This window comes from Balaenoptera physalus (genome assembly GCF_965194825.1).
Source record: "Balaenoptera physalus genome assembly, chromosome: 10".
NCBI lineage: Eukaryota > Metazoa > Chordata > Mammalia > Artiodactyla > Balaenopteridae > Balaenoptera > Balaenoptera physalus.
The window spans coordinates 79,670,547-79,742,635 of NC_138889.1; the positions used below are offsets into that span (position 1 = coordinate 79,670,547).

The 72,089-nt window shown below is 35.5% G+C and overlaps 1 pseudogene across 1 annotated transcript; it reads right to left on the bottom strand.

Moving 5' to 3' along the window:
- Window positions 1-33,864: 33,864 nt before the first annotated feature.
- On the bottom strand, window positions 33,865-58,197 carry LOC309636436 (signal transducer CD24 pseudogene; annotated as a pseudogene). Its single transcript has 2 exons — window positions 38,701-58,197; window positions 33,865-38,435 (listed from the first exon to the last, which is right to left on the bottom strand). The product of its transcript is annotated as a signal transducer CD24 pseudogene (transcript).
- Between the last annotated feature and the right edge of the window lie 13,892 nt (window positions 58,198-72,089).

Genomic DNA, 72,089 nt, shown 5'->3' on the forward strand with positions numbered 1-72,089 from the left:
TTTTATCTCTTCTTATAAAGACACTAATCCCATTTATAAGGGCTCCACCCTTGTGACCTAATTACTTCCCAAAGACCTCATCTTTTAATACCATCTCACTGAGGGTTAAGAATTCAACATACAAATTTGAGGAAACACAAACATTCATTCCATAGCAGTGGACAAATAGTAAGTGTTCTATTCATATAAATCTGTCTTATTCTCATTCTAGCTTCTTATCATATGTCAGGCATTTTTCTGTATTGAAGATAGATGAGCATAAAGCAGAGTTCATAGCCTCAAGGATTCATCCATCTAGTGGATAAATCAATTTTATTTTATAAAAATAAGCCAACAATAACAGTATGATGTGATGAGTGATGGCGTGGAGTGATGCAAGTCTGCACCTGTGTCATAGGAATGCAGTGGGAATAATCTGAAAGGCACTTGAGCTAGTGGTGGTATAAGAATTGCATCATAGATTCCCCCTAGCATACCCACCTCTCTGAGGCTTTAATCCCTTCTTCTGTTGATACCATCTGTCATCACAATTCCAGCATTTCTATCTCACATAGTATGGACCATCAGAGTCTCCTTCCTTTTAGGCACCATCCTACTAGCATGCTTGCAACCCCTCCCTTGTCTTGCCAGGATGGTAAATGGGAGAGTGCTCTCCAAATAGATAGACTTCCCATAGTCAATTTAATATTTCACTCCCCTTGATCTCACACCCTCAGAAGCAAGTCCAATACCTGTATGCTCTGCCTGCTAAGTCATATGACTCTGGTAAGAGTATAGTCCCTTTTTTTTCCCTGTCAGACCCAGTATGTCCCTGGCTGGGTTATGTTCTGATTTAAGTTTTTGTCCTAATGGGTCAGTAGCAGAGTTGGGATTTAAGCTTTCATGAGGAGGAGTAACGTCCACATCATTTCCAAGCAAAAGGGGAGAACAAGTCATTTAAGGAATAGGCCATTGCTGCTAGCTCAGAGCTGAAACAGAAATGAGAATAAACTCTCCTAGATAATATTTTCCATAGAAATACTGCTTTGCTGTAGGTTTTCCACAACACTTTCATTCTTTTATATTTTTACATGAGTATAAACATCAGGGAGGACTTTGAATGGCAAACATTTGATATTGATTTGTCCTTTATCACATAAGATTTACGTTTAAACTTTTAGAAAAAGATCTGAGTATGTTAGGAAGCTGATAATTTGTATTTACCATGATTTGACTTTAAAAAAAGGAACTGATAATTAGAAAGGAGATGAATAACATTTGATTTTGATAAAGAAAAATTCTTTTATGGAGGTTAAAAGAAAATCAACAATTTAAAATGATTTTGCAGCATAAAAATAACTATCATCTCCACTTTTAAATGAAAGATGAAAATGTGTGATGAACCCTTGAGAGCCTTTCTTGTATGTAGAGGTTAACATAAGCTCCTGTCTTTTCAGATAGATGTGTTTTTGGCAGCCAAACCTTGGTTTTTCAGACTCCAAGTAACAGCAGAAAAGCCACTATAGTAAAAACAAAACATACCTACTACAGATTACTGTTATAGCTTTTCATTTTTCCTTTTTTTTTCTTTAGTTTTGGAGTTATAATAGGTATTTTAAGATTTACTGTAACTCAGTTTAACAAATGAAAAGAATCAGAGTTGTGAATGTAGCACACAGAGCTAAAGTACGCTTCCTGGTGATTGTTGGTTGTGGAGTAGGGAAATGATTTAAAATAATTCTGGGGTCATGCACAGCTCACTCTTATGAACTGGTGTGCAAACCAGCCAAACTTAATGGTCTGAGAGGAGAAAGGATGCCTAATGGATTTTTAAAAATTGTTGCTAGCTTCTGAAGTAATACACAGTGTTCTCAGATGCAGTGACTTTTTGAAGTAGATGTTCCATAACTACTTCAAACAACAAAAACAAAACAGATATAGAAGCAAAATAAATTAAATCCATTTTAGGGTGTCAGAAAAGTACAAGCAGATGGAACCTGATTATAAAAATTTGACATGACATTTAGAGAAATACTCCTCATTAGATTTAATTTGACACAATATCTTTGTTCATATGTCCCCTTTCAAAATTCTATTGGCATCTGAAGAATATAGTGACCAATATTAATAAGTTGACACATGCATACATTCTTTTGTATTGTTGTAATATTTTCCCTGCAGACTTTCACTTGTATGGGTACTGTTATTTGTATTTTTCATTTGTAACCAACACATCCATTTTGAAAATGTCTGTTGAGCAACCACTATGTAAAATAACACTATCAAAGACATTGGGTTGAATACCATATGAAATGGACACAGATTTTGGTCTTAGGGATTTTACAATGTTTTAGAGTACATAAGTGAATAACTAATATGTAGAATAGGTTAGGTCAGGCTGAGAGCATTTCTTTATTTCATTTTTATAAATATCTTGCTTCATTTACAAAATTATTTGAAATGGTTTATGGAGATATATATTCTCTAACATAACCAGAGTAAAACAATGAGACATTTTATGTAAAAAAAAGCAAAAAACTTGACATCCATGTAAGGCCTACATATCACACACATGCCAGAAGGTGTGCTGCTTTTTACTTATGACTTTAGTATAAGATTAGATTAGAAATTTTCCTGGTGTTAAGGTCTAAAGAAAATTTTTCTTAGGATGTCTTGTAAAGGGGCATCATCTACTGTAGTGGAATATATCCTCAATAAATGCAATAAATATTTCAGTGAATGTTCTACAGTAATTTCTTTTGAGGGGATAGTTCAGCTAGTTCAGTTAAAGCAATTTTATTAAAATCTGAAGCAACACATTTGTACTGTAACTTTCTGAGGGTCAGACTGTTCCACAGATAAACTTTAGACTATCTAAATGCTGTGCTTTTCAACCTGTGTTCAAAACATACTCAAAGATGCATGGCAGTGTGAAGGGGTATTCAAAGCCACAGGACACCATTTGCACCATAGTGCAAATTTCAATCAGTGCTATGTTATATAAAATGTTATGTTTTATAAGAAGTAAATATTGTGAAGTAGTTTTAAAAAATTTGTATGAGAGTGAGACAGGTGAGAGAGTGATGAGTAGGAGAGGGAAGGAAGAAGGAGAAGAAAGAGAGGGAGAAGGAGGAAGACAAAGAACTTCAAAGAAATTTATCATCCATTAGAGCCTGTGAATTTCAGCTCTTGAAAAATGTGTTGAAGTTAAATATATGAGTTTAATCTGTTTAGAATGTACTACATGGGGCTCAGACTTCAAGCTGTGTCCCAACCTCCAATTATCTCCCATAGCCCATCATTTACCCAACCCACATTAATACTGGCAGAGCTTCCATTGATATGACAAACAAAGAAGCTAGAGAGCAGGAAAACTGGTCTAGAAGAAGAGAAATTTGCCTAGAGTTGTGGTTAGGAACATGAATTTTGGAGTCAGAAAAAAAAAGCTGGGGTAAAACTCTAACATTATCACTTATTAGCTCTGACACCTTGCTAAAGTAACTTAACCTCACTCACCTCACTTAATAGTCTCATCTTTAAATAGGTATAATCATAGCACCAATCTCATAGGTTATTTTAAGGATTGTGTTATATATATAATTAACTTTTTGATAATAGATGACTATTAAGTATTCAAATGTATATTAGCTTCTGCTTTTTCTTCTTCTGACATGTCTTGTTATTTAAAAGAGTGATAGTGAGTTCCAAGCATGGATGGTAAATTGACTTTGAAGACAATTTCATGAGAACTTTAAATATGTTTCAGGAATTTGAGAAGCTGGTCAAGATCATGGCTATGAAGATTAAGACTCATTTGGCATATTTATTACTAAGAAAGCCTACCTTAGGTTCATATTATGCTTTATAGTTTATAATTATTTCACATCCAATTTCATTTGCTGTTACATTAATTCTGAAATTGATACTGTTGTAACAGCTGAAACTTACGTAACAAGGATGAGGCAGATTTTATTATGGCCATTTTTCAGGTAAGGAAGCTGAAGATCACAGAGTCTTTGACATATTGAAGAGCAGGCAGTAGAGACAGAACATGGACACTTCTCAGGGCTTCTCTAATCCTTTTGCTGTACTGTGCTGCCTGAAAAATCTCAATTCAGCCTCCACACTTAAAAAAAATTAACATTAGGTATTAATCATTTACTATGTAACAGACTCTATGTAAATGAAATATGGAATTAATTCTTTTGTCCTCATAATATCCCTAGAGGATTGTGCTATTATCATCCTCATTATATGGATGAGGGAAGCAACTGACTAAGTGGGACACAATATTTATTGACTCTGAACTTTGATCCCTTCCCACAGACTTTGGCTGAAATAGAGTCTGCTGCTTAGAACCCCCGAATTGATCTTATTTGGAAATAGGGTCTTTGCAGACATAATTAATTAAAGAATTTAGAATAAAATCATCCCAGATTTCAGTTGGTCCCTAAATCCAATGACTGTCATCTGTGTAATAAAAGAGGACATGAAGTGAGACACATAGGGAAGAAGGCCATGTGAAGATGGAGGTTCAAAGTACAAGTTCTGTAATCAGCTGGCCAGGGTTCAAAACCTGGTTTACCATTTCCTAGGTGATGGGGCCGAAGCAAGTTACCTAATTTATTCAAGCCTTTATTTTCTCATTTGTAAAATATAAATTGATAGAATGTGAGGAAAGGCAACAAGACAGACATATTCCTATTTCATAAAGCCACTAAGTATGCCAACATTTCAACAAGAATTTTCTCAAGGGCACTGTGCAAGTCTTACCAATAAAGCCTTCTGAAATTTGTGATTTTATAAAATAAAAAAAATCATTCAATTTTGTGTGTTAAAAATGGGAGAAATGAAGGAGTAACATAATATTAAATAGATAGATGATAGATAGATATTAATATATAGATATATTCCACCTTGATTCAATACTGTCCTTGTCTCCACTCTGGGTGTGAGTAATGCAATTTTGTCTATGGTAAGATTTACTGATGAGTATGAATTATGTTTGATACTTAAAGTCTAAGTGCTCATAAACCTAGGAATATAAAAACAAGAGAATGAATATATTTAATATTAAAAAACCCATAAGATATATTGTACTTATTTTACTTGTGTTTCACCTCGTTGAATTACTGTCTGTGTTTTCGGCTGATGGGCTATCAGCACTATCTCCATATAACCCCTGACACTCTCTTCCCCAGTGAAGACCTACCTTGTGAATCTTATTTGTTTCTGGACCCTTTTATGGATCCATTCAATGAGAAGATATTTTAGATAGATTTTCATATTAGAAGAATATCTCAAAACATGTAGTTGTCTTTAATGACTAACAACTACAAACGAGTTTACCAGATGAAACTATTGAGCAATTATCAACATAGAGGAAGAAGTACCTAAGTACACCTCAGATAGTGAAATCAGGAGGGTTGAGGGAAGAGATTCATCAAGGAGGTATATTAGATCTGCTCTTGAAAGAAGTACTTGCCTATTTGATAGGGTGGATTGGAGTTTGGGGACATGGAAAAGACAGTGAATACCACTCACTAAGGCAAATTCAACTGGTAGAACATCATGAAAACAGAATACTGTGTTGGAGAAATTGTCTGTACTTAAGTATGTTTCAAGTTCACATTCTAATAGAAGTGACAGTGTTGAAAAAAAAGTGACATTAGGTAGGAAATCAGGGTTTGATCAGGAAGTAGCCCTGCTCTTAAATTGGACCCAGGGAAAAGTACACACACAGGCCCATATATCATGTGGTTAAAGTTTTAGAAATTCTAAGTCAAACTAACTGTTAAATGAAACATGTATCTTCTGACATGATATATATAATTTCATACTGACCTGGCAGATTAGGCTGTAATCTAGAAATACTGGATTCAGTGGATTTCAACAGAATGACCCAACAAAAAGAGAGCTGATCCACAGTTTACCCTTCTTTCCTTTCCACACCTGGTTTCACCTTGCACCAGAAGGGGCCTGTTGCTCATGTGTGTGGAGACCCCAGCCCACAGCTCTGCCACGTCCCCACAAACTGGAACATCTTGGACATTCATTAAGACTAGAGATATACTCATCAGTGACACAGTTCACTCTGGAAAGAAGGAAGATTGGAAAAAGGCCATTGTAGTTCTTGGAAGAAGGTTCAGGGTCATCTGGCCAGAAAATTAGATGAACCCAGGGATTCTGAGAATGATCTAGAAGGGTGCAAGGTGGCCCCCTCCCCTTGACCACACAGTCTCCTCTTTCCTTGGGTAATGGTGTGCCCATAGTAGAGACATTATGAAAACTTCTAAAGTGTAAAAACTAGGGCCTTATATGCTAATTTTACTGTTTGGGTACCTTCATGATGACTAAAGAGAGCTATCAAAGACTTTTAAATAGTAGATTTTTATATGCAGTTTTACTTTTTACATAGCTATAAATTTGGGGAAGAAATAGATAGGAATACTTTTCCTTTCAAGGAGAAGCAATATTGCATAACATCAAATCTCTTTAAAAGGCCTCGTTTATTAAAGTACCTCATGATAGATAATAACTAGAATTGGCAAGCTACTAAAAATATGTCCATGACCATTTTTCATGGCTAATGCTCCACTTATTTCAAGTACCCCAAATAATGCTTCCAAGCTGCAGATTTAATCCTTCTGATGAGACACCCTAACAGTGAGAGTAATAGGTGTACTTCGAAAGAGATTTGCATATTTCTATGGTAAGTTTCATACTCCTCCTGCTTCTGACATTCTCTGTTTACTTTGACATAAGGAGGCAGGAGGAAGGAGAGAGGCAGAGAGCTTAATGGACATAGATCTGAAAGTGGAATCTAGGCAACCTGGTTTAAAACAGCATCACCCATTGCTCCTCATCTATCCCTTAAGGATGCAGGTTGAGACTATGCACCACTTCCCAGGCAATTCACCTCGGAAAAATTATTCACTTACATGGTGACCAATGTACTAAATAAATATAAGAATACTGATGAATGAAATAATAATTCTAATGTAGAAAATTTTTAAAAACATTGTGCCTGTTATCTCTGTCCCTAAGGATTGAAAAAAAAAAAAATCTCGTTTTAAAGAACACACATTACAAGCTAATACCTTCAAGTTTTCTTTAACATTGATGTTCCAAGCAAGGAACAATTTGACCCTGAATTGATCTGTGAAATAAAGGGGAATTCCCTGGCAGTCCAGTACTTAGGACTCCGTTCTTCCACTGCAGGGAGACCCGGTTCAGTCCCTGGTCGAGGAACTAAGATCCTGCATGCCGCACAGTGTGGCCAAAAAAAAACCTGTCTCTGCTGATACCAGAGGTTTTCCTGTCACTCCTATCATTCCTAGAAAATGTGGATGTTGAGTTAGTTGGGTCTACATGGTGCATGGTGGAAAAAGTTATAAGAATAACTGGACCCAAATTCTGGTGTCCTCATTTATACAGCATGGACTCTAGGAAAACTTGTACTTTTCAACATGATAGAGTTTGAACTTCCCATCCACATGGAAACCCTAAGTTTTAATGAGTTCTTTGGGGTATATATGGACAGAGGACTTGCCTAACCTGGGAATCCTAAAGAGTAGACTTCTTTGGTCTATTTCCTCCAGGATAGTTATGGTTAACTCTTTGGTCTGTCTCTGAGCCATGCAAAAGGTGATGAAAGCCATGAACTCCAGATTCAGAAAAGCACGTGTATCTTTATATAGTCAAACTTTTGCAAGTAAGTTCAGGGAGGTCATGTCTTGCTCAGAACTTCTTCATGATACCTCTTAATTCTGTTAATCTTGGGATCCATAGTTCCCTAACACTAGATGATCTGCAGATATTAGGCATTCAGGAAGTATAGATAGGATAAATCTTAATTGTTCTTGGAGAAGTGAACTTTAGAGAGGAGGCTATGGTTAGAATTATAAAATAAAATTCATTTCTTATTTTCCATTAAAAAAATGGAGTCTCTTGAGTAAAGTAGTCCTTAGCCATTCTAGAATTTCAATTTAATGAAGAGTCAGGTGTCCATGAAGTGCCCTTCCTTTATACATTGTTATGGAAAGCAGTAGCTTAAGGGTTAAGTGCACACTCCCTCATAGACAGATTTACTAAATTTGCTCCTCAACCTCTCTGCATCTCAAATTACCTACAAAACACAGATAGTAATGATGTCTAGCTTGTAAGGTTAGTATGAATGTTAAACAAGATGACGCATGTGAAATATTTAGCAAAGTGTAAACACTCAATAAATATTATCTATAATTTTTATATGAAGAAAGCATATATGTAGAAAGTTTTCTTTCCTTTTTTTTTTTTTGACAGATGTGTATTTAAGAGAAAGTGACCATCAGAAAAGTCATGTAATGCCAAGTACTGACATTTACATTTGGCCTCAGAAGTGAATTGTTAATGGGATATTTTAGTAATATGTACACACCTCTTTTCTTTGAGGTTAGTCAAGTCACAGTGAGTGGAGTGAGGTAGAAGATCAAAATAGTATACCAGTGTTTAATGCACATAAGTGTATTAAATGGGCCTGAAAAACACTCCTATCTTGGAAGTTTTAGCTTTCAAGGAAACGTTTTAGAATGTTTAATAAGACAAACACAAGGTTATTTCCTTTTGAGACAGAACACATTTTACAATCTAGATTTCACAGACTTAAATGTAATGCATGAAGAAAGGAAATGAATCTTACTAGTGAAGTCGAAGAAATTTGAATGCTAGAATTTTGGAGTGTTTGGAGAACAAAGCTTATATTAGCATTAACTCTGCTATTTGTTTTCCAAAAATCTTCTTACATTCTCTTGTTTTCTATTGTAAAATTACTCTTTGAGGGACAATTATCACTACATATTTGAAATGCTAACTATTATTCCTGTTTCAATACAATTGCACAGTTCAATTCAATACAATAAGAATATGCAAATCCTTAAACCTCTTATTCCCTGGTTCAAACATCTGGCTCTGCATTTCCTTTGGGCTAAAATGAAAATAACTCAGATATAATATTATAGCAGAGCAAGTCATAGAAACCTGGGTTTGAATCCCAGCTCTATGACTCAGTACTATTTTGTGATCTTGGACAAGCTATTTAAACTTTATGAAAGCAGTTTCATCATCTACAAAATTGCCTGTCTCTGAGGAAGTATTAGTAAGGTTAACTGAGATAATGCATGTATAATACCTGGGATACAGTTGGGCAAAAATGTATATTCTACTCCTGTAGTTTTAATTTCAAGCCTTCCACTGTCTTTCTGACTATTTTTTAATATTTAGTAAGTATTTCTCCAACAACCACCATGCATTAGATATTGTTTAACTTCTATGAGGGATGTAAGAAAAAAGTAACAATCTCCCTGCCCTCAAAACAACGTAGTTATAAAAACTACAAAGATAGGGTAACTGAATCTCAGGGAATGAACGTGAGAGTTACAAGGTTGAGGCTCATGGGGAGGCTAGGGCTAGATGGAAAAGGGATTTTAATTTTTGTTTTTCAGGAGAAATAGAAGGCTATTAATGGGATTTTGGCAACAGATTCAAATGGGTTTTTAAAGAGCATAGCCCGTACTGTGAAAATGAATTAGAAGGAGCAGAGACTGAGCAGGAAAGGGGTCTTGAGACGCGTTACTAGAGATAACTGTTTTGAATAAGATCGGTGACAGCCAACCTGGACAGAAGTGGATTGATTAGAGAAATATTTTTCAGGAAGACTCAACAAGATTTGGTCAGTGATTGAATGGGCCTCAGGGCACACAAAAGAGAGGACAATGCCAAAGATGACTTCAAGATTATTAGATGGTGGCTCTTATTTTACAATTCCATATTTTTTCCTTTTCTCTGTGTGAATACCCTTTCCACAGATGGACTGGAATTCCTTATGAAGACAGACTATAGCATATACTTATGTATCTCCCAAATGCTTCTCTTATAACAGGTAATCAGTAAATGCTTCATCAATGAGTAACTGCTTGGAAAAAGGAAAAAAAAAACTCATTAAGTTTTCGTGTGGTTGTCCAGGGACCAGGTGGCCTCTGTGTTATTATCTAATTATTTCAGTCTCACTGAAAAATACCAAGTTGTAATTGCTCACACCCATGGTGATAAGCGTGACTTTAAGAAACCTCCAAAGAATCTTAACATCTTCATTATACTCAATTTTAACTCCTTTTTCTGGAATTGTTAGCAAGCTGAAAATAAGTAGTAAATAGGATCTACTTTTTTTTTTCCTTCTTAATAGTGACATTAGTGAAAAAAATGTGCTCTTGTTGGAAGAAGCAAGAAAAGATAATGCTGATTTATCTACTAAAAGTGCAGTCACCTGTAAATTATTTGAATTCTAAAATTATATGATAAATATATATATTGGAAATAAATGTTATTTTTTAACACTAAGATATCTTGATAATTTGCTTTTAAAAATATATATGTCTGAGTATGTGCATGTGTGTTGTCTTTAAATTATTGGCACCTTGACCTTGGAAGACGTTGTTAAAATTTAAAAAATAAGATAAAGATAGAAAGAAGTATTTATAGGATAATAGTAAACATGAGGAGCCAAAGGACTGGAAATATAATAAGTACTTGAGTAGAAATCACAAAACATCATTTTGAAAAAAATTACGGTTGAGTGAATAGTGTTCCTTTGAGGCAGAAGGCTAGACTGGATGAAATAGTGGAGAGGGTGTGAGTTGTAGTCAAGATACTTGATTTTACCTTTGGAAAGAACAGCAATCTACCCACATTACCACTTGATTTCTTGCCTTTCAGTCATTCATCAAACGGCCATTAAGTAACTCTACTCTGTTGGCTATTGATGGTACAAAGATAAATAAAATATAATCCCTCTCCTGAAGTCATATATATCCATAAGGGTGACAGGCATATAAACAGATCATTATAATGTAACACAATAATGCTGACTCCTGGGCAAGACTGACCTAAGTCCAGCCCTGTCGCTGGCCCACAGCAGACATCACCATCCTATCTGGGCACTCATTACTAAAAAGTCTGACCATGACTTCATTGTTCTTCACAGCACTGTACTCCAAATACTTGCTATCAGTTATTTGATGTTGGCATGTGAGGTGAAGTCTATTTACCATTGGTGGAAGGTTCTTATTACAGGTGTTTTGAAAAGAGTGTTGGGGAAGCAGAGAGCTTCTTTCTAAAATTATTGAGGCAAGGAATTCTGTAACAAAGTATTTTGACTCTTGATTTTGCTGTTTTTCAAGTTGTTTGCTAGCTGAGTAAATAATAGATGGAACCCTCAGACAGATACAACAGCATAAATACCACCCCCGTGACACTAGTTCTTTATAAAGAGTCCATTTGTTAATGATTTATACTAGGCCAGTTGAGACACAGATGACTGAATAATCAAGTACTTATTTTATTTACTGAGTTATCTGTTATGTTACATTTAACCTCATCCCTGAGACTAAAACGTTTCCCTCTCAGAAGTTACACTGCTTTTGGCAAATGTTCTCCATTTCATTTGGCATTTCTGAGTTCTTCGTGTGCTTCTGAATTTTCCTCATGAATATTCTTAACTGAAACAAGCTAGAAATGATTTTCACAATTATATTTAGGTGAGCTAGATGCAGCACTGAGCCAGGAATGAGAATAGCTACTGTCTTCGTGTTGCCTTCTGCTGCGTGGTCCAGAAGGAGAGGCAGTGTGTGGTAATTCGGGCAGGGCCCAAGCCATCTGTCATGCCTGGAGATGTACCAGGAGAGGCAAGGCTCCAGCTTGTGAGTAGGTTGTCCTCCTCACTCACATTTGTTATATCATTGAAAACAAAATTTTGGAGTTGAAGGAATCATTTGAAGTACTCTTTTTTTTTATGAACTGAACGCACAAGAACTTTGGACATTCTTGGAGTATGAGAAAGAATTTGAAAAGCAATTAATCTAGGATGTCAGGGAGTTGAAGGGAAAGTGCCTGGGACCTATTATATACTTGAGTGAATGAATAAAAATGTAACTGCAGTCTGAATTCAAATAAAGAGTTTGTTTTGGCTGAGGGCTAGAATCCAATTGCCTTTTTGGTCAGTAGGAAGTCAGATGGGAGCAAAGAAACTGATTTTCTGTATTAATTTTTAGCAATACAGAACGTGTAGCTAATAAAAGCCTATCTAGTCCAGTTGTGCTGAAGTGTTGTTTACAGACCAAATAGATCAGAATCACAGAGGGGAGTTTTTAACAATCCATATTCATGGGTTAGTCTCACTACACATTTGCATTTATTAGGTGTAAGTTGGGCCAAGTTATGTGAATTTCTTAAAGTTCACTAGGTAAGCCTAATGTGTTGCAAGATCGGGAATCATTGCTCTAGCTCAATCTGTCAACTCATTCATCACTATGGTGTTCTGGCAATGTCACTTGCCACTGCTGGCTGGGATGGCTTTTGTGGCAAGGGACTCACTATTTATAATATATATATATACACATACATATATGAAAGATATAGAGCAAGGAAGGAAGGAAGGGTGGGAGGGAGGGAAGGAAGGAAAAAAGGAAGGAAAGGAAGGAAGGAAGGAAGGAAGGGGAAAGGAAAGAAGGAAGGGAGGAAGGGAAGAAGAAAGATACATTTAATTAAGGAATCCTGAATAATCACTTTGAAAGCAAGTTTACAAAGAGTAAGAACACTTATGTGTTAAATCTAACATGTTATACAAAGTAAACTTATTTGAAACATCACTTTAAATAAGAGTAAAGAGAATATAGACCCAGCTGTGCAACAGACATTCTTGCAATTTATTTTGTTTCCTTTTATGGAACACTTATATGTGCCAAGCCCCAAGCTGAGACCTTTCCATTTGCCTCATTTATTTTTTAATTGTTCCCCCCCCCCCTTTTAATTTATTTATTTATTTATTTTTGGCTGTGTTGGGTCTTCGTTTCTGTGCGAGGGCTTTCTCTAGTTGTGGCAAGTGGGGGCCACTCTTCATCGCGGTGCGCGGGCCTCTCACTATCGCGGCCTCTCTCGTTGCGGAGCACAGGCTCCAGACGCGCAGGCTCAGTAGTTGTGGCTCACGGGCCTAGTTGCTCCGTGGCATGTGGGATCTTCCCAGACCAGGGCTCGAACCCGTGTCCTCTGCATTAGCAGGCAGATTCTCAACGACTGCGCCACCAGGGAAGCCCTACCTCATTTATTTTTTAAAACTTACCTCTCATATGTTTAATTATCCCATTTTAATGGCAAAGAAACTAAGTCTCAGAGAAATTAAATAACTTTTCCAACATTATACAGTTAAGTAAATGGAGATTTAAAACCAGGCTTCTCTGACTAAATATTTCTTTTAATTAACCATTATTTTATCTTGTTTTATTATAAGAAATAATGATGAAAAAACTAACATTACATATTAGCATGAAAATGGATTATGGAACAAGTAAGAGTTACCGAATGGTTAGCAAATCTGTGCCTACTCAAGTACAAAAATACTAACTCAGGAATTAGGTAATAATATTTTTAAAGGTTTTGAATTAGAAAAGGAATCATATTTAGTTTAGGGTTGTAACTGATCAGTAATTTTCACAGGTCAAGTTATTTCTTTTTGTCTTATATTTCCTACGAATCAGGTCTTATTTAACTATACTTCAATGTGGTGACAAGAAGTTTTCTCTTCGGAAGGTTATGGGTACAACAGATAGAAAAATACTAAGGCATCTAAAAGCAAAGGACCACATTTACTACATCAATACTTATTTTCATAGTGACATCAGAAAAATCATTTAAATTTTTATTTCTGTGAATAGAAAATTAGTTCTGTATTTCTTTAAAGAAAATTCCATTTCATTATATTACTTTATTTGTGTTTCTTGAGAATAATTACAATGTATATTTCCTGGAATTAACTCAAATTCCTGCTCTAATATTTTGTAACCTCAGTCTTCATAGGTAAGATAGAAAAGTTGGGTAAGGGAAGAAGTTTTGTTTCAATTAATTTATTGAAGTTAGCAAGTCAAAAGTGTGACCTTAGAGTACATTTTCTGTCATTTTAAAAGTGTATAACCTGATGAACAAAGATATTTAAAGAAGATAATATATTTAGTAAATAAATAAAATTTAAATCCGAGAAATTCACTGATTTCCTTACACCTATGATGGTATTTCTTATGCTGAGCTTATACAAAGAAATGAACCCTAGACACCTGGGTATTGTAATGTATAAAGAGAATTCATGTAGATTATGCATTTGCTCTGCTTAGATCAAACACTTTTTTTTTAAGACTTAAAGGAAATATTTTTTAAATTGCCATTTCCTTATGTGAAGTAAACTTAATTTTAGATGTTCACCTCCATACCACCAATATTTCAAATTTTCTGTGTCATTCCCCTGATCTGTTCACTGTTAAATTAGTTTCATTAACTGTCAGAGCTTATTTGAATCCAGAGAAAAATCTATCAAAATCCTTCTAAGCAAAATGGTTTTATTTTTGAAGTTATAGAGGTGACTATATTTTACTTTTCAATTCCAGACCTTTTTTTCAAGAAGGTGAAGGGAAAAGAGAATAAATCAGACTTATTAAGTCAGAATTTAAATGAACTATTTCATAGAGAGAAAATGATCTAATGAATTAGATTTCCATAAATCATGAAATAAAGTACATTATACTATAAAAGTTTGTTCTTTTTTTTTGAGACTAAAAGTAAACCATGGTAATCTCTTTAACTGCAGGTAAATAACACCAGCTCCTTTCAAAAACAACAACAACAGTTGCTATGCCAAACACTATTCTTTTAAAATAATGCTTGAAATCTGTACATTATCTATTAGGACAGTTAAAGGTCTATTTTTATTTTAGAATATCCATAAAGAAGAAATGATTCACTTCAGAGGTCTGCATAGGTCACACCCTAGTAAATAAAACTGTCCTATTTGAATATTGGAGACAAAATGGGTTCCTTTTTCTTTTATTCACATACTGATTTTACTACAAATGTCTTTCTCAAAGGCAGGCTCAAAAATCAGTTAAATGCTTAGTTACTCTAATGTGGTAACTAAGTTGAGATTTTCAGCTGGGTATTTAATGGAGCTTTATCCTCCCCTTTGAAAACATGCTTTATCGTATTGATGGGAAAGTGTCTAGAATTAATTGACAACAGGGAATTTGAGATTGGGAAGAGAAAAAGGATGAGAATGTAAAAAACACAAGTGTATATATTTGCAAGAAAGCCTGAAGAGAGCTAATGTGAGTTCAAGCAAAGTACATTTGCCACCATAAGAAAAAAGAGCCAGGCGTTATATGTAAGGAGCTGATACAGAGTCTAAAATGGATTGGCTGGACACACGTGCTTCCATGAAGTCATCGTGGTTGGAGTTATTTTTTCTTTTTTAGTTCCCTCAAGTAGGAAGTGAGGTTGAGGCTCACCTTTGGGTGTCAAAGTGGAATCTTTCTCAGTTAAAATGCCCACTAGGTGTAAGAAAAATATGTCTTTCCAGCTCTTGAAATTGCATCCTATTTTTGGGTGCATCTTGATAAGATTCGCAAAGTGGAAGCTCATCAAAAAAAAAAAAAAATCTATTCTACACATCGCTTGTCACCTTAACAGTCAGGATTTAGTCAAGAAAATGGAAACCACTCTAGAATGTTTGAGTAAGAAGAGATTTAGCACAGGAACAGCTTTAAAGGGCTGGTGGAATAGTCAGAATGAGCACCAGTAGCTGTTAGTCTCAGTAATAGGATCTAAATGTTGCTGCTGCCAAACAAGTAATGAAACGGTATTTCAGAGTGTCCTCCAGATCTGGAGAAGATGAGATTCACGGGGAGGACCCGGAAGCTAATGCAAAATGCCAGATCTGGTAAAATCTATGGCAGTCTGCCATTTCTATAGCAAGAAAGCTCCTGCTTTCCTGTCAGCTTTCCAAATCTTCTGAGAGTGCCTGTTATTGGTGAATTCTAAACTGGAATCATGCATCAGTGAATTTTGGAAAATCTAGCTCCAGGGTTTCTAGACCCTTTACACAAAGGACAATTCTAAAAGGATAATAATGATCAAGAGTGCAGAAAAGATGAGAGAGCGCCCTTCCTTGGTATTAAGGACGAGGATTTTTTAGGTACCTTTGCTACAAACTTCTTTTTTCTAGAATTCTTTCAATAATAAGTATTTACTGACTCATTTTCTGTGAAACTAGATATGTTCAGGACACAATCACACTGTCTGTTGAGTTCTATTCTATGAAAATGTTTATGCTACGAACAAAATTTAAAAGGGAAGTGATTTGAGAGACAATAATTAGACATGTGGAAACTGTGAACTTTAGAGACCTGGGTGTGGTAGTTTGCTAGGGCTGCTATAACAAAGTATTACAGACTGGGAGGCTTAAACAACAGAAATTTATTTTTTCACAGTTCCGGAGGTTAGAAGACCAAGATCAAGATGTTGGCAGGATTAGTTCCCTCTAAAGCTCATAGGGGGAACCTGTTCTATGTGTCTCTCCTGGCTTCTGGTGGTTTGCTAGAAATCGTTGGCATCCTTTGGCATGTAGGCACATTAGCCCAATGTCTGCCTTCATGTTTACATGGCATTCTGTATCTCTTCACATCATCTTTTCTGCATGCACGTTTCTTCGGTCTCTGTGTCCAGATCTCTTCTTTGTATAAGGATAATAGTCATATTGACTTAGGGACCCACTTTGCTCCAGTATAACATCATCTTAACTAATTACATCTGCAATGACCCTATTTCCAAATAAAGTTCTATTCTTTAGCTTATGAATTTTAGAGGGCATGCAATGTAACCCATAACACTCGGTTTGAATTCCAGTTCCATTACTTACTAATATGCATTAACGCTTAATATTTTTTCCTTCAGGTTTTTCCTACATGAAAAAAATAATGATTTATACCTCATTTCAAAGGCTTGCATGAGAATAATTTTTTTTCAATTAAAAAATATTTGCAAATGAAGCAACTGACAAAGGATTAATCTCCAAGATTTACAAGCAGCTCATGCAGCTCAATAACAAAAAAACGAACAACCCAATCCAAAAATGGGCCGAAGACCTAAATAGACATTTCTCCAAAGAAGATATACAGATGGCCTACAGACACATGAAAGAATGCTCAACATCATTAATCATTAGAGAAATGCAAATCAAAACTACAATGAGATATCATCTCACACCGGTCAGAATGGCCATCATCAAAAAATCTAGAAACAATAAATGCTGGAGAGGGTGTGGAGGAAAGGGAACACTCTTGCACTGTTGGTGGGAATGTAAATTGATACAGCCACTATGGAGAACAGTATGGAGGTTCCTTAAAAAACTACAAATAGAACTACCATACGACCCAGCAATCCCACTACTGGGCATATACCCTGAGAAAACCATAGGTCAAAAAGAGTCATGTACCAAAATGTTCATTGCAGCTCTATTTACAATAGCCAGGACATGGAAGCAATCTAAATGTCCATCGACAGATGAATGGATAAAGAAGATGTGGCACATATATACAATGGAATATTACTCAGCCATAAAAAGAAATGAAATGGAGGTATTTGTAATGAGGTGGATGGAGTTAGAGTCTGTCATACAGAGTGAAGTAAGTCAGAAAGAGAAAAACAAATACAGTATGCTAACACATATATACGGAATCTAAGGGGAAAAAAAAAAAAAAAAAAAAGGCCATGAAGAACCTAGTGGCAAGACGGGAATAAAGACACAGACCTACTAGAGAATGGACTTGAGGATATGGGGAGGGGGTGGGGTGAGATGTGACAGGGTAAGAGAGTGTCATGGACATATATACACTACCAAATGTAAAATAGATAACTAGTGGGAAGCAGCCGCATAGCACAGGGAGATCAGCTCGGTGCTTTGTGACCATCTAGAGGGATGGGATGGGGAGGGTGGGAGGGAGGGAGATGCAAGAGGGAAGAGAAATGGGAACATATTGTATATGTATAACTGATTCACTTTGTTATAAAGCAGAAGCTAACACACCATTGTAAGGCAATTATACTTCAATAAAGATGTTAAAAAAAAAAAAAAATTTTTTTAAATTATAATGTTTTTTCACATTGTCTGACAGAGCAGGTACCAACTAAATATGATGGTTCCCCTCTTTTTCATGGCAATTCACTTTTGTCTTTTAACCTTCTTACTAGCTTTATAAGCGGTCGATCTACTGTCTTTACTGTATATTTTCCTTTACCAATGAGATTTTTCCTTTTGTAATTTTCGTATTTCTAGTTTTGGCCTTTTCGCTTAGAGAAGTCCCTTTAACATTTCATGTAAAGCTGGTTTGGTAGTGCTGAACTCTTTTAGCTTTTACTTGTCCATAAAACTTTTGATCTCTCCTTCAAACAAGGAGTGACAGTCTGAGTGACAGTCTTGCTAGACAGAGTATTCTTGGTTGTAGATTTTTTCTTTTCATCACTTTAAATATATCTGGCCACTGCCTCCTGGCCTGCAGAATTTCTTCTGAAAAGTTAGCTGATAGTCTTACAGGAGTTCCTTTGCACGTAACTTGTTGCTTCTTCCTTCCTGCTTTAAATATTTCCTCTTTATCTTTAATTTTCACCACTTTAATTACAATGTTTCTCTGTGTGGTCCTCTTTGCATTGATCCTATTTGAGAGTCTCTGTGATTCTAGACCTGGATGTCTGTGTCCTTTCTTAGGTTGGGAGGTTTTCAGCTATTATGTTTTCACATTTTTTCTCTGTACCTTTCTCCCTCTTTCTTCTCCTTCTGGGACCTCCATATGCTTGATATTGTTTCAGTGGTATCTTAAACTGTCCTCATTTTTAAATTCTTTTTTCTCTTCTGCATGTGTGATTTTCACTACTCTGTCATCTAGTTCACTGATCACGAGGATTAAGTGAGAAGATTCCTATAAAGCACTTGGCATAGTCTTTGATACATAGTAAGAGCTTAGTAAATATTTGTAGAATTAATTAATTATAATGTTTTCTAAATGGCCTATTCTATTTGTATCCTAAAGAAATTCATCTTTTTTTAAATTTCCATAATTTCTAAATTAAAAAAAATTTTTTTTGCATTAAAAAATAAAAAATATATTTACATATTTGCATTTTTATATTGAAGTTAATATTTGGTTTTAGCTGTCTGAATCAGGCAGCTGATTTTTTTTTTTCCCCTCAGGATCATCAGCAATGTTAACTTCATTTTCTCCCCCATAATCATTTACAATACAGTCATGACATACAATTTTATAAAGACAGACTTGGTGGTCATTTGAGTAGGGTTCACTTAAACTTCAAAGTAGCAAAAAAAAGAAAAAAACAACTGGAACAAATTTTTCCCCAACATTCCATATACTGGTGGTATATACTGGTTCATGACCAGAAAGTATTTCAGAAGGGCTTTGAATGGGCACAGATCACAGTAGAAAATTCTTCCATGTGGAGGGATGTTTGAATGAGAAACAAAGGCATTGATGTTAAAAATTTGGGAAATGATGCTTATGCTATTTAGCAATAACGCTCAGGGTGCTGCTGAGTGCTTGGGGTTCTGGGCAGGAAGATAGGCTGGAGCCAGAATATCAAGATCATAGAATGCTATGCTAAGCACTTTGAGCTTATAGTCACACAATCGTCTAGAAACTTTTGCAAGTCTCAGGCCTGAAGCAAGCAATGTGGTGAGAAGAAGATATAAAATGAGCAGGTGATATTCAGAAAGAAAGAAGAGGAACTTCTCTCTCCTAGATGCTGTACCTTCATTCCGCTGCTTATTTTCTCCTGCTTCTCTTTCAGGTCTGTGCTGCCCTAAGTGAACAACTCTAGTTCTGTGACTGATTTGGCTTCATTGTTCTGGACTTAATTGTCTAACTGTTTTCATTCACATTAAAAGCTTCCTTGATTTCATCACAGTTGGAGATCTATGTTTTCCCCAAAGGAAGCTGTACTTTGTTATAGAAGGGAAAAATGAGCTTCTTCCTGGAAGAATTACATGAGGGCTATTGATGCTCTGGGACAAATGCATACACTATCTCTCTAATGTGCTCTGTTTCTCTACTTTAAAGGAGAGAAGTTTTATCAGATGAAGAAATTTTAAAAGATTGTCAAATAAAGAACTGGAGTGTTTGGAGTTTTTATCTATTTATTGAATGTATATTCATTTCACATGTATTTGTAGAGATTATCTGGGGATCAGGGTGGGATAGGGAGGGTGGGAGGGAGGGAGACACAAGAGGGAAGAGATATGGGGATATATATATATGTATAGTTGATTCACTTTGTTATAAAGCAGAAACTAACACACCATTGTAGAGCAATTATACTTCAGTAAAGATGTTAAAAAAAAAAGAAGAAACTGAGAAAAATCAGTTTCAACATCCCAAGTGAGAGTATTAACATGAATGGATCAAAAAAAGGATAGGGTCATTCAAAATCATATCTTTCTTGAATATTTTTTTCAATGGCATGCTCTTTGAACTTTTCAGTGGCACAAACAGTCCAAAAGTTCAAAGTCGATCAGATAGTAGAAAACTAAGTTTCAAGGGACCTGGGATTATTTATGCTAAAGAAGAAAAAAAGATGAAGAAGTGTTTTTGAAAATGTCAACAACAGAGACTAGAGATCATGAACATTTTATCTCTAACACTGTTTCTAACCGTAAAAGGCAGTGACAACTTTGATGTGCTGATTCATTCTCCCCATAAGATATGCTTAGGGAACAAAGATGAATGTGGCACAGACTCTGCTCTTGAAAAACTCAAATTTAGAATATTTTATATAAAAAGTTATATATAATAAATATAAATTTTGGTCTTGAATATTTTTATTTTAATATGTTTGGAATTGGTTTCAGATAACATATTTTAAGTATAGTACTTTCAGTACTTTGGTTTTATGGAAACATCACATATACATTATTATTTGTTGCAGTCTGATTAGAAAAGGAAGACACTCTTGGAAAGTCTAAAGTGAAAATTCTCAGTGGTTTAATGGAATTTCTAGAGTGTTTCTATTCCTATGTTCATCAGAAAAACCACTAAATCTTTGTATTGTATGCTTTGGGGAGAAAACACTTAAAAATTTTCTCAATATCTTTTACAGGCACTGTCAAGCACTGGGTTGGGAAATTTACAGAAACTTCATACATTATGTAATCCTCACAGCAAACCCAAGAGGTAGGTCTCATCATCCCTGTTTTGTAAGTGAGGAAAAGGCGGGATATAGAACATCTGATTGTGGTCCCAGGTGTGAGTGTAGCATTAGTTATAAGGAAGGGTCTGCTGCAAGGACAATGGAGCAAATAAGGAAACACCCTCCTTGTCTTCTGACATATAGGTTGTAGTTTGACATCATTAGGAGTGGATCTTAACACTTTCATCTATCAATCGCTTCATTAAAATTGTCAAATATTGTTTTATACTAATCATAGCTCCTATTTTTAACTCCATAACAACAGTGTTCAAAATACTAAAAACGGGTAAAATCTTTGCCATGATACTTGCTAGAGATATTCATGAGTTGAGAGGTAAGTTTAAGTTCTTAAAAGTCTAATTCCTTGAAACCTGGCCTCTCAGAAAAGGGGTTGGTCTTCTACAGTGCTCCATAGTAACAGACCACAGATCAATGCCCAAGGTGATCAATCCTGGCCAACCACAGGGCTTGAACCCTGTTTCTTTCTCATACCAGTGGAGGCTCTGGTGCTACTCTCAACTCTGACTCTTAATCTTGCAGAGTGGGACTAAAGTCAATATTCTGCCCTGACTCATTGCCAGTTTATCCTGGAGGATCACTGAGAATATCTTATGACACTGATCATCTATAGATAAGATGGCTCCTTTAGTAACTGTTGGTTACAATTCTAATATGAAAGACTTTCATACCTGGCTGCCCTTCTGACCCAGTAACTACATGTCCATAGCTTATTTTTAATGCAGAACTGGAATTAAATCAATATTCACAATCTGTCATTAGTATTGGTGCAGACTCTGAAATGTGCATGCCACATTTTGTCAGATCATTTATTCTCGTGTTGGTTGTGGCTTTTCTGAAACATCAAGTCATTGTATGCGTGAGTCCAAGTGAAACACAATATGTGTTTATGAAGAGGCAATAATAACATTTGTACATGTGTCCTCTTTTATCAATACTTTGAGAGGTTTTATGGCTTAAGCAGGGGGTGATGTAATCTGCTTCCATTCTTCGTCACCTTACCCTCACTCATCTAACTCCATCCTCCTTTTATTACTTGAAATTAGGGACTTAACTATATATTCTAATGTGTTCAGGTAGGTCTTTCCTCCATGGATTGCTTCTTTGTTCTATTTGTGCTTGCCTTCATATTGGCAGGATTCTAGTCCAAAATGAGTGGCAGCTATAACTTTAATGAGTCTTTTCCTATTCATTCTTTTTCTTTCTATGATAAAACCCTATGATATATTATAAGCATGAGCATTTCATCACTACCTATCTGTGCATTCTCTTTTATGTTTTATGATTATAATTTTTGTATAAAATATTTAGGGATTTTTATAATCTTTTGTGAAGCTAAAGACTTTATGCAGAGGAATGCAGGCATTGCTAGAAAAAGGGCCTTATCTCTATTAGGGATTACAATAATTCAAGCTTGTAAATCAATTAACTCCTATTTACAGTTAAACAAATTGTTTGCTTTAAGTGGCAAAAGTAATACAGGTGGAATAGAGATTACATTTATAATGTAGAAATAAATAATTTAAAAGCACATGATAAAGAGAGAATAACTTGTGGTTTATTTTAAAATAAGTAATGAAATAAGATTGCATCTCTCCAAAAAAGACAAGATTTTTGAATTTTATTAGCAACTGAGCTTTCAATCAACACTCCTCCTTTGGGAATAGCTTGAAGATATGTGAGTTATACAGAAGAGTTGAAAATCTCTGATTTACTTTAAAAAAATGTGTTCTCACTCAGAAAATAATGTCAATAACGCATAGTTATTTTGAAACAACTTGAGAAATGGAGATTTTACTTGGATTAGATCTTAAAAATGAATGAGTTAAAAATAGATTGGAAAAATGTGAAAATCCAATTGAAGCATTATGTTAACACTTCTCCTAAGCACTATTCTAGGTACTCTCGATAATACAAAAACATAAAAGACTGTGTGAATGCATCCAGAAGTTATCTAATTGAGAATAACCAATATATAAACATTATAATTTAACTAGCAAGGTTTTGAAACTGCAAGCTACAAGGTAAGACATGACATTTTTAATTGTTAACAAAAATGAACAGACAATAGGACTATGAATTCAGAGTAAGAGAAATCTCCATGAGAAATATCATGCAACTTAATCCATCTATCTTGACTGGATACTGTCTATACTGTCTTTGATAAGAAACAAGATCAAATCATATTATTTTAGAAGCCAAATTACTGTTGAATGAGCTCTGCCCCAGGAAAAATATGTTAGGTTGATTAAGAAAAAATTTAAAAATCACAGAATTATTTAAATTAGACTTGATGATTAAAAGAACCCTACTAAGAAAGAGAAGAAAAAACAGAAAGACGAAATACTCTTAAAAACACCATTAACCATATCCTACACAATCAAACTCTCCAATAACAAAATTTTGTTCATTAGTATTGATGGGATGAGTGTGATGGAGTAGAGAATACTCCACAAGTAGGAGAAAGAACAAATCACTGGATGATGGAGTAGAGAATACTCCACAAGTAGGAGAAAGAACAAATCACTGGATGATAAACTTGAATTAGAAATTTAGCCAAAGCAAACAAAAATAATCTCTTAGGTTATGTCTTGAGCTGAACACACTTTGAGTCCTATATCTTGGTACTTACTTCTGAATTTCTATTGGAAATAATACTCAAGAGGCTGTTATGACTCAAAAGTTTAAAACAAGAAATCCTGATGAAGTGTTCAATGCTAAGTAACAATTACACAGTGCTTATACTATGGGAGATCCTCTGTTCAGACTGGCATATATAAATTAATTCAAGCTTCTCAATAGACCTGTGAGAGAGGTAGCATCAGGGTTCCCCACCCTTTCTTATATTATACAAGTGAGAAAACAAGTACAAAGTGAAAATTTCTGTATCTTTTTCTTTGTTCATTGTTTGTTTCTTCATGGATTTCCCATATATTTGTTATAAGTAGATAGTATTATTGATCATGAAGTAAACAAGAGGAGAAAGCAGTGATAGAATTAATTATGAGTCTATTCAATCCAAATCTATGCTGGAAAGAAATCTGATGGCTTAACAGTTTTGCACAGTTCTTTGCAAGGCTAAATTAATTTCTCATTTGTCACTAAAGTGGGGTTATTCAATGTTTTACTTTGAATTCTAGTAGCAATTTCCCAGCACTTACTAAATCATCTCTACCACTTAAAAATAGCTAAGACTCTTACTTCTTATACTTAGATGAAGCTATGCATCATTGAAATGACAAATTCATATTATTTTTTTTAATTTTTAAATTTTATTTTATTTATTTTTTTATACAGCAGGTTCTTATTAGTCATCAATTTTATACACATCACTGTATACATGTCAATCCCAATCTCCCAATTCATCACACCACCATCCCCACCCCCACCCCCCCACACACTGCTTTACCCCTTTGGTGTCCATACGTTTGTTCTCTACATCTGTGTCTCAACTTCTTCCCTGCAAACTGGTTCATCTGTACCATTTTTCTAGGTTTCACATACATGCGTTAATATATGATATTTGTTTTTCTCTTTCTGACTTACTTCACTCTGTACGACAGTCTCTAGGTCCATCCACGTCTCAACAAATGACCCAATTTCGTTCCTTTTTATGGCTGAGTAATATTCCATTGTATATATGTACCACATCTTCTTTATCCATTCCTCTGTCGATGGGCATTTAGGTTGCTTCCATGACCTGGCTATTGTAAATAGTGCTGCAATGAACATTGGGGTGCATGTGTCTTTTTGAATTATGGTTTTCTCTGGGTATATGCCCAGGAGTGGGATTGCTGGATCGTATGGTAATTCTATTTTTAGTTTTTTAAGGAACCTCCATACTGTTCTCCATAGTGGCTGTATCAATTTACATTCCCACCAACAGTGCAAGAGGGTTCCCTTTTCTCCACATCCTCTCCTGCATTTGTTGTTTGTAGATTTTCTGATGATGCCCATTCTAACTGGTGTGAGGTGATACCTCATTGTAGTTTTGATTTGCATTTCTCTAATAATTAGTGATGTTGAGCATCTTTTCATGTGCCTCTTGGTCATCTGTATGTCTTCTTTGGAGAAATGTCTGTTTAGGTCTTCTGCCCATTTTTGGATTGGGTTGTTTGTTTCTTTAATATTGAGCTGCATGAGCTGTTTATATATTTTGGAGATTAATTCTTTGTCCGTTGATTCGTTTGCAAATATTTTTTCCCATTCTGAGGGTTGTCTTTTTATCTTGTTTATGGTTTCCTTTGCTGTGCAAAACCTTTGAAGTTTCATTAGGTCCCATTTGTTTATTTTTGTTCTTATTTCCATTACTCTAGAGGTGGATCAAAAAAGATCTTGCTGTGATTTATCTCAGAGTGTTCTTCCTATGTTTTCCTCTAAGAGTTTTATCGTGTCCGTTCTTACATTTAGGTCTCGAATCCATTTTGAGTTTATTTTTGTGTATGGTGTTAGAGAGTGTTCTAATTTCATTGTTTTACATGTAGCTGTCCAGTTTTCCCAGCACCACTTACTGAAGAGACTCTCTTTTCTCCATTGTATATCCTTGCCTCCTTTGTCATAGATTAGTTGACCATAGGTGCTTGGGTTTATCTCTGTGCTTTCTATCTTGTTCCATTGATCTATGTTTCTGTTTTTGTGCCAGTACCATATTGTCTTGATTACTGTAGCTTTATAGTATAGTCTGAAGTCAGGGAGTCTGATTCCTCCCACTCCATTTTTCCCCTCAAGACTGCTTTGGCTATTCGGGGTCTTATGTGTCTCCATACAAATTTTAAGATTTTTTGTTCTAGTTCTGTAAAAAAATGCCATTGGTAATTTCACAGGGATTGCATTGAATCTGTAGATTGCTTTGGGTAGTATAGTCATTTTCACAGTATTGATTCTTGCAATCCAAGAACATGGTATATCTCTCCGTCTGTTGGAATCATCTTTAATTTCTTTCATCAGTGTCTTATAGTTTTCTGCATACAGGTCTTTTGTCTCCCTAGGTAGGTTTATTCCTAGGTATTTTATTCTTTTTGTTGCAATGGCAAATGGGAGTGTTTCCTTAATTTCTCTTTCAGATTTTTCATCATTAGTGTATAGGAATGCAAGAGATTTCTGAGCATTAATTTTGTATCCTGCAACTTTACCAAATTCATTGATTAGCTCTAGTAGTTTTCTGGTGGCATTTTTAGGATTCTCTGTGTAGAGTATCATGTTATCTGCAAACAGTGACATTTTTAATTCTTCTTTTCCAATTTGTATTCCTTTTATTTCTTTTTCTTCTCTGACTGCCGTGGCTAGGACTTCCAAAACTATGTTGAATAATAGTAGTGAGAGTGGACCTCCTTGTCTCGTTCCTGATCTTAGAGGAAATGCTTTCAGGTCTTCACCATTGAGAATGATGTTTGCTGTGGGTTTGTCGTATATGGCCTTTATTATGTTGAGGTAGGTTCCCTCTATGCCGACTTTCTGGAGAGTTTTTATCATAAATGGGTGTTCAACTTTGTCAAAAGCTTTTTCTGCATCTATTGAGATGATCATATGGTTTTTCTTCTTCAATTTGTTAATATGCTGTATCACATTGATTGATTTGCATATATTGAAGAATCCTTGCATCCCTGGAATAAATCCCACTTGATCATGGTGTATGATCCTTTTAATGTGTTGTTGGATTCTGTTTGCTAGTATTTTCTTGAGGATTCTTGCATCTATATTCATCAGTGATATTGGTCTGTAATTTTCTTTTTTCGTAGTATCTTTGTCTGGTTTTGGTGTCAGGGTGATGGTGGACTCGAAAAATGAGTTTGGGAGTGTTCCTTCCTCTGCAATTTTTTGGAAGAGTTTGAGAAGAATGGGTGTTAGCTCTTCTCTAAATGTTTGATAGAATTCACATGTGAAGCCATTTGCTCCTGGACTTTTGTTTGTTGGAAGATATTTAATCACAGTTTCAATGTCATTACTTGTGATTGGTCTTTTCATATTTTCTATTTCTTCCTGGTTCACTCTTGGAAGGTTATACCTGTCTAAGAATTTGTCCATTTCTCCCAGGTTGTCCATTTTATTGGCATAGAGTTGCTTGTAGTAGTCTCTTAGGATGCTTTGTGTTTCTGCAGTGTCTGTTGTAACTTCTCCTTTTTCATTTCTAATTTTATTGATTTGAGTCCTCTCCCTCTTTTTCTTGATGATTCTGGCTAATGGTTTATCAATTTTGTTTATCTTTTCAAAGAACCAGCTTTTAGTTTTATTGATCTTTGCTATTGTTTTCTTTGTTTCTATTTCATTTAGTTCTGCTCTGATCTTTATGATTTCTTTCCTTCTGCTAACTTTGGGTTTTGTTTGTTCTTCTTTCTCTAGTTCCTTCAGGTGTAAGATTAGATTGTTTATTTGAGATTTTTCTTATTGCTTGAGGTAGGCTTGTATAGCTATAAACTTCCCTCTTAGAACTGCTTTTGCTGCATCCCATTGGTTTTGGATTGTCGTGTTTTCATTGTCATTTGTCTCTAGGTATTTTTTGATTTCCTCTTTGATTTCTTCAGTGATCTCTTGGTTATTTAGTAACATATTGTTTAGCCTCCATGTGTTTGTGTTTTTTACCTTTTTTTCCCTGTAATTCATTTCTAATCTCATAGCTTTGTGGTCGGAAAAGATGCTTGATATGATTTCAGTTTTCTTAAATTTACTGAGGCTTGATTTGTGACCCAAGATGTGATCTATCCTGGAGAATGTTCCGTGCGCACTTGAGAAGAAAGTGTAATCTGCTGTTTTTGGCTGGAATGTCCTATAAATATCAATTAAATCTATCTGGTCTATTGTGTCATTTAAAACTTCTGTTTCCTTATTTATTTTCATTTTGGATGATCTGTCCATTGGTGTAAGTGAGGTGTTAATGTCCCTCACTATTATTGTGTTAATGTCGATTTCCTCTTTTATAGCTCTTAGCAGTTACCTTATGTATTGAGGCACTCCTATGTTGGGTGTATATATATTTATAATTGTTATATCTTCTTCTTGGATTGATCCCTTGATCATTATGTAGTGTCCTTCTTTGTCTCATTCAATAGTCTTTATTTTCAAGTCTATTTTGTCTGATATGAGAATTGCTACTCCAGCTTTCTTTTGATTTCCATTTGCATGGAATATCTTTTTCCATCCCCTCACTTTCAGTCTGTATGTGTCCCTAGGTCTGAAGTGGGTCTGTTGTAGACAGCATATATATGGGTCTTGTTTTTGTATCCATTCAGCAAACCTGTGTCTTTTGGTTGGGGCATTTAATCCATTCACGTTTAAGGTAAGTATCGATATGTATGTTCCTATGAGCATTTTCTTAATTGTTTTGGGTTTGTTTTGGTAGGTCCTTTTCTTCTCTTGTGTTTCCCACTTAGAGACGTTCCTTTAGCATTTGGTGTAGAACTGGTTTGGTGGTGCTGAATTCTGTTAGCTTTCGCTTGTCTATAAAGCTTTTGATTTCTCCATCGAATCTGGATGAGATCCTTGCCAGGTAGAGTAATCTTGGTTGTAGGTTCTTCCCTTTCATCACTTTAAGTATATCATGCCACTCCCTTCTGGCTTGTAGAGTTTCTTTTGAGAAATCAGCTGTTAACCTTATGGGAGTTCCCTTGTATGTTATTTGTCGTTTTTCCCTTGCTGCTTTCAATAATTTTTCTTTGTCTTTAGTTTTTGCCAATTTGATTACTATGTGTCTCAGCGTGTTTCTCCTTGGGTTTATCCTGTATGGGACTCTCTGTGCTTCCTGGACTTGGGTGGCTATTTCCTTTCCCATGTTAGGGAAGTTTTCGACTATCATCTCTTCAAATATTTTCTCTGGTCCTTTCTGTCTCTCTTCTCCTTCTGGAACCCCTATAATGCGAATGTTGTTACGTTTAATGTTGTCCCAGAGGTCTCTTAGGCTGTCTTCATTTCTTTTCATTCTTTTTTCTTTATTCAGTTCCACAGCAGTGAATTCCACCATTCTGCCTTCCAGGTCACTTATCCGTTCTTCTGCCTCAGTTATTCTGCTCTGGATTCATTCTAGTGTAGTTTTCATTTCATTTATTGTATTGTTCATCTTTGTTTGTTTGTTCTTTAATTCTTCTAGGTCTTTGTTAAACGTTTCCTGCTTCTTCTTGATCTTTGTCTCCATTCTTTTTCCGAGGTCCTGGATCATCTTCACTATCATTATTCTGAATTCTTTTTCTGGAAGGTTGCCTATCTCCACTTCATTGAGTTGTTTTTCTGGGGTTTCATCTTGTTCCTTCATCTGGTACATAGCCCTCTGCCTTTTCATCTTGTCTATCTTTCTGTGAATGTGGTTTTTGTTCCACAGTCTCCAGGATTGTAGTTCTTCTTGCTTCTGCTGTCTGCCCTCTCCATATTCTTTTGCTATCCAGCAACCAGTAGGGTTCATCCATTTTTGCTTAATTGTAATTCAGTGTAACAGGTAACACATTGCTCTGCTTTCCAGAATTGCACCTATTTGTCAGCTTCTGCATCAACACTTGTCAAATCTACAGATGTTGCTTGTTTGATGTGTAGTTTTTTAATAAAAGAATGTTAAAGTAACGTGCTTAGAGATATTTAAAATTAAATGCCTGTTCTCCATTTATAGGAATGCTTAAATCAGCTAATTACTCTTATATTTTAATAATTTATAATGAGTAGAAATGCAGATTGAATATTTCAAACACCTAAAAGGTAATTTAACACTTCAATAAATATTTAGGCAATTTCAAAGCAAGTTGACTAAATAAACAATTTAACTACTTACAAATCAGATATTACACACAATTGCTTACAGTTTCTTCCACCAGTTACTTTTTTTCTATATCCTTATTTGTACTTCATGGTTGACCAGCCAACATGGCTCCTGCTCCCAGAACAGCCTTAGCTTCCAGCACAGGGTAACATAATCCTCTTCCTTTGTTCCTCTGGCCCCAGTGGTTGCAGCAGCCTCCTGCAGTTGTCAGACTCTGAGTTGTCTCTGAATTCCTTCTTTCAGTTTTCCCAGTATGTTTGTAACTAGTACCCTCTATTTATCTAAAGGAGCTTCTCTTTTACTGACTTGCCCTTTTTTAAAATTTTTGATAATGCAGGTGATATTTAACTTTAAAAATAGTAAATGATTTTTTTTGGGGGGGGCGGAGGGAGGTGATTCCTGGCTCCAGCATCAATTTATTGAATATATGATGCTGGGAAAATTACTCAACTTCTTAAGCTTTAGTTTCCTCATTTATAGCATGAATAATGCAGAACACAATTCTTTTCACACAAAGAACTGTTCCTTTATTCTGCATATTCCCTTATTCAAGAAATATTTCTGGAGCACCAGATGTGTGCTAGGAATGTTTTTTCCCTATAATAATAAACATTATATCTCAATGTTTATTGAGATGTAATTGGCATATAACATTGTCTAAGTTTAAGGTATACAATGTGATTATTTGATACACTTATATATTGCAAAATGTATATATTGCAAAACCCAAGTAACAGTAGGGTTAGTTAACATCTCCATCATCACCTCACCTAATTACCATTTCATTTTTATGGTGAGAACATTTAGACCTACTTTCTTAGCAAATTTCAAGTATATAATACACCGTTATTAACTGTAATCCCCATACTGCATATTAGATTCTGAAATGTATTCGTCTTAGAACTGGAAGTTTGTACCTTCTGACCAACATCCTCCATTTGGTGAACTCCTATGTTCATTGCAGCATTACCCCTTAGTCAAGATATGGAAACTTCCTAAGTGTCCATCTATAGATAAATGGACAAAAAAGAGACAGTATATATAAACATACATATATGTTATATAATACATATATAAATAATGATTTTGATTTTAAAATAACCTATAAAAGAGATGTAAAATATGAAAATCAATAAATATAAAAATAATAGGTGAAAAAGATAGATGTCAGTCTTGTCAGTTATTCAGACATCTTGTAAAGTTGCAGGAATTCTTTGGTATGTACAGTTTACCTTCATAAAGGTAAATTAATCATAAAGAAATCTCATAAAGTTTTCTATTTCCCTATAAAAACTTTAATAGTAAAAGTAGAAACTACAGAAACAGGATCTTAGATTAAGGAGAAGAGTCCGTATTTTCTTATTTGCTAACAATGTAATTGATGGAATTTTGGGTTTAAAATACAAGTTTTCAGTTCAAACCCATGCCCCATCACTAACCATGTCTTTCCTACTAAATTCATTTCTCTCAGGCTCTAGTTGTCTTACCTATAAAACTGGCAAAACAATATCAACCTACTATAATTATGAGAATAGATTGATATAAGGTCATGAAACTACTCTGTAAATTTCAAAGTAATATAGAAATATTAGCTAATAATATTCATTTCTTTTGCAGTCAGACCTAATAATCCCTTAGATCTTCATCTGGTTCTATTCAATACTAAAAAGCCCAAGTATTTAGTCTACGTTTTTTTCCTCTCTTTTTGTATAAAATTAGATTCATCCTCTGATCATTTGTTAGCCTTCTATTCACCATTCCAATCTCAACTGCATCTTTCTTAAATTGCAATGATACCATTGCAGATACTTTTCAGACACAGAGAAACCAAGTCTATATTGAAAGAGAAAATCATGCTATCTGTTTCTTTCCTAATATATTTTTTGTGTGTTCACTGGTTAGGTAATGCATTTTTGCAAGTCGTTTGAAAAATACTACTAAAGCTTCTTTCAAAAAAGGTATAAATAGGAGAGGAGGAAGCAAAAACATACGTAGATTTCAGAAAGCAATGTATAAACATGTGAACATTAACATAATTTCAGAATTGCTTCTTCATTTTTATTTTGCATTTTAATTACTTCATTTACATGCATCTGGAGTTATTTTATTTTTAACATATTCTTGATTAGATTAGTTGATGGATATGTTACCTATTTTATATTTAGAGTTGAGGATTTTGGAGTATGTTTGTCTTGAATAAAGTATAGTTAACCTCAAAAAATGTTTTAAAAGTTCTGAATTAGCATATCTTGTGAGTTACCCATTTGCTCTAGAAAAACATGGCAAGCATAGTTGAAACCTGATTTAGCAAAATATTGAAGCTATAATATTATATTCCAAAAACAATTAAATAAAGAGGTTGTAAAACTGAGAAAAAAAATTCAATGTAACAGCACCTCATCTAACCCATGAGGAACGTGGCTCGTATTTTTTGAATAGCAGATAGCCATGTTTTTGAAAAAGCAAAATAGTCTTTAGGGCATTGCCAGGAAGGAGATATATATATATATATATATATATATATATATCTCATATATATATATATATATATATATCTCATATATATATATATACACACACATACATACATATATACATATATATGTATATACATATATATAAAATACTTTAGATAATATCTTAAAAGTTAACAGTGGAGATAGTTGAATGGCATGCCCTTAACTTTGATAAACTTTCTGACTTCTTGACTTTTAACACTAATCACCAGGCAGGTAAAAATAATAACAAATTTCCTCAAATGGTTCACCTACTTAAAACCCTCCTCATGGTTTGCCCGTGTTCTTAGAATAAGATCCAATCTCCCTTATCATTGCTTATAGCATTTAACATGGTCTATTGCCTGCTTCTGTCTCCATCCCCTTCACCTTCTACATTCTAACTACACTTCTTTTTTGTTCCTGAACAGACCAGGTCCATGCCATCTAAGGGTTCTTGCACCTGCTGTCCCCTCTGCCTGGAACCTTCCTCCCTGACTTTTCAAATGTTTGGCTTTCCTTATTACTTAGGTCTCAACTAAACTGTCACCTCTTCAGAAAGACTTTTCCTGGCCACTTAATATGAAGGGGTCCACCCCCATAATACATGACCTTGTTTTAAGTCCTTCACAGAGCTCATGCTGCTGTTAAATGATCTGACTTATTTATTTATTAATTATTTATTTACTTTTTCTTTGTATTGATGACACTGTGTGTGTGTGTGTTAGGAACACTTAACATGAGATCTACCCCCTTAAATTTTTAGATGTACAGTGCAGTATTATTAACTATAGGCAAAATGTTGTAAAACAGAACTCTAGAGCTTAATCATCATACATTTCTGAAACTTTATACCTATTTAATAGCTACCCACCCCCCATTTCGTCTTGCCCCGGTCCCTGGAAACCACCATTCAACTCTCTGCTTCAGTGTATTTGACTATTTTATATACCTCATCTAAGTGGTATCATGCAGTATTTGTCCTTCTTTGACTGGCTTATTTCACTTAGCAAATGTCCTCAAGATTCATCCATATTTCTGCATATGGCAGGATTATTTATTTATTCCTTGTCTTGTCCAACTAGAACACATGTTCTAAGAGAGCAGTGATTTTTGACTGCCTTTAGTTTGCCACTGTGTCTCTGCCACTCAGAAAAGTGCCTGGCATAATGTAAGCACTCAATACATTTTGTTGGATAAGTGAAAGATACGCTACTTGATGCTTTTTTTGAAAGGAAACTAAGAAGAAACTTTGAAAAATGAGTAGTGTAGCAGATAGGAGCTCGGGCTTGGGAGCCCAGATTTGTGGATTTGAAACCTGGTCCTGCTATTAACTATGTGTGACTTTGCACAAATTCCTCAAACTCTCTGTTCCTCAGTTTCCTCACTTGTATAACGGGGATAATGGTGATTATAATAGTACCTTCCTCAGAGGGTTGTTATTTATATTTATAAACATAATTTAGAATTGTATCAGACACAGAACAAGCAATACATACATACATATATATATATATATATATATATATGTTATATAAATAAACCACAATCTAAGTTATATTTCAAAAGCTTCAGGTCTTTTTCTTTATTTTCAATTGTTTCGGATCACTGACTTCATTCTTCAAGCAGTAAGAACTATAGAATTGGGTCAAACCATTGAATCAATCTATTTTCTATCAAAGTTCCTGTGTTTGGTGATACGTGCACAGCTGCCATTAATTCATGCAGTTGTGGAGAGCATGTGATGTACCGGGCGGGAGTGGAGTACAGCGGTGCATCCTGTCATTACTTCAGTGAAGAAGTAGGCCATTCATTATTTATATTAGTTGATTGACCTAACAACATTTTTTAGATAATTGGAATCCACATGTAATTTTGCTTGGGTAGACTTTTATGTTATAAAACTGGGAGCAGGATTCTTTTCAGAATTACATTGCACATTTTTATTCTCTGAAGAAGGTTTTAAAACCTTTCTCTGTGTGTGACAATTTTCTAAGGCATCTTGCACTAGAGGAATTCAAGTTTGGCAGTATCACAGACATGCTTGTCCAAAACTCTGTCATCACATTTCAAGATCATGGAAATGTATGTTCAAAAACAGATCAAACATTTGACAAGAACTGGGCATCTCTGACTGAGTCAAAAGTACCTTCTTCCTAATTCTCCCTTGGTTATGCTATTCTATTGTGTTTTAAAAAGTGAGCCCAGGATGACTCCAGGCAAAAATGTCAACTTTAACTGCTCAAGCTGTCATTCAAAGACATCCATATTTTGTCCCCTTCGTATCTTTTCATTCTTATTCTGAATAGACTCTTCTTTGCATCTTGTTTTTCAGTCTTACTGACTTGCAAGCAGTTCTCCAAACTCCATTGTCATTTCTTTCCTGCAGGCCTTTGCCCAAACTCTTCTATTACATAGAATATTCCCTTGCTCCCGCCCATATAAGCATAAAAAAATGAGTTTTACAAATTTCATTTAAATTCTTCATTAAAATATTAATGTCTGTGTTATTTAGACTCCCTTAGTCCTTTATTTCTCCATTCTTTCCTCTGATGTCTGTTTTAATTATTTTAAACATTACTTTAAAGATAGTAGTCAGATGAAGGGAAATGAAAAAATATATATAGAGTATTGTCTGTGACACAGAGTCTCAGAAAATGATTATCAACAGTGTTTTCCCTCCCTGTATGTACTGGTTGTTCCAACTTATTCAAAGAGTGAATTTATTTTCCTTTTCCTTAAATCTGGACTGGCTTTGTAACTTGCTTTGACTAATAGAATATGGTGGGAGTGGACAGATCAGAAGATGACTGGTCTGAATGATGACTGGTCTCAGACCTCCTGAGTCCAGGTCTGAAGACGACTGGCAGCTTTCTCTTCCTTCCTCTTAAAGCCAGCCAGTCACTATATAAGAAAATGAATGACTGGCCACCATGTTGTAAAGATGCCTAGCCTCTAATGTGGAGAGATCACATGCATGAACATGGGCAGTGATACCCTCTTAGAATTTCCAGGCCACTCCTGCCATGAGTGAGTACCTCCAGGCAGTGACATGTGAAGCCAAAGAACCTCTTGGCAAAGCTCAACCAGCACACAGAGTTCTGAAAAATATTAAATTGTAGTTGTTTTAACCCACTACATTTAGAGATGTTTTATTATTCAGCCCTAGGTAACTGAAACAGTTTCTTAACTGCTTTATTATATGATTAAGGGGAAAAAGTTTTTGCCCTGAGAAGATTGGAAGTAGCAAGCAAACAAATTAGAGATTACCTGTGAATATATTTTTTAAGTATTATATTTTGCTTTTACTATTAGTGATCATTTTTCAAATTCTCTAATAAGTAGGTTGAAAATCAGGTCAACCCTACTCATTAAGCTAAGTGACTATGGTCAATTTACTTTACCTCTGTGCCTCTGTTCAATCATCATTAAATGGCAATAATAATATTATCTACCTCATAGATCAGTCGTGAGGGTTAAATAAGTTAGTAACATTCTTAACACAGGACCTGATTATAGTAAGGCCCTACTAAATGTTTGCAATTATGATTATTATTACTATAATCAAGGGATAAGCTAATCTCAAAAATGCCTGACAAAAAAAAAGGTTCTAGAAATCATTACTCCAGGTGAAGCTCAAGATTAAACATTCCTTTTACCTCTAAGTGCTGGAACATAACCTTGTTTGCTTTCTCTAAAGACCCTATATGGTTTCTCCCATGTTTTTTATTTTGATTTGCAATTAAGAAGTTTCATACTCAAATTTATATTTAACTATTGCAAATGTGCAGAATCTTAAGCCCTGCTTATCTTTGTCACTTTGGAAGGAGTTTGACTCTCATAAAGAATGAAAAATATGAATGGCTGGATTTTAAATAGATTTTGGGTTTGAATCTGTCCAAATTGTTTCTTTTGCAAACAGTATGCAAATATGAGTTGAATTAAAGTATGTTTACAAAATATATGCAAATGAAACTTTTTGGTTTACTCAATGTAAATTTGTAAGATATTTTATGCAGTTTTCTCATTAAAATCATATTGCTAATTATGTCCTTAAAGATATCTTTCTAATGTGTCATTACCAGGTTAAATATGTTCTTTAAATATATTTGATGTGCATTTTAATCAAGTAATAAATGAAAGCTGTAATATTATTTTTAACAAGGTATCTTTGTTCCTTAATTTCCATGAGAAATATATTCAATCTCATGGAATTTGACATTTCATTACATATTATATTGTATCATGCTCAAATTCTTCTATGCAATGAGCTGGAATTCCCAAAATTGTAACTGGTGCCCAATACATGATACACTGACTATTTGTATTGCCCTAGGGAGTATTTACCTAGAATCCTCTCAAGGGATTTTAATGGCTGCAGAAAAAGCAACAGTTATCTAATGGAGATCTCAATTCTTAATGTTAAAAAAAACAAATATCTGTATTTAGCATGTGCCAGGAGGAGTTAGATAATTTTATTTGCACAGATTAGTTCATGTTAACTACAACTGCTTAAGGAATTATCCACATTTAATTGATGAGCAAATAAAACCTCAAAATCAACAAGCATCTTGTCCAAGATCAGGTAGGAAGTGGCAGGACTGGAAAACCCACTCAGTTTACCCTCCTCCAAACGGTGTGTTCTTTCTACTGTAGGATACCACTTGAGTGTAATGCTCTCATCCAGAGTTGAAGGTTCTAATACAGCTAGGCTCCTAACTCTGTCAAGTTAGATAAGTCACTATCTCTAACTTTCTGTTTTCTAAAATATTTTATTTGTTTCCTGTGTTTGCATTATTTATTCTACATTCCTATTTTACATTCCATGCAGAATGGGAGTGGGGAGGGCTAGACTGCTCTCTTCAGTCCTGTATCAACACATGGCCTCTCCTGGGTCATGAGTCCTCATTGTTAGCCCAAAAACATTTGTGAGGTTGCAAATGATGAAGTTTTCTCTTTTAAGGTCTCTGTATTTGTGTGTTTCAGCAAAGAAAAGGAAATGAGGAGAGGCCTTTTGTGGTAATTTTGCCTTTTAATATCCAGATTCTATTTTACCTCTTGGAGCGCTGCACTAACATTTCCTCCTTTTTTCTTCATTTCCTATCTTAATTATTGATCTGTGAGTTAGTTGCTCTTGGAACTGATGCACTCAGCAGTTCCTGGGTGGTGGAGGGAGATGGTTGCTAGGCAACCTCACCTGTTTTAGATGGGTATTGGGCCTCATATTTGAGAACCTTATTTGTGGAGAATCTGAGGGAAAAATTACTTCTTGCATCTTAAGGCTTCATAAAATACGGAGATTTGGAACAAATATATAAGGTTTTAAATAGGATTATCAGAAGGAGAAAAATTGGATAGAATGTTTGTGTTTAATTTGCAGGTTTTAGGTGATTCCGTTCCCAAGAGAACAGTGATAGCTTAACATAAAATATTCTCTAGAGTACATCAGCATTAAATTAGTACTGCTGAGACAACACATTGAGGATTTACAGTAACACTGGGAAGTTCCTTCTAATGTACATATAAATAGAATCACAGAAACTTTCTGTTTTACCTCATTGTTTTATGGCCTTGTAAATTTAATGAACCGAATGAAACCTGAATCTCTGTTCCACATCCCATTCTTTATGTCTAAGTAAGATAAAATCTATTCTCACTTTCAAGGTAGAGTTTTATGTGTCCATACTTCTTAAGCCACATGTAAGGAAATCATCTCTTAACTAATTTTTGCATGTTGTCTCTCTTCATCTTCTACAGCAAACTCCAGCAGATTTAATATTGGCATTCATCATCTAGTCAAACCCTTCACATGCCCTTCAAACCAATCGAATTTGGGATCCTCAGCAATTTCTATCAATAAAATAAGGTGTGGAACTAGCAGATTCGTTCAATGAAGACCTGTTTTTTTTTTCCCCTTGTCACATTGGATGTCTGCATGCCATCTGAATTGGGTTTAGAGGATGAGGAAATATAGATGTTTCTTGGCCTGAGTCTCTTAACAGTAGAGATGTAGAAGGGAGACCGAGATCACCAGGAGACAGGCTGTTGACTGCAGGAGTACCATCACTTGCCTTGGTGGTGGCATATGCTGGACTGGGGCAACTGAGGTATGCTGGTAGGAGTTACTTGAAGGTTTTACAATAGTTGATTTTTTGGGTTTTTTGTTTGTTTTATTTATTTATTTGTTTGTTAATTTTTATTTTTGGCTGTGTTAGGTCTTCGTTTCTGTGCGAGGGCTTTCTCTAGTTGCGGTGAGCGGGGGCCACTCTTCATCGCGGTGTGCGGGCCTCTCACTGTCCCGGCCTCTCTTGTTGCGGAGCACAAGCTCCAGACACGCAGGCTCAGTAGTTGTGGCTCACGGGCCTAGTTGCTTCGTGGCATGTGGGATCTTCCCAGACCAGGGCTCGAACACGTGTCCCCTGCATTGGCAGACAGATTCTCAACCACTGCGCCACCAGGGAAGCCCACGACAGTTGTTTGATTTGAATAAATCTGCGGAGGTAAGAGCAGTGCCAGAAGGAGCAGCCCCAGTCCGAGCCTGGCCACCCTCGCTCTGCCCATGTCCACTCCGTCGGTGCGTGGCGCATCTCACTGGATGCGGGGTGCATGGAGGATCGCTGGCTCGGGGCGGGCGCAGGCAATGTCTGCTCTCTCCTTTTTGAAGTCAGGTAAATATATTTACAATTCCTTTTATTGATTACTTATGTTGCTGAACTTTTGCTTGATGAGTGCAGAATTCATCACTGCATCCCCAGTGCTTATCATAATGCCTAACACAGAGAGAGTGCTCAATAAATACTCATTGAAAGACTTATAAAATGAATCATATGTATATCCTAGGCTCCTTCCTTTATGCCAGTCACAAATTTCACCAGCATTAGTTGAAAATGCAGTGTTTACAAGTGCAGTGTGTGCCAGATGCTAAAGGCAGTGTATTAAAGCCATGATCAAAACACTCTGGGGACAGTTTGAGTGGGAAAGTAGATGTAGTTGACAATTAGGTAAGTAAAAATAAAAATATGAGGCTGTGTATATGAGTATTTCAGAATGAGTGATAGAAGAATAGCTATAGAAATTCAAGGAAGAACTAAAACATGTGGGTTACAGAGAATGAGAACACGTGATTATGAGGGAGATAATTTGAACTGTCCTTCAGAGAGTGTGTGAATTTGCTCCTGGGAAAGAAAAGGGCATTGCATTAGTAACTGGGTAGGTTAGTGTCAAGCTTTCTCTAGTTCACTGTGTCCCAGGCACACTCTTTCCTTCAGGGCCTCACCCAAGGGGCTTTTATGCATGGAAAACACTTCCCTCATCTTCCCTCTCTTCTTTTCCCACAGTTATCTTCCAGTTTTCAGTTGAAATGTGTTTATTGTGGACAACTTTCTGTCGCTCTCCATCCTTTACTCAGTTAAGGAGTAATTAATTTTCCCTAATTAATTCAGCTTCTCCTTAAAATTCACTTTCAGAGCATTTCATAAATTCTCCTTGGTAATATTTACTATGATATTAATTAAATAAAAATTTAATTGACTACAAACTCATGTTAGGAGAGACTGTGTCTTTTGAATTTCCAACAACTACTTCAATATTTGAATAAAGGACATTCATTAAATCCTTATTAAATTATTGAATGAATAAGGATGAGCACTGCAGAATATAGGTCTGAAGATGCCAGGTTTGACTGATCTGAAACCCATAAATTCTGGGATGATATTTGAGGTCTCCAATTTTCACCTTGGCAAGTCTTGGGCTTCCTGGGCCCCCTGGACAATTAATTATGATAATGAGAGTTGAGCATTTAAGAAGTCAACTAATAATTCCTACTAACAACTTATGAAAAAAAAGTAAAGAGGGCAAAAACTTAGTGCCCACATTTAAATAGGGAAGTTGAAGACAGAGCCAGAGTCATTGGAGCTTTCTAAATTCCACTCTCTCAATTCCCATGCACCCCGTGCTCTAGACATTATGGATCATAAGAAACTCCAAGGAGCCACTTGCACTTTCACAATTTCATGCACCTGCACTCATTATTCGTTCCATTTGAGATGCCTTTCCACCTCTGTCCTCCAACTCTGGACTTCATGGTAAATATTGAAATGCTCTCCTTTGTTACCTCATTTCCAATAATATGAGCTTTATAATAGAATAACATACTAAGCCATGTGCTGTTGTATGTCCAATATCTGTGATAGTATCTGGGATATAGGAAATGTCCCAAAATGTTTATGAAATGAATGAATGGGTAAAAAAACTGAAAAATTATACTTTTTCACTTGTAAGAAATGTTTTAGCTTATTGAAAAGGGCCATTAAGATTATTAAACTATCATGTTAAACCTAAAAATTATTCATGCCTGTAAAAAGCGAAATAATAAGATTTGGATAGCTGTTTGTTTTAAAGATTGAGTTTCCCTCATTACCCCTGAAAATTTTACTAGGAAGTCCTGAATGTGATCAAATGAACAGAAATGATAATAATACATTCAATATTTTTAAAAATAACTTTTGAAAACCAATTTCAAGAGCTATAAAAATACTTTTTCCGGTACATTCATTCATTCAATTATATCAAGAATCAGTTGTTAATGAAAATAAGATGCATAGAATTGGATAAAACATAATCTTTGCTTCAGAACCATGGTTATCTTCAAATTATGCAGTGATCCATTCTTAGGGATTTATCTTAAGGAATTAGTCAGATAAAGGTGGAAAGCATATACTAGAGGGTATTTATTATAGTTCTATTTATCAAATAAATTTATGCACAGAACTTTCAAGAGAATGTTCCAATAAATTACTATATAATCATGTTGAAGATGCATTATTCAGCCATTAAATATGTGTCAATTTAAGTGTAACATTTATATAGAAATAAAATAAATATAAAATTAACTTTTATGAGATTATATCTTTGTAAAATATATTTATGTTTGTGATAGAAGACTGTAAAATTGTAAGTTAGAATATAAACCAGTTCTCTTATGTTAGTATATTAGAAGTTGGGACTAATATGAAAGATTTTGCATCTGTTAAAATATTTATGACTTAGTAAAATATTTTGAGTAATAAAATTCAATGATAGATACATATTAATGACTCAAAGAGTTAGTATTATCCAATTTTACAGAAATTGATCTAAGTCTAGTAATATTGACATGGTTAATGAAAATATTGAGATTTCAGTCCATCATTTAATTTTCCAGTGAGATATTTTCTCTCATCTATCATAAAATTATTTGCAAAACAGATTTAGATATAAAACTTTTGAGCCATTTGGGGGGATAGTATTAGCTCAGATATGGTTGTTTTGGTAACCAGAAAAATGGTTCCCCAAATATGTCCACCTCCTAATCCTTGAAATTTGTGAATATGTTATCTTACATAACAAAAGAAATTCTGCAGTTGTGATTAATGTAAAGATCTTGAGATGGAGAGTTTATCCTTAATTATTCAAGTGGGAACAAAAGTAATTATAAGCCAAAAAAGACAAGGGAATGGATTCTCACCTTGAACTTCCAGAAGAAATGCAGATCTGCTGACACTTTAATTGTAGTCCAAGTAAAAGCCATTTTAGACTTACGATTTCCAGAATTTTAAAGTAATAATTTTGTATTTTTTGAGCCACTAAGTTTGTGGTAATATATTACAGCTGGGATAGAAAACTAAGATAGTTATAAATAACTGAATGTGTTTAGGTCCTGGAAAATATTAAGTTATAAAGTTCAATTATTGATAAAAATAAGTCTTATAAATGTGGTAGCCAATATTGCCATTCATCATATATTTCCAACTCTCAGCCTACAGGGTACACACAGGCATTGCCTATGCTTTTTTACCTTTGAAGTTAGGCACGGCCATGTTATTCGCCTAGATCAGTGAATATGGAAATACTGGCATAACTGATGTGTGTCAGTTCTACATTGAACCTTTAGGAGTTGTATCATGATTTGCTGCATTCTTTCCTCACTTCCTAGTGATTGTTGAAGCACAGATTAAGATGGACTTCCATCAGCCTACATTTGGCCAACCCACATGTAGCATGAGCAAGAAGTAAACTTTTAGCAGGACTCCCAAAACGGCAGAGTGATAAGTGCCATAAATCCACTTTCCCATAAAAAAAAGGAAATATTGGCAAAATTGATAGGATAAACCATTTCAGAATTCTGGATATTAACCAAAGGCTAAGGAAAATTTCCTCAGGAAAAAAATGAGTGACTCTTAATATAAAGAGTAGGATTGGTGGTGTTTTAACTTGGACTAATCCCATTACTCTCTCTCCAGCTCCACAATAGCCATGAAAACCAGCAGCCTCATAATAGAGAGAAAAACAACAGCCTTTTAGCCACTAAAGGAGGCAAACTGGGTTTGGAGCTCTTTGAAAAGTTCTATTCCAAGAACATGGTTGCTATTTGACCTGTTTTGCAACTCCCAGAAAAAGCCCTATTCACAGAGTATTGTTATTTAACCTGATTTAAAATTCCTTCCCCAGGAAAGTCTTTGTCCCCACACTGCAATCAGCCAAAGTTGTTTAAGAGCACAGTTGCTTAAGGCTGAAATATCAAACAGGACCCCAGACAAAATATTAAAAGGAAGATCTAGAATAGGAGATGCCCATAGGGGGGTTTGAAAAGCTCTGACATATTCCTGAGGATCCAAGGAATATTTGGGAGTGCCCTAATCTGTTATCTTTGCCTGATCTTTATATTCTGTGCAGGGAGAAACTGAAGGCTAAGATAGAAGAACTGCCTAAGTGTTGAAGGCTTGTGCCAACATACACAAAGACTCCCTCAGCAACGGGTGGAAAACTTCCTAGTTCAAATTTAAGAAAATCTCTGACCAATCATTGGCTGACCACTAAACTGACTGAGTAGACTCCTTAGTGGCCACATACTATAGGGAATACAGATTTTTCAGTTAGTTCTGTAAAGTTTTTAAAGAAACAGACAGAACACACACACACACACACACACACACAAACAACAACAAATCATGGAGATCTGATTTTTAGAGCTGCCACATTACGTTATCTAAAGTGTCCAATTTTCAAAAAACAAACAAATAAAAAAACATGTGACACACAAAGAAATAGGACACTATGGCCCATACACAGGAGAAAAATGACAACAGCAACAACAGTGAACAGAAACTCTCCCTTAGAGGGCATAGATATTGGAATTATCACACATAGACTTTAAATCTGCTATTATCAATATATTCAAAGAACTAAAGGAAACTGCCTAAAGAATTAAAGAAAAATATGAAAGTAATGTCCCACCAAAGAGAGCATATCAATAAAGAGAAAGAAACTATTTTTTATAAAAAGAATCAAATAGAAATTTTGGAGTTGAAAAGTAACATAAATGAAAAATTCACTAGTGAGGTTTAACAGCAGGTGTGAGCTGGAAGAAGAATCAGCAAACTTGCAGATAGGTGAACTGAGGTACGCAGTCTGAGGAACACAACTTATAGAGAGTAAATATTAATGATTAGTGACTCAGAGAAATGTGCAACACCAACAAGAATTTCAACAATAACGGGAGTCCCAGAAGGAGAAGAGTGAAATGTACCCCCCCACCACCAAAAAGACATATATATAAATAAATGATGAATAAATAATGGCTGAAAACTTCTCAAGTTAGATGAAAAACATCATTCTTCACATAGAATAAGCTCAATGAATTTCAAGTTTGTTAAACTCAAATAGATCCACATGTAAAGACATCGTAGTCTAACTTTCAAAAGACAAAGATAAAGAAAAAATCTCGCATATAGTAAGAGAGAGGTAACTCAATACATACAAAAGATCCTCCTTTAAAATAATAACCAACTTCCCATCAGAAATCATGGGGGCCAGGAGCCAGTGGGATGGAATTTTCAAAGTCATGAAAGAAAAGAAGACGGCCAATCAAGAATTTTATATGCAGCAGAAGGATCTTTAAATAAGTAGAAGAAATTAAGACATTTTCAGATAACATCTGAGGACATTTGTCACTAGAATACCTTCCCTACAAAAGATACTAAATGGTGAAATGGAAGGACAGTAGATGGTAACTTAAATCCACACAAAGAAATAAAGAGCACTGGTTAAAGGTAACCACACAGGCAAATGTAAAAACAGTGTAAGTATACTTTTGCTTGAAACTATTTTCTTATTTGATTTAAAAGACAACTGAATAAATCAATAATTATGAAACATTGTGAATGGGTTTATGATGTCTCAACATGCAGTTTCTATCTCAACAATAGCACAAAGGATTGGGGAGGAATTGGAGCTATCTTTGAGAAGTGTCAGTATGCTATTAAGATTAAGTTAGTATTAATTCAATCTAGATAGTTTTAAGAAGTAAACTGTAATCCTAGGGCAACCGTAAAGAAAACAATGCTAAAAATTTAGCCAAGGGCTTCCTTGGTGGCGCAGTGGTTGAGAATCTGCCTGCTAATGCAGGGGACACGGGTTCGAGCCCTGGTCTGGGAAGATCCCACATGCCGCGGAGCAACTGGGCCCGTGAGCCACAACTACTGAGCCTGCGCGTCTGGAGCTTGTGCTCGGCAACAAGAGAGGCCGCGACAGTGAGAGGCCCACGCACCGCGATGAAGAGTGGCCCCTGCTCGCCGCAACTAGAGAAAGCACTCACACAGAAACGAAGACCCAGCACAGCCAAAAATTAAAAAAAATTTAAAAATTAAAAAAAAATTTAGCCCAAAAAAACCCCCCAAAACCTAAGGAAATTCAAATGGTGAAAAAGGAAATATCTGTTTAACACAAAATAAGGCAGCAATGAAGAAATAAAGGAAAAAGATATGACAGTAGAAAAGAAATAGCAAAATGACAGAAGAAAACCCTACCTTATCAGTAACTCTACTGTATGTAAGTGGATTACACACTCAAATCAAAGGTAGAGATTGGGAGAATGGGGGGTGGGGGAATCCAACTTTCAGATCTGTATATAAGAAATACATTTTAGTTAAAAAACACAGATAAGCTGAAAGTTAACTGTGGAAAAAAAAATTTATCATGTAAACCATTCCCCAAATGAAATGGGTGTGACTATATTAATATTAGACAAAATGACTTTAAGATGTAAACTTTGGTTATGTTAGCCTCTGTGACTTCAGTGTTGTTTGCTATTTAAGCATAGACTCTCATAGTAGATACAATAAATTTTGACCACATTAACAAAACTACAGTACTAGTTTCATGATATGGAAAAGTAGCCCCATGGTTGTTTCTAAAAAGTGAATAACAAATGAAAATCAACATTTTCACTTTTTGAAATGGGTTTGCAGTAATCACTATCACCTTGAGTATATTATAGAAAAGAAATAAGTGACTGGAACCTAGGGACTACATAAAATGGATCCTATAAAGTGCTTATAGCAATATCTTGATCCTAGCAGACATTCAATAAATGTTAGTTATGGACTTTATATCTATTTTTAATGCCATCAATATGTCAAATCTTTTTAGTTCTTATTCTGATCTCATAGTTTTGCATCTAAGGTTGTTATATAAAGCAATTAAATATGTAAAACAGGAATTAAACTTTTAAGAACAAAGTCAGTCAGATATATTGAAAATAAAAATTGAGTTTGTATGCAGGAGTAGCCAATTCTGAAGCAAAACAAAACTATGGACTAATAATCATAAATATGGCCGTAACAAATATATTTTCAATAATTATTTGCTTTATCACAGAGTCCATTAATGGAAAATATTTGGGGTTAAATATGAAATTAATACACTATTTCAACCATGAAAGTTAAAATTTAATCAGAAGCATGGTTGAGTAGAAAAAAGCTCATGTTCAATATGCAGAGAAGTGAACATCACTGAAGAAATTAGGGGCAACAAATTGCACTAAAGTGGGAAAAGGTTCTTAGGTGATACAGGAAAGAATAAAACATATGCTTCTGATTCTTGAAAAAGATATTAACTCATTGAAAGTCTCAATAACTGAAAAAATTCTCAGAGGGGATCACTTTATATGGGGCAGAATTCATGTGTTTTGTGCTTCACATGATCTGTTTGTCCACTTGAAAAAAAAAAGAAAAATATTAACATTCTTCCTGGACTCTAGGAAGATCCTAGCATAACCGCTTCTTTTTTATTAAGTGGATGATTCCAGGAAAAGTGGGGCCTACATTTTATTCTTGCCACAAAGTAAGAACCAGTTTTGGACAACCCCACCATCAAAAGTAATAAAAAAGATCAACATGATATGATACAATTTTTCATTTACCTAAATTTTATTACATTTATTTGTTATTCTTATTAATGTCTGCTTTTTTTATGTCTATTCTACCTTCACCCCCATTTTCTCCCAGTCCCTCCAGGCTTCAAACACACACACACACACACGTGCATGCACATACACATTAAACATATGCTAGGTATATTCAAGGCACTGTGTTTAATTTAGTCTAATAAACACTGGAGGAGTATCAATATTAAATTTCCAATTGAGAAGAGTGAGATTTAAGGAGGTTAGGTGAGTCTCCCAAGCTCAGTCACACAACTGGGGACTGTGATACTGGAATTCAAAGTAAGAATAGTTTGACAATAATCCAAGGTCTTAAATATAAATTAGAGCAAAATTACAAAATATTTATCCTCAGAGAAGAAAATATATTACATTAATGAAAATAAACAGATAAGTCAAATTTCCATCATGGAAAAGAAAACCTGCAGAAATTAAATAAATACATGAATGAAAAATCCAATAAAAGTGTTGCAAAATTAGATTGAGGAAATTTCCCAGAAAATAGAACAAAAAGGTCAAAGAAAGAAAGAAAACAGAAGCAAAAAAAAAAAAATTGAATGACCAAGCCACAAGGTCCCTGCAGGTCAAAGTACCGCCCTCATCTCTGCCACCTTCCTGGTTCCCCTTTTGGCCTTGTTCCCACTGACATTACCAAGAAGAGACCCATGGCAGCTTCTCTTATCTTTAACCTTGGCCTGCAGAGGACAGCTACCACTGAGCTTCTCAAAAAGTAGAGAGATACCATAGCACATGGAGAAGAGTTGAGAAAACTGTACATATTCATCTAGGCTCAGACTGCCTCCCTTGGAATAGGAAGGAGATACTTTGCCCCAGATTGATGACATTAAAACCTCAGTTACAATTTTTCAGGACACTTAGAGATTGGATTGAAATGCAAAATTGAGTGGGAGTAAACTTTAAGGTATATTCCAGGCTTATTTTTCTTCAATTTAAAATTTCTTCTAAACAGGTGCTTTTTAAAGTTTGTTTTTTATCTACCACCACATTCAGTAAGTTTCCTTATTTTGTCAATTCTCTATCATCTGTCTGTCCGGCTATCTATCTATCTATCTATCTATCTATCTATATCTATAATCATGTAATTATCATAGGGAATAATTTGTTTAATATCACAGATTATAATATCTTTTCTTATGTGAATTATTCTTATGAATATTGAAATTTTAGTTTTTTCTGCCACTCTAGCTTTACAAAGCTCCATTCCTCTTCAGTTTGGCTTTTCAAGTCTCACATTTCACAGTCAGGTTTTTGATTACTTGTTCTGATTGAGTTGATTTCAAAAAACCCTCAGTGCTAATTTCCATAGTAAGTGAAATGTGTGTTAAAGAAGGATGCTTATCCTGGTGTCTACTGTACCTGAAATGTTACCCGCAGTGCTTACATTTTTTCTCTTTATTTGCGAATGCGTTCAAATGTTTCTTCCTTAGGAAGCATTCCCTCTTGCATGTGACTAAAGAATGCAATGTAATTATTGATCCTATTTTTTTTAATCCACTCCAGTTTTTATGTGACATCTGAAATATCCATTTTCACTTTTGCAACAGTTGAGCTGAGCATTAAGCTTTCAGACTGATGTTAACAAAATTGGTGTAATAAAGTCAAATGCCTTATTCTTTTTAATAGTTCTTTAGAAAATCATACTTCACAGTTAATCATGTCTCTTCAATCGACTATCCACAAAAAGTCAAGTGCCTCTTAAAGTCCTCAACTTAAATGATATTGCTTTGATGGTAAATGTAGTTTAACAACCATTTGAAGCCTATTAAAGACAAAAATGGTACTACATTTTTTATGGTCTTTTAGTGTAACTCATTAAGGGCTGAAAATATTAGTTTCTTTGTAATTGAGTTTTTACAACTTCTTATGGAAAGAAGAGTTTAATAAAATACGTTTTAGCTACATCAATGAAACAGCTACATATTTTAAAATGTGAATACTTAAGAGAAATATCTGCTTTAACCTCTGAATTTGAATCTACATAGACCATCACAGAGTTTTTCCAGAAATATGTCCTAGTAGATCAATGCTGAGAACGTTAAAATATTCAGTCAATATTTATTAAAAATATTTATTCCACCTTTAATGGAAATTTAAAATGTTACTAGAAGTTTAATAAAGTAGAAAATTTTGAACAAGGGATAAAAAATGGAGCACAGCAGTAGTAGAATTTATGTGATTTGAGCCTAAAATTGGTTTCTGAGTTTTCTAACCTGTATTTTTTGATTGGAAAGGAGAGACAATACTAGTACCTTAGAGGATCATTATACTTAGTATTGAATTATTCTCAAAATGAAAGCTACATGTAGTACTATCATCTTGCTCATTCTTTCTTCCCAAATATAAGAAAACATACTCATAATTAAATCCTATAATGTATTGTGATAGCTAATTTTATATGTCAATTTGACAGGGCAAAGGGATGCCCAGGTAGCTGGTAAAACATTATTGCTGGTGTGTCTATGAGGTTATCTCTAGAAGAGTTTAGCATTTGAAAAGGTAGCTTGAGTAAAGAAGATCATCCTCACCAATGCAGGTGGGCATCGTCCAATCTGCTGAGGGCCTGAATAGAACAACAAGGTAGAGGAAGTGCAAATTCTCTCTCTCTGCTTCAACTGAGACAGCCATACTTTCCTGCGTTTGGACATTGGTGCTCCTGGTTCTCTTGTTTTCTCACTTAGAACAGGACATACACCATCAGCCCCCAATTCTCAGGCCTTTGGACTCAGGTTGAATTATACCACCAGTTTTCCTGGTTCTCCAACTTGCAGATGGCAGATCGTGGACTTCTAGGTCCCCATAACCACACGAGCTAATTTCTATAAATAAATCTCCTCATACATAGATATATGTGTATGTATGAGGAGATTTGTTATATAAACACAATATACATATATGTTTATGGTTTATTTTCATAATACCCCAAATCACAACATCTCTTTAAATTCCCATGTAATTAATGTGCTTTTCCTAGAAGCAAGCAAAAATAGATACATTTTCTAACTTTCTAATATCTTCATTTAAAGAACATTGTTAATATTCCTCCATCAAGCTGTGGAATCCGTCTCCCTCTCCTTGAGTCTTGACAGGCCTTTAACTACAGTGGATGGGATATTCTGTGATTGTTGAGGCTGTCATAAAAGGTGATTCAGCCTTTGCCAGGTATGGAATGCTAGCCTTTGGAGCCCAGTACCTATGCTGGGAGGAAGCCAAATATCCTTATCAAAGCTGCATGACCATCAATAATTGAAGTCATTGTTGGTCCCGTTAAGAAGGTGCCATTATATCTGTTCCTGTCACACAAGAGGCTTTATTGTATCTATAAAAAGCAGGATGGAAGAGGCAGTATTTTTTTATAGGAAAAAAAAGGATGGTTAAAAGACATAAAAATTTTTTTCACAATAGACAATGTTTTCTAAAATATATTTGGAAATTGGGAGAAAAAAGGCTTAAGATTTTGTAGTCTCTTGTAAAGATGTATAGGCAATAACATGATTTAAAAAGCAGGGTGCCCTCTACTCACTCCACATGCAGGGCAGACATTTTTAATAATTATATATCTTTGCCCTTTTTTTTTTTTAATTTATTTTTGGCTGTGTGTGGGCTTTCTCTAGTTGTGGCGAGCGGGGGCTATTCTTCGTTGCAGTGCGTGGGCTTCTCGTTGCGGTGGCTTCTCTTGTTGCGGAGCATGGGCTCTAGGCATGCGGGCTTCAGTAGTTGAAGCACGTGGGCTCAGTAGTTGCAGCACATGGGTCGTAGAGCGCATGTGTGTGGGCTCAGTAGTTGTGGCTCGTGGGCTCTAGAGCGCAGGCTCAGTAGTTGTGGCGCACAGGCTTAGTTGCTCTGCAGCATGTGGGATCCTCCCGGACCAGGGATCGAACCCGTATCCCCTGCATTGGCAGGCAGATTCTTAACCACTGTGCCACCAGGTAAGGCTTCTTTGCCCTTCTGAGTGCACAGGTTCAGACTGTCAGAGTTGGCCTGTGGGATCACAATTTTTATCCATTCCTCTTAAGTTTACTACACTTTCCTGCATAGAGGAGAAAATGTCAGAGAAAATGCATTTTAGTTTTCAGTCTCTGAAATTTCTTGAATCTAGAGTATAGCACTTTCCAACAATCCCTTGAGCTGACTTTTAATTTGGTCCTAATAATTTCTGGGGGCTATAATTTAGGCTATTTCCTAGTGTCCTGTCAATCTATCCTAGCTGACTGAGATTAAGGTTGAATTTCAAGTAAATCTTTTGCTCTCATAATTTCTTAGCTAAATGGAAGGAATATAGTCTTATTGTCTGTACATATAAAATGTTTATCGTTTTCAAATATTTTACATCTGTAATAACATTTGATACTCATTGTATTGAGGACACTGCTCATATGTTATTTCTTCAGAGGACCTTTTGGGTCACCCCAAGATCCATTCTCTTGCCTGATTTACTTTTCACTGTATTATCTGGTATTTTAGGTATTTGTTGTATTTTTTATTCATTTATTTTCTTTCTTTTCCACAAGGAAAATGTGCATTTCACAAGGGCAAAAAATTTTATCTTATTCACCACTGTATACCCAGTACCTGGAATTGTATCTGGTACATATTCAGTGCTCAAAATATATTATAATTTGAAACAGTCCTGCAAGGAAAATATGGTACCTTTGGTGATGAGGAAGCAAATTTAGTAGGGCTTCTTGATTTGCTTCAGGTACAGAGCCAATAAGCAACACAATCTATTTGCCTTTACTGGCTTCTACCTGGACACCTCTAGAGATTAATTTTGAACCCAAGTTCAATTATGCTTGATATTTGGAAAATATGATTTAATATGCAGAGGAGTCTGAAAACAATTTAGAGTCATTAACCTGTGAAAGGAGACTAACATGTTTATGGCCAGGCATAACATGAGCAAGGTAGACAAACAACCTTTGGGAATGCCCTAGATGCTTGAAACCTGTTCAAGTTTAGAAAGTTCAGTAGCTCAGGGTTCACTACACATCTTTCAGAGGTTTTTAAGGAAAGCCTCTTGCTAAGTGTCTGTCAGACATATCTCCCAAACCATTTCAGTTTATGGTTTACTTTCATAACACCCAAAGTCACAGAATTCCATTAGATTTCCATTGTCATTAATGTGCCTTTCATAGAGGCAAATAAAAGTATATACATTTTCTAGCTAATATCTTCAATTGTCCTCCCAAATTTATTAGAAGTTTTCCCTCTTTATGATAATTATGGCTTCTGTTTCAGAAAGAGCTTTCAAATGTCAGTATTAAGTTTGCTGCTTTCTATGTGGCTGTAGATTTTTAGAAGGATGCTTGAAGATATTATATTAGAATCCACACAGAATCGTATACATGTATTTCTATGATGATGTAATACTTCTGAGAATGTTACCTGACTTTCTACTTCACTAAACATAAAATGTAAATATGTGGATAATGTGCTTGGATGATTTTTAAAAAATATGTCACTATCAGAACCCTCAAGGATTTGCTCAAAAGCAGTCAGTATCTTACCTGCTTTTCAAAGCAGCGACCTTGAGATAAACTGAAGGGGAACTTTGAAAGGTTCATCAACAGAGACCACACCTAATTGTTTGCATTTACCGCTTCTAAAACTGCACAAAACACAGTGCTAACACAATACAGTTGGTCCTTCATATCTGCAGGTTCTGCATGGATTTGGATCCAGGGTTGCCTGAATCTGTGGATGCGGAACCCATGGATACTGAGGGTCGACTCTAATACATCCCTTTTTATAAGGGACTTGGCCATCCATGGGGGTTGGGGGAGGTGTTCTTGGAACCAGTCCCCTACGGACAAAAAGGGACGATCATATGACTTTAAGCTCTTTGTAATGACACCCAGGTATGCTTTTCACCCAGCACTCTTTCAATTTCACTTACTTCTCTTAGGCCTGGAAGAGGGGGGCAAATTGCCACAAGACTAAAAATATCTCGGATGCATGAGTTCCCATCCTCTTTCAAACACTCAGAAAAGGGCGTATCATGTAGTGAATTGTTTCCTTACTTCCCCCTATAGACCACTTTTCAGACTGAACGGTGATACACGCCCTATCTGCAGTGCATGCCAACACCAAAAGATTCAGAATAGAATACTTCTGGAGGGGACCAGAGTATCATTGTTCATATGCAAGGATTTCAGCAGAGCCCCCATACAAAATTTACCCTAATTTCCCTTTCCATTTTTCACTCCTCTTTAAGGGATTGGCTTGTGCCTCTTTTTGGAACGACGGTGTAGTGTCTTGGTTTAGACCATGAACATTTATGCTCAAGCTGCCTGGAATTAAAATCTGGATGACTGCTTCCTAGACATGTGACTTTGAACAGTTTGCTTAATCTCTCTGTACCTTAGTTTCCTCCCCTTTCAAATGGAGATTATAATAGAAGCCTAGGATGATTGATTTGCTTAAATTATTAAATAAATGAAAAGTGCTTTGAACAGGACCTAGCACAGAGTATTTACCTGCTATGCAGATATTTGCTACCACTCTAGTCCCTGTACACACACACACTCACACACACACACTCACTTCCATTAACATGAATTCATGGCTTCTTTGCTTCCTTTTTTAAAAAATTTCTCTCATTAGTCATTAATTTGATGTGCTAGATAATCTAATGCATGACAAGAGATTCTCTGGTGAAGGCTGAGTGTAAACGTGGCACAGTTCACACTGATTAGCCTAGTGTTGAGTATTCAGTGAAATCTTTCCAAGTCATTCCTGTGCTCAAATAGTGACTCTACTATCTAACAAAAACAGACTCCCTTTTCCATGAAGCTCCTCTGCACTTTATACAAGTCACATTTTGTTCTTACTCTGTCCTCTATTATCAATATCTGTCTAAATCTTTCCCTTTAGTGACCAACTCAAAATTTACTTTTATTATGAAGCTTTTGTCTAATTCTCTAGTCAAAATTACTTTCTTCCTGCCTCAGTTACTTTTTGGTTTGATTTCATATCTCTTTCTTTAAAAGAATACTTTTTGAGGTATAATTTACCTACAGAGAAATGCTCACATTTTAAGTTTACAGTGCAAAGAGTTTTGACAAATGCATATACCTATGAAAGACACTTCCAACAGATATAGACCATTTCCTTTACTCCAAAAGGTTGTCTTGAGCTCCTTTTCAGTAAATCCCCACCATTTTTTTCAGGTAAAATCTGTTCGGCTGTTACCATAGCCTAGACTTGACTGTTCTAGAACATCTTGTTGAAACCAGGTGGTGAATATTATTTTATATATGTTGGTTATGAATGAAAGAACTTCAGACAGAATCATGGTAGAGGGTAGTCTAGGGTGACAGATAGCAATTGTCTCTGTTATACAATGTCTATCTTAAGTCTCTCCTAAGGAATCTGCTGTGTTCGCACAGTGCCTGGCACAGAGCAGGCAGTATATAAATATTTGAGTTGAGTTACATATTAACTGTAGGATTTTAGAGACAATGACTTCACCTAATGTTGAAAATTCAATCAGGCAGGAGAGACCGATACTACAAGCAGGCACTTCTCATCCTCCTCACACGATGTCCATTTTCTCCCTATGTTTTAGAGTTTACCCTTCATTGCAGTCATGCCTATATCTGTTCAGTGAAGTGTGCAAAACAAACCCTTGATCTTGAGAAGAAACAGGTTGGACCTAGAGAATGCTTAATCTGGTATTCTATTCAAAGTCTGCCTAGAGCACCTCAAGGAAGTTTCACAAAAAATGATACTCTTACAGTCTTTACAGAAAGCATAATGCAATGCCGAGTCACATAACTTAGCACATATTATACATTATCTTGCTGTCACTGAATTGGTAATATCTGTTTAATATGTATAAGTAATTCAGCCTTCCCCAAAGTATATCATCTTATCAAAATAAAGAAATTTTCAAATCCCTCTTGGCTATATGCTTAGTGTGCTGCTGAAGGAGAACTTTCCTGAATTTGGAAAGAAGGAAATCTAAAATATTCAACACTGGCCACTAGGGACTCTAAATCTATGGAGATCACACAAATTCAGATCATGTATGGAAACCTCTTAATTAGATTTTTAATCAAGATTATATAACTAACAACAGCCACATGAGTTTTGCCTATATCCAAGTAGTCTACCTTGGAAGGTTATACACTTATTTCTTGTTACAGGACTCTCTGAGATTGGTTTAAGCACCAAGTTATAGAAAACCAGGAAAATAATTTTCCTCACTGTATTTTACATTCATTTTTAATGCATTATCTATCCTAATTACCCAATCCTAATATCACATCTACACCCAAATGACAACGATGTGCCACAGTTGAGGAAAGTCTTAAGGATGTGCTTGAACTCCAAAACAAACCCAAAGGAAAGATTCTAAAAATATGAGCAATAACAACATAATTTGTAAGAACATAGCTTGTGGAAGACACATTACACCTAGGGAGTATAAGTTCAGGTATATTGATACACACAGAAACTTACGTTAAGTAGAGTTAAATGTGTATAAAGAACACATTTTACAATTGCTGCTTTAGCAATATCATCCCTCTGGAGAATCCAGCCAAAAGGAAATGCTTATTTATTCTTTCTGTGCCAGACACAGAGTCTAAATTACCAAATAAGATGGACAATTTTCCTGCTTCCACAGGACAGCCACATTCAAGAAATATTTAGAAAATAATCAATGAATTTATTTAGCATGTGTGCGAAAACTCTGACAAATACATGCCTTTTGGGGGTAGGCTTTCACCCAGAACTTTAATCTTACGCAGTGAGTATCATTATGTAGTATCCTGGTCTATAGAAGTTCAAAAATTGAAGCTAGAAAGAATATGGCTAGAAGAGATCTATTGGAGTCAGGCATCTGACAGTAAAGTAAATGACAGCAGACTACTCATAACAATGTAGAAAAGAGACAAAACTGTAGCTTAGCTCAATAATTCCATAATTTTTCAACTTTTATTCTTATGTCTGTGACTTACTATTTGTTTAAAATCTTACCTGGAAGTGCAAACAAATGAAACACGTAAATGCAGGGCGGCTCTTATGGTGATTAGAAGATGGAGAACTTTGTAGTAAAGAAATAAGAGGTGACACTTTTTATCATTCATGACCACTTCAAACACCAAGCCTGACAGACCTCAAAGAAGTTTCCTCAGAAACCTTAGGATTCTTTAATTTTCCTTAAAAACACTACAATAATTGATACTATCATTGCTACTAAAGAGAGTGTCATCCAAATCAGTATCTCCTTTAAAAGATTACAACAGTAAGAACAATATGAATAAAAGAATTTATACCAACAAAATAGAGCATTTGATTGAAGTGGAAAACCTTAGATTTAGAATTAGTTCTGCTTTTAACTGTATATTTTTGTGCATGTTAGTCACTCTCTATGCTTCTAATAGTTTCCTATTGCTGTTGTAATAAATTGTCACAAATTTAGAGGCTTAAATAATGCAAGTTATTATCTTTTAGTTCTGGAGGTCAGAAGTCTGATAAGAGACTCAGAGGGTTAAAATTAAGTTGCTAGCAGGGCTACATTGTTTTTCTGAATGCTTTAGGAAGAGTCTTGCCTATTCCAGCTTCTGTAGGTCCAGCGTTCATTAGCTAATGGCCCCCTTCCATTTTCTAAGCCAGCAAAAAAGCATTTATCCAACCTTTCTTCTGTTGTCACAATTTTTTCTTTGATCTTCATATTCCTTCTTTCTTTTCCACTTTAAAAATATTGTGATTATAGTTGTACCACTTGAATAATCTAGCCAAAAATACTCTCTTGGCTTTCAAGGTCTGGGAGTAATCCTCTGTCATCTTGGTTCTACCTTCTAGAATTATGGCTCCATCCTCTGAGTCATCCTTCCTTTTCTATGCATGGTAGCATGGAGTTGCAGTTGAGTAGTTTTATTGGCATGTTTCTTGCCTGTCGAATTTTGAGGATCTGTTAGCCTTCTTTTATTTTATCCTCTCTCTGCCCCCTTCGGTCCAGTAGGTCATGTTTCTGCTGGGATAACATTCTCAAGAACCTTGAGGGTCTCCTATCTATTAGATAAGAGATTTTGCTACAGGTTTTTCCTAGGTAGCCCCTTCTCTATTTTTGGCTTTTACTAAGGTAGCTGAGGAGATCTATGAGTCATATGCTAATCTTTTCAAAATGCCCTTTCTATAACTAAATACTCTTGACATTTGGTCTTTCTGGGGTGTTAGTCAAAGATTGTCCAGCCATACTCTCAGCTTTTTTTTTTTTTTTTTCCTCTAGAGCAGGTTTTCCTAACAGTATGCTTCTTCATTATATCATCTTTTGCAATATGAATAGGCTGAGAATTTTCCAAATCTTCAAGTCCTTGTTCTTTTTTTGCTTTGCAGTTCTTTCCTCAATCTTTCACTCTCCTCTTGCTTTTTGTTATAAGCAGAAAGAAGAAACCAGGTTATATCTTCAAAACTTTGCTTGGAAATCTCAGTTAAATATCCAAGTTCTTCATTTACAAATTCTGCTTTCCACATAACTGCAGGAGCGAGGTCAGGTTAGCTTTTTGCCACTGTATACGTGGATCCCTTTTCTCCAGTTTTTAGTAACATGTTTCTCCTTTCCATCTGAGTAATACCAGCAACACCTTTAGTGTCCCTCTTCTTATTGACAGTCTCTTCATGACAATTTAGGCATTCTCTAAGATGATATATGTTTTCTCCATCATGCTACTCATTTCTTCTTGAGACCTCACTAGCAGAGTCATTCGTATCTGTATTCCTATTTACAGTCTAGTTAAGGCAATGTAGGATTTTTCTATTATGCCCCTCAGAATCCTTCTAGCCTCTGCCTATTGTCCAATTCCAAAACCACTTCTACATTTCTAAGTATCTGTTACAGAAGCACCCCATTCCAGGTAACAAAATTTGTATTTATTTTCTATTTATACTACAACAAATTATCACAAACTTAGTGTCTTAAAGCATATACATTTATTATCTTACAATTCTGAAGTATCACACTGGGCTAAAATTAAGCTCTTGGCAGGACGGTGTCTTTTGGAAGCTCTAGAAGGAGCCTTGCCTTTTTCAGCTTCTAGAGGTCACTATTTTCTTTGGATCATGAGCCCCTTCCTCCATCTTCAAACTCAGAAATGTTGGGCCAACGCCTGCTCTTGCTGGATCTCTCTGGCTCTCTCTTCTGATTACCTCTTCCATTTTTAAGGACTCTTGTGGTTACATGGGACACACCTGGATAATCTAGGATAACTTCCCTATTTTAAGACCAACTGATTAGCAACCTTACTTCATTGTGCAATTTTTAATCCCCTTTGCCATGTAACCTAACATATTCACAGATTCTGTATCATGTCACACAGACATCTTTGGGAATAAATATTCTGCTTACCACAGTGCTATATTTTTCTTTTCTCTAAAAGAGATTTTACTGATATGTTTTTAACAGGTTGGTTTTAAGGCATAATGAATTTTAAATGTCACATTGTATGTGGAAGCTTTTTGCACACTATAAAGTTTAAGTTATAGGTTTAAGTTATTTTGATTTTCATAACTTCATTTGTTTTGTGAATTACATTAGAAAGATGTCTGTAAGACATGTATAAAATTTTTAAAAATGGTGTGCCTTTAAAATGATTCAATTTGCCAGTTAAGATGAGAAAACTGGTAAGAATGGTTAGTAATAATAACAGCTTTCACCATTCATTGAGTAGATAAACTAGGCACAGTATTGGGTTCATTTCACACATTAGTTCCAATCCTCACAACAGTCAGGCAAATTAAGATTTACAACCTGCATTTATAGATGTTGAAACTGATACCAAGAATAGTCAAATCATGCAACCTAACAAAGTCACAGTTATTAAGCTACAGAGGCAGAATTTGAGCTTCAAATTCCATAGTCTTTTTCACCACGACACTTTTTTTTTCTTGTAACATAAGAAAGACTACAATTTTTATTTTTAACCTACTGAAATTCATCTTGTTTCTGTAGTATAACTTAGTTTATTCTGACAAATTTTCTAAATTAAAAAATGTTATTTTGAATATAATTATGTTTAATTTTTGGATATATTAGTATAAAGTAGTACAAATATTTATTTTATATATAAAAAGTAATACCAACATAGTATAAAGGAGGAGGTGGTAATATGCAGGTGAAGGGTCCAGTTAAGAACAATTTCAAAAAAGAGGTAATTTTGAGGAAGCTTTTAAAGGATGGGATAATATTAAACCTAAATAAACTGGTACCAGGAAAACAGATGTGGAAAAATAAATTGGAATTTCAGGAAGAGGGGCCACCAAAAACAAATGCAAAAAAAAAAAAAAAGAGACATTTTAGATATCTTTAGAGACATTTTGACTGACACATAGATTGCATGGAAGGGAGATGTGTGAAATAAGTCTTGGGAGGCAGGGTAGGGACAGATTGTTCAGCAATTTCACTATTGAGGTGAGGTGTTTACACTTAATTTAGTAGACATCTGGGAGCCTTGGAATTAGAGGAATTAGAATTAATTCCTTTGAATTAGAGGAAATAGTGTAAAATGTAATTTGTATGAATGATTCTGGACTGTTTTATGTCAAAAAATCTTTTCTGAGGGTCTAACTTATTGAAAAATTATAATTTAACAAGTGAGAATTTTGAAAGACTGATTCAAGTGTTTGTTTTTTGCCTTTTCATTGGTTTCCTGAAAAGACGAAAATGCTTTACTTTCAATTTTGTAGAATGATACGATTATGAAAATGCTATACCATCTCTTTATTAGCACAAGGAGGTTTTCCTGGATTGTATTCCCTGTGAAGGAAAATTGTGAAGACAGCATTGAGGAGAAATTCCTACATGCTCCACTGGAGGGTGGAGGAAATGGCAGAACTCTTCTCCTTAGGTTTATGAATTGCAGGGGGGAGACAGACAAGGCCAAGGAGATGGGGATACAAAAGAGTGGAGGTGGATCTCATCTGTTGCTTTCACTATCTGTGTGACCCTAGGTGTTGAACTTTGGATCTCTCAATTTTCTTCTTTGTAAAATAGGAACTAGAAGACATTCTTTTCAAGGTTTTCTTATTTGTTTGTTTTTGTTTTTGAGTTGTTTTGTTAATTAGGGGCGAAGATAATATGTGAAAATGATGGGTACAGATTATAGCTACTCAGTAAATAGGAGTTATTAGCATAGGACCATTAGATACAGTTGAATAAAAACAGTAAAATAAATCAAGTATATTTGAATGCTTTTGTATTATTGTAATGATTAATGTAGAGCTGCAATGACTTTCAATTTTATGACAAACGTTAATATCCTATATATTACCACATTTGTTGCTCTGTTTTCCAGAGCACATATAGAAATATTCTCACTGCTGCTCACTCTGAAGTACATTATGAAAATTTTCCATATGAGAAGGAACTTGATCAAAATTATGGCGTACAATATAGATTTTCTTCTATATTAGAGTGGAGCTTAAGAAATTTGTAAATAAATTCCTGCTTTGAATAAATTAGTGAAACCTGAATAATGAACATTAATTCTTCTTTAGTATTCTATGAATTTACACTGCATTGTATTTGCCTGTCATGGATTTTTCTTTCTTTCTTTTCTTTTTAATATCTGGATTTTAAAACTTTCTCCATAAATAAAGATTTTCGCTTGGAAATACGACTTTGCCATTGGTCTAAGTTTATATTTTCAGTTCCCCTTTGATGTCAGCATTTTAGATTATTGGGAAAAATTTTACCCTATATTATTTTACTGTAATCTAATAGATTTTGAATCATACTTTAAAAAAGTTTTTGTTTCTTAATCCACTGAGGTTTGAAACCGTTGGCCTGTTTCTTCCAGTTATTGGGCTGAGAGTGCTGTCTCTGGACGTTATCTCACCTGCTGATGCTAGAACTCACCACTTCCAATCATCAGTTCTCAGTCCAGGCAGTGACCTTAGTTTTAGCTCCTAAGGGTAATGACAACCTTTCTCTTTGGGTGGCCAACCCTTGACTTTTTTCTTTTGGTTTTGAGAGGGCATGCCCCTGTCCCAATTCCAGAGGCTCTCAAACTTACCTTTTAATTTGTTTTCTCATATGAAGCTAAGATTTTTTTTCTATCCATGATGATGTTTAGTCAGGTAAAATATTTATGCATATTCATAGAAAAAAATTAAGAGCAATTTTCCATATTTAATAAATATCTATAGCCCTTTCATTTGGGAAAAATTGAATGTATATTTTTGAAACCAACTCATTAAACTCTTTAAAATGATGTGGCATATACACACAAACAAAGACACATAACCATATTCAATATCCCATTGGAGTACCTCTGAAATTTTAAATATACATTTCCCATCCCCGAATGTGTATTTTATGTCAAATCATCTCAAATCCCAAATGAATTTTAATGATTTTGAAGATATTCAGCCAGCCATTTCCAGGGCGATAAGGTATCAATCAACATAAAGATGGACAATGTAACATTATCATAGAAAACATACAGATCTGGAAAACATAGGTAGGTACTAAATTGATAGTCTAGAAAAGTAACTTTCAGCTTTAAACTTTCAGCTTTAAAACTCATTATTAATAATGTCTTGGAAATCTTTAGGATTGTTGTTAATTTTGTGAAAACTTCCATCAAGTTTCTTTCAAATATGTACCATAAAACATAAAAAGCTCATCAAAACCCTAAAGTTCTGGCCCTATATATATTTCAAACCCTGTCTCTGTCACCCACATGCCACATACTGTAGGACATATTTATACTGTGGGAAAATTTTGGCCCTTCGTCTTGATGTCATTTTTGCCAGGTTTTTTAGCACAGTGAGCAGGAGTCCAAGGAGTCATCTTTATATCGGAGAGCTAAAGTAATTATACGTAGATATGGCTGTGTACACAATATCTCACTAAACCCGAACTAAATGTATCTCTAGATCAGCCTTCCCTTAGCTGGATCTCATAACTGTGCATAACAGCTGTAAGTGGTGTGGCATGAGAAGCTGCAGTGGAAATAGAAAGCAGTCGTAATCTAATTGTGGTTAAAATATTTTATGTTTTGTAAATTTGACAAAATCATATGACCTTGTAAACACATTTTCTTTAGAGCACCTTGTGGGGCCTTAGGAAAGGTCTATGCAAGTGCGGGTCTCTGGAACTTTCCTCAGTTAGTTTCACGGTATGAAGAGTAAAAATATTTTATACCATGTCATTTCTCAAATGTCAGCACTCTATGTTTTAGTAATCTTATTGTTCATGTATATTTTATGGTATGTCACTACAAATCCTTTTAGAGAGCAAGTGGTAAATAAATTATGAACTAATACACAAGTAGGACGGGGAGTCAGAGACCTCATATCTCAGCTTTGCCACTTGCTGGTTGTGTGACACTAATACTCAATGTCTCTGTGCTCTAAGTTCCTAAACTCTGAGGTGTAAGACCTGAAATTAAAGGTGGATATTGCTCTATTTGGTAAGACCAGAAGGACCTCAAATATCCTAACCACAGGTTTCCCTCCCCATTCTGCTCCCACATGTAAGATCCCCTACCCAAACAACCTTACTCATCAAAGGGACCAGGTACAGTCCTTGCTTATCCGTGAGTAGTGGGTTTCAGTTCCTGCCAGCCTGCAGGATTTTTAAGGAAACCAATCCCGCCCTCACCTCGAAACCAGGGGTTACAGCATCCTCTTGGTACTGCAGAGCCTGCCTCCACAGCTCCTGCTTATCATTCTGTTCCTAAGTGCAACCACTAGGTGGCCCGGCAGTGTCCTCATCCCCTGGGCTATGGATATATGGGACTAATAAAACACCGTTCGTCTCTTCTGTCCGGTGTCAGGTGTCATGTGTTTGGACACCTTCATAACCCTAGGATGGGAATCCCTCCCTCACTAATGGGGTGGGCATTTCATTATCAAAACAATATCCCATTCAGCTTTGTCATGCTGTGATTGATATATCAAGATGCATGGCTACCTTCTGTAGAGAGAGAAACCATTTCTCACTGACCTCCCTGTAACTCCCAACTTCTATTTCTCAGTCTATTGCCCGCACCAGCTCCAAGCAGGAACAAATCTAGTACAGATGTTCTTCTAGTTCACAAACCTTTGTACACGAAACCTGTGAAATTTATTGTTCTTTGCCCTCAATTATATGAAGACAGGTCACAATTGCCTCCCTAGCCAAAAGGCCATCTATATTTTCATACAAATCTTAAAGGCCTTTAGGAAATTCTATTTTCATTTGTCATGAAGCTATTCAAATACAAACCTTCTTTTTCTCTTTTGGTAACCTTGTTGCAAAAACAGGAAAATATGTTGTATTTAATCATTGGAAAATAAAATAGAACAATGCCTATAACATGATATGTGTTTCAAAACCATTAGCGATTATTATTAATTGCTACTATTAGTGTTTTATCCTATAATTATGGATACTCTATCATATGATGAATATCTAAGTAAAATGCTTAATGTTAGTTTTCTTTATTTTCTCAGTTTCTAATACCTGAATACTTCAGTTTCTGCACTTCCAAAGGTCATGACCATGGCAGTTGATCCTATAGGCACCTTCTCGAAACAACATCCTTGTTTAATGATTTAAAAAAATGATTATTTAATGATCAGTTCTCATGTGGTCATTACAGTAGTATGCAATGCCCATATATGATTTAATTTAATCCTCATATCAACCCTATGCATTAGGTATAATAACCCCTATTTTACAAATAAAGGAACTGAGATTAGAGAGTATAAAAGCATAAATGAGCTAAAACATGCAACCAGTAACTGAACAGATCTGTGCTTGAACTCCCAGCAAAAACTGCTGTTTAATCAGTTGATGTAACTAACTCCAGCGTATTCTGAAATCCCAGGGCTCAAGCAGCAGTGTGAGCAGACCTACTTTTCTTAGAGGAAACAGTAAGATTTACTTTTTTATCTGTCAGTGCCCACTTTCAGCCCTGCAACCTCAAGAAGTGTTTCCCCACACAAGTGGACTGTCACTTCCAGACCTCTGCTGAGGCCTTTTCTTTCTGGTTCACTTACCTTTTTCACTATGGCAGAATTTCCCATAATGCCACCTATACCTCACAAGTTGCCTTCTTATTGCCCTTTCCTTCTCCGCCAAAGGAGCATATGACTTTACCCCATTCCAGGTCTTTCTCACACATTTCAGCCATGAGACGACATCTAAGACCCTCCCTCATCCTGCTTTATGGATGTTCACCCCAGCATTCTTAAACCAACATTCCACGGGATTATTTGTTATTTGCATAGAATAGCGCATGTTTTACAGAGGCGCCTATTTCTCAAAAAGACAAACAGGGAAGGGGTTTCTGAAAAAGCAAACAAAGGGATTTTCCTCTGCAGGTCTTAATGTTGATTGTTAGTTTTTTGCAGCCTTTGAGGTGTACTGGAGTCTGTTTAGAATTAACCAGCCTCAGCAAGAATGTTGCCAATTTCCTTGGCAAAAGAATAACAAAGAAGATGGGGTTTGAAAACTTGACTTTTGTCATTCTTGTTTTTATTTTTTATTTTTATTTCCCCTTTAACAGTTAAAGTAACACCTTTATCCATCAAAGGACAGAATGAAATTGTAGCAACATATGTTTTCTTTTACGTTGGTAAGATGCTCAAATACTGGATGACTCTTAAAAAGCCCATATCACGATGAGCAGGTGTAATGGGCAGGGTTGAAAGGAAGCAGGGAGAGGAAGGTGATGTGAGAGAAGAGTCAGGGGAGCAGCAAGGCTGTTAGAAGAATTGCCCAGATATTTCGACAGGGATCTAAAGTAGAGGCGAGGAGGATAAAAGAAAGTATGACAGGATGATAGGAATTCTCAGGTGGGGATATGCATGGATTTGAAAATTATGTCTAATGTTTTAACATTATTTTATGTGTGAAAAACATTAAAAAACAGCCTTGCTCAGAGAAATTTGAGTGAAAAATCCTGTAGTACAGGATTTGGGAAGCTTCTGGGTTGGCAAACACATCTACATGCCAGGAGGGTGGTAGTGCATGTAGGATTAGAGCATTGCTTTAGAGAATCTGTGAACTTAAAAATACCTAAATAAATCCTTTGATTCATATCTACCATAATTGTTTACATTTGTCTCCTCTCAATTTTCTAGTAAAATAGGACAATTTATTATGTATCATTTAAAATATCACAGCAACTAATAAGGACCTACTGCATAGCACAGGGAACTGTACTCAATACTCTGTAATGGCCTATATGGGAAAAGAATCTAAAAAACAGTGGATATATGTATATGTATAACAGATCCACTTTGCTGTACACCTGAAACTAACACAACATTGTAAATCAACTATACCCCAATAGAAATTTAAAAAAAAAAAATCACAGCATTGCTCAGCAATGAACTTGTGACATATGCAGCTAGATGTAATCAGGATTTTCCTGTAAGAGAAAGGCATAAATAAAGAAAAGCCATGAGGCTTTAAAATCCTTGTATATTAAGTTAGCACCTTTTGCACCTTGCAATTAGCAAAGTGAATATTGATTATATTAACAGATTCAATTGAACAGATAAGAAAGGCAGTTGTGTGCGACGTCTTTGGAATATGTCTTTTTGGAGAGCGTGATGTTTAACAATGGATTACATCTGTATATATTGGAATAATTTCCTGCTATTATCGACAAAGCTGAAAACTTACTTCTTTATTTATTTATTTATTTTTCCCCATTTTACTACCGGGGGTACAGTATAGCATAGGATTAAGACTTTTGCTCTGGAGTGAGACTGCCTGGGTATGAATCCTATTTCCCTAACTCGCTTGCTATATGATCTTGGTGAAGTCACTCAGTTTTCCAAGTCTCAGTTTCCTCATATGTAAATTTTAGATATTCTGAGAATGCTTTAGTCCAGCTTGTGAAGCAATAAAGTTCTCAATAAATGTTAAATGTTTCATAATCTTTTGCATATATCTCGTCTTTGCCAAGGACACAGAGAACATGTTTCCTCTTGCCCTGTAGAGGAAGCAATCTTCCTCTACAATGTGCAATCCACTTTGAGTGAGAATGTCCAAGGTTTGAGTTCAGGATTCCCTATTTACTGCTGGATAAGTTTGGGAAAGTCATTAAGCTTCTCTGAGTTTCAGATTTCTTGACTGTAAAATAAAAATTATAATAATATTTTGAGAAGATTTTTGTAAAACTTAAATGATTCACGAATCACTTGTCACACAGTGACAATTATGTCCCCTTTCTTTTCCTTAAATTTTCCTAAATTTTTTGTAGAGATATACTATTAATAGTTTTTAGAAAGTATCATATTAAAATAGAATCAGAATATGAGTTCAAAATACATCAATCTGCCTAAATTTCCTTATTTAATACTTGGTAAGTTTGTAAGGCACAATACCTCTGAATGTCCTGTTATGTACAAAGATATATATATATTATATACATACATATATAATATATACTTATATATACATATATGCATATATATTTATTCCTTTTCCAGTAATTATTAGATTATATTACTTTTATCAAAGGGACCTTTCTCTAAAGCTCAAACTAATGTATATCATGCTTTCTGGATATTAGACTATGTATGGGAAAGAGGAAGAATTTATACTTCCCTAACCAAGTTTATAATATTTAGATTTTTAAAGTTTGACCTAGAATTCCAAAATGTTTAGTAAAGTCCAGATAATTCCAAAGGGGTGATGAATGTCAAATGATGTGAGAGGCTTCCAAAGAGAAGGCTGTAGGAGAGCCCCCAGCAGGCCTGCCCAAACATTTATAGACTCCTTGGAGGAGATGGTATTTGAGAGGAGACTGAAACCTAGGCAGGGTGTGTAATGTTGGTCTGGAATGGAGAACAACTAAAACAAAGTTAGGATTTAGTGCTTTTACTGTTGATGTGTAGCAAAACACTCACAGCATAGTGGCATGAAACAACCATCTCACTGTGCTGACTCTGTGTGACAGGAATTTAGAAAGTGACGTGTCTTTGCTCCACGACTTCTGGGGTCTTAGCTGGGAAGACTCAAACATGGAGGTGATGTGATGGCTGGGGCCAGGAATCATCAGGAAGTTTCTTCACTCAGCTATTTGGCACATGGCTAGAGTGGTTAGAAGGCTGGGTTCACCTGGAGCTGTGAATTGGAACTCTTACACATTGCCTCATAATGTGGCCTGGGCTTCTTAAACATGGTGGGTGGATTTTGAAAGAAATTGCCAAAGAGCAAGTGGCCCAAGAGAACAAGGTGGAATTGCACTGCCTTTCTCTCCTGGCCTCAGAAGACACACAGTGTCACTTCTAAGCATTCTGTTAGTTATACGTGAGTCACGAAGGCCAGCCTAAATTCAGGAAAGTGAACATACACGAAGTGCAGGCTTATCTGGAAACTACCACATAGAGAAAAACAGTGACTTACTCTTCTTATTTCTCATAGTAATAAATATGAGATACTCAACTTATTGTTTGGGATATATGATTTTAGGGATGGATAGTGTTATTGGCGAGATAATGTTTGTAAGGGCTCAGAAGCAACTAGCAATATCCAGATCACTGTGAATTTCCTACTCTTTAACTAGTTCAATTTAAGGTATGGAAGTTGGTTCAGAAGATTGGAACTGAACAGTAAACTGAGCAATCAGAAAGACTGTCTAAAAGACCAGAATATTTGCAATCTCATTAGAGAAAAGTGAGACAGGAAAAACCTCAAATATCAGATGGATGAACAATTTTTTCGATTTAAACATTTTGTGATCAAAGGTGAATTTTGCCAATAGCTTTATTTTTTTTTTTGAGGCAAATGGCACCATTACAACAGGGCCTTTCTATGGCTCTTTCTATATAAATCACCGTGATCTTCATTAAAAATAAAATCCTCTGGATATTCCACAACATTTTCAATGTGTTGAAAGACAAGGGTCTTTCAATTAAAATTAAATTAAATTTGCCAACTTGACCTTGGCAGTGGGAACTTGACCCTGCCATTACTTAGTTATAATTCTGGAAATGGATCATAGAAGCATAGAATCTTAGAACTTCAAGGGACACGGGGAATCATCCATCCAGTGCCTGTAGCTTATATTATAAGGGTACTGAAAAAAGTTAAATGACTCACTCAAGATCATAGAGGGAATTAACAGCACAGCTTCTAATTTTAGAACTTTTTTCAATATGTGCTTGTGAAATACCTCTTCTCCCTGTCTTTCTTATGTCTCATTCTCCCCAGCTCTGAAACTTTTCTGTCATTAAAAAAGAAACCACTTTTGTCAGATTGGAAACATTCTTTCTCATCAAATTGTAAAGAGCACAGTGTTGATACCGCATTCCAACACAGCTTAAGGAGCTGATTACTGTGACCTTGTCCCAAATTTTTACATGGAGGTTGGTTGTTATTTGACAATTGATGGAAAGTTTCGTGATTTTGACAGATTTGGATGGCAAGCAGATCCTCAATATTTCATTGCTGTTAAATTTGCAAATGATTTAGGTAACGACAGTTATTTCACATTTGTTCAGAGTGTAGAGTGGTTAAGCAGAGATTGCCTTAGTTTTAAAAAAGTTTCACCACACATTTCTGATGATTGTCAAGTCACATACATTATTTTAATTTGAAATAAATTTAACTAAAGCTTTGCTTTCAGCAACAAGGATTAAATTATAAATAAAACAAAACTTATCATTCTCATTTATTAATTGACTGGTTGATTGATTAATTCAACCAATGGCAGGATTGAGTTCCAGTTATTTACTAGAAACTGTGTTAGGAATTGGGAATATTGAGTGCCCTTAAGGGACCTCAAGGTATGTTCAAAAACTACTCATATGGCTTTTCCTCCACGGGAGTGGAGAAGAGGAAACGACATCTAACTGGAGTCATCAGGAACATGAATTAGTGGCCTGGGAAAACCAGAAAAGGGACAAAGGAGATCATATGTTATGCTCCTTTCTCCCCTGAATCCTGCCTAGATCAAGGTCTCTTCCTATGGAAAACTACTTCTAATCATTCTGGATCTCAGTGACATTTTTCTCTTTGTGCTTGGAATATTTTCTGGTCTGTGCCTTTCACTGAGGCTTATCTAAATCGACTTTAATGGATATCTCAATAACTACATACATACATATATATGTGTGTGTGTGTATATATATATATATTTTATCTCTAACAACACTGAAATTTCTTTGGAAAGAGGGAGAATTTGTTAATAATGAAGCTTCTCTTAAATTATCTGGGAAAGTCTTTTGGGATTGTAGATTACAAAAATTATCTGTTGAATAGTTTAACTTTCACCATTAAGGTCCATACACTTCTTCTTATTCAGTTTAAATTCCATAGTACATCTTTTTAATCGCCACTTGGCAACCATTCTCAAATCTTTACCTCTTACTTTTCTCTAACCGTCAACTCAAATTTATCAGTGAGCTGTTGCCACAAGAATACTCATAACAAGCCATCCCAAAAGAAATTAAAACAGCAATGATTTATTCTTATTATTGCATTTGTGAATCAGTTAGAATCGGGGGGATATAAGCTGAGTGGATCTCGATCTGGCTCTAAGTTATAGATTCTGCCCAGTTCTGCTCTATGCGTCCCTAGTCCTCTTGAACCAGCAGTTAACCAAGTTGTGCTCTTCCCATGGGGAAAGGCAGGAGAGCAAAAGAGCAACAGTAATCATGAAAACACAATTTAAGTCTCTGATAATGTCATCTTTTATCCAATTGGACAAAGTAAGTCACATGGCCAAGCCCAAAGTCTCAAAGGGTGAATAAATACATTCTGCTTACAATGATAGTAAAAATGAGCATAGATTTATAGTTCTGTGATATGAGTGTGAAAAGAAGATAGCAATAATCCAGTCCGCTGTCCTTGTTAAACCCAATTACCCCTCTACGCCAGTGTTGCACTGGGAAACTAAACTCCCAAACTTGCAGACTGGTCTCACTTTACATTCATGACCACTGGTCTCAAATAGGCATTCAGTACCACCCAACAATCTTACATGATAGTCCAGAAAGTTCATTCTCCCACTCTCTTTTTATTTATTTTATTTATTTATTCTTGACTGCATTGGGTCTTCATTGCTGCATGCGGGCTTTCTCTAGTTGCGGCAAGTAGGAGCAGGGGCTATTCTTCATTGCGGTGCACGTGCCTCTCATTACAGTGGCTTCTCTTGTTGCAGAGCACGGGCTCTAAGCACGCGGACCTCAGTAGTTGTGGCACGAGGGCTCAGTAGTTGTGGCTCGCAGGCTTAGTTGCTCCGCGGCATGTGGGATCTTCCCGGACCAGGGCTCGAACCCGTGTCCCCTGCATTGGCAGGCGGATTCTTAACCACTGTGCCACCAGGGAAGTCTGTCCCACTCTCTTTAAATCAGTTGTTTCACCCACTTCCCTCTCTCTTCAAATGTGGTTACATTTTGTCTTTCTCCACTAGAATACGATCTAATGAGAGCAGAAATCTTTGAATGTTTTGATCACTGATGCATCCAGAGATCTCTGAACAGTATCTAAATAGTATGCAAAAAAACCACACACACTCTACATATTTTAAATTAGTATAGATTATCCTCATTTTGAGTAAATAATTAATTAGTTTAGTATATCATGTCCTTCCTTATAAGTTACATTAAAATTATATTAAAATAAGAACCTTTCTTTTAAGTAATACAAACACAGAAATAGTCATGCTTAGGGAAAACAACGTACAAAAGATCTGAATTTTTTAATGAAGCATTTATCACTTTCCTTCTGATTTATGCCCTAGCTTCAAAACCTTGGAATTATTATTATTGTTGTTATTATTATTTACTGAGTATCACGACAACCAATCCAATGACGGTGCATTAGGAGATAATTTAACTCTATGTTTATTGGCTGCCTACTCTGCCCTTTGCAAGTCTGAGCACTGTGGATATAAAACAGTGAATAAATGTGGCCCTTTCCTTAAAAGAATTCTTGTCTAAGGCAGGAAGACAAATATGTACATTAAGTCACACTTCGGTATAAGTCTGATGATAGGGGCTTAAGATAGCACTGAGGAAGAAATTAAATTTCTGTGAGACAGTCACTGGGGTCCTAACATTAGACTATGACTTTGAACTGGCTCATGTATGGTGTGTTTAAAGTTGCTAGGTGTATAAAAGTCTAACTGCATCACAGTCACAGAATATATCACAGCTAGAAGGGAGAATAATCCAGCTTCTTCATTTTAATTATCATAAAACTGAAGGCCAGAGAAGGGATGGGATTTAGCCAAAGTCATGCAGAGATTTTGAAATTAAGTTTGGACTAAAACTCACAACTCCTAGTTAATCTTCTTTCTATTATATAACAGCACTTCCCTGCAAATGAAGAAAGGATGCCGCTGGTTTTTATTACTTGTAGCAGACTCTAGGTGCTGTGCAAAATTTTGGCATACACTTGTTTTCTTACAAAGCCTGTATTTTGTTTGTGTCACACCTCTCTTATGAAACTCAGGGAGATACTGATTAGTTCAAGCAAATAGGACAAGCTTTTTTTTTTTCTGTGATGTGGCAAAAAGTCTGCTAGAAGAGACTTTGAGGAAATGTTTTCTCACCAATTAAAGAGAAACAATGAAAGACAATTTTCTTTTACCGGGGGAAGTTGTGTTGGCCTGTGATACCCTGAATTTAATAAAAACCTTATGATCAACAGGAGGACCAAGCTGACATACTGAAGATGGGAGAGAAGAAAGATGAAAAAGTCCTGGGTCCTTGATGACACTAATAGGCCATTGGCTTAAGCAACACTGGAGCTGTCTTTTCTAGGGACTTCATAAGTGATATGATTATTCTACCTTATGGTTTAAACCAAATGAATCAAAATTCAGTGTTGCTTCAACTAGCTCAACTTGTTTCTAAGATGCTCATCACTCTAAATCATGGGTAATAATTCAGAAATACATTAAAACAGAAACACTTTTTTAAATTGTCAAATATTTATTTTAATTGCTCTATTGAATTAAATCATTTTTTAAAATTTTGAGATAATTCCACATTTATATGAATTTGTAAGAAACATGCAGCTATATTACTTGTACTCTTTACCCATTTTTCCCTATTTTGAAGAACTATAGAATGCTATCACAGCCAGGCTATTGATTTTGATACGGAACATTTTTTATCACCCTATGTTCCCCCCCTTTATAACAACACCTACAACTATCCTTTCACTTCTAGCCATTGGTAATCTAGTCTCCATTTCTATAATCCAGAAATTGATTATACAGCATGTAACGTTTTGGGATTGGCATTTTTCATTTGGCTTGATTTGTTGGAGGTTGGTACAAGTAGTGTGTATCAGTAGTTTGTTCCTTGTTTTGCTGAATAGTATTCCATGACAAGGGTATTCTCCCACTTGTTTAACCACTCATCTATTGAGGGACATCTAAGTTGTTTCTATTTAGTACTATCATGAATAAAACTACTGTGAACATTCTTATACATGTTTTGTGTGGACATATGTTTTTATTTCCTTGGGTAAATGTCTAAGAGTTTGATTTCTGGGTTATATGGTAGATGCATG